Source organism: Salvelinus namaycush, chromosome 22 (assembly GCF_016432855.1).
Source record: "Salvelinus namaycush isolate Seneca chromosome 22, SaNama_1.0, whole genome shotgun sequence".
In the NCBI taxonomy this organism is placed as follows: Eukaryota; Metazoa; Chordata; class Actinopteri; order Salmoniformes; family Salmonidae; genus Salvelinus; species Salvelinus namaycush.
In genome coordinates this window covers 17,302,319-17,370,409 of record NC_052328.1, presented here as the reverse complement: position 1 = coordinate 17,370,409, position 68,091 = coordinate 17,302,319, and the positions used below count along the sequence as shown (strand labels likewise).

Here is a 68,091-nt window from a genome sequence, read left to right as displayed (position 1 = left end):
CTGTTTGGTGGAGTGCTGCAGAGATGGTTGTTCTTCTGGAAGGTTCTCCCATCTCCACAGAGGAACTGGAGCTCTATCAGAGTGACCATTGGGTTCGTGGTCACCTCCCTGACCAAGGCCCTTCTCCTTTGATTACTCAGTTTGGCCGGGCGGCCAGTTCTAGGAAGAGTCTTGGTGGTTCCAAACTTCTTCAATTTAAGAATGATGGAGGCCACTGTGTTCTTGGGGCCTTCAATGCTGCAGACATTTTTTGGAACCCTTCCCCAGATCTTTGCCTCAACACAATCCTGTCTCAGAGCTCTACAGACAATTCCTTTGACCTCATGGCTTGGTTTTTGCTCTGACATGCACTGTCAACTGTGGGACCTTATATAGACAGGCATGTGCCTTTCCAAATCATGTCCAATCAATTGAATTTACCACAGGTGGACTCCAATCACCTTGTGGAAACATCTCAAGGATGATCAATGGAAACAGGATGCACCTGAGCTCAATTTCAAGTCTCATAGCAAAGGGTCTGAATACTTATGTAAATACGGTATTTCTGTTTATATTTTTTATAGATTTGCTAAAATTTCTAGAAACCTGTTTTCACTTTGTCATTATGGGGTATTTTGTGTAGATTGATGAGGAAAACAATTAATTTCATCCATTTTAGAAGAAGGCTGCAACATAACAAAATGTGTAAAAAGTCAAGAGGTCTGAATACTTTCCGAATGCACTGTATATTCATCAGGGGGAGAGGACTACAATACGGGGTAGAAAAATGAGGGATGGAAATGGAGATAGGATAAAGATGGATTAACAAAGGAAGGCAAAGAAAGAAAGAGAGTGATGTAACAGGAATTACATCACAGCTAAGGTCATCAGATGACAGGAGGGAGGGAGGAATGGAGGTGGAAAGGAGGTGTGTGTTTGTGTCAAATCAAATTAATTAAAATGTTATTGGTCACATACACATGGTTATCAGATGTTAATGCGAGTGTAGCGAAATGCTTCTGCTTCTAGTTCCGGCAGTGGAGTAATATCTAACAAGTAATCTAACAATTCCCCAACAACTACCTAACACACACAAATCTAAAGGGGTGAATGAGAATATGTACATATAAATATATGGATGAACGATGGCCGAGCGGCATAGGCAAGGTGCAATAGATGGTATAAAATACAGTATATACATATGATATGAGTAACGTAAGATATGTAAACATTATTAAAGTGACTAGTGATCCATTTATTAAAGTGGCTAGTGATTGGGTCTCAATGTAGGCAACAGCCTCTCTGAGTTAGTGATTGCTGTTTAGCAGTCTGATGGCCTTGAGATAGAGCTGTTTTTCAATCTCTGTGATTGGGAGTCCCATAGGGCGGCGCACAATTGGTCCGGGTTTGGCTGGGGTAGGCCGTCAATGTAAATAAGAATTTGTTCTTAACTGACTTGCCTAGTTAAATAAAGGATTCCATTTTTTTTATACACAATCAAAAATCTAAAGAAGAATTCAAGAAATGACAGAACAGGTCCAATTATCAATCCAAATCAAATGTTATTTGTCACGTGCACCGAATACAACAGGTAAGGAAAGGGAAAGGGGGATAACTAGTCAGTTGTGCAAATGAATGCATTCAACTGAAATGTGTCTTCCACATTTAACCCAACCCCTCTGAATCAGAGAGGTGCTGGGCTGCCATAATGGACATCCACATCTTCGGTGTAGACCTTATCGTGAAATGCTTACTTACAAGCCTTTAACCAACAATGCAGTTCAAGAAATAGAGTTAAGAAAATATTTTGTAAATAAACTAAAGTAAAAAAATATATAAAAAAATAAAGAAGTAACACAAGAAAATGACATAACAATAACGAGGCTACATACAGGGGGTACCGGTACCCGAGTCAATGTGCAGGGGTACAGGTTAGTCGAAGTAATTTGTAAAGTGACTATGCATAGATAATAAACAGCGAGTAGCAGCAGTGTAAAAACAGACGGGGGGTGCCCATTTGATGAATTGTTCAGCAGTCTTATGGCTTTGGTGTAGAAGCTGTTAAGGAGCCTTTTGGACCTAGACTTGGTGCTCCGGTACCGCTTGCTGTGCGGTAGCATAAAGAACAGTCTATGACTTGGGAGACTGGAGTCTTTGACCATTTTTGGGCCTTCCTCTGACACCGCCTGGTATGTCAGGAAGCTTGGCCCCAGTGATGTACTGGGCCGCATGCATTACCCTCTGTAGCGCCTTACGTTCAGATGCCGAGCAGTTGCCATACCAGGTGGTGATGCAACCGGTCAGGATGCTCTCGATGGTGCAGCTGTAGAACTTTTTAAGGATCTGGGGACCCATGCCAAATCTTTTCAATCTCCCGAGGGGGAAAAGGTGTTTTCGTGCCCTCTTCACAACTGTCTTGGTGTGTTTGGACCATGATAGTTCGTTGGTGATGTGGACACCAAGGAACTTGAAACTCTCGACCAGCTCCACTTCAGCCCTGTCGATGTTAATGGGGGCCTGTTCGGCCCTCCTTTTCCTATAGTCCATGATCAGCTACTTTGTCTTGCTCACGTTGAGGGAGAGGTTGTTGTCCTGGCACCACACGGCCAGGTCTCTGACCTCCTCCCTATAGAATGTATCATCGTTGTTAGTGATCAGGCCTACCACTGTTGTGTTGTCAGCCAACTCAGGCCCCTACTCCACCACTACCACATATTTACAGTACTAAATCCATGTGTATTGTTGAAATCGGCTAAACGTTGAACATTGAGATATTAAATGAACGATAGGAAATGAAAGAGACTGGGGGTTATGTTAGAAGTTAATGGTTCTCTGAAGAAAGACAGAAGGCTTTGGAATGTGTTTGATGGAGGAGAGGAGAGTGATGGGTTGATATAGGGAAGACAGATGGACATCTGTGTATTAGATGAAAGAGGGGTTGAGGTCAGGAGGTGAGGACAGATTCTCTTAAGAGGGTAATAAATGTTTGGAATCCTGTTACCCTCTTTGTTAGCTTCCTGTAGAGCCATAAAATGTAAGGATTGGAGAGAAAGAGGAGTGTCTTAAGTGGGATGTATATAAACTGTGATGTCTGAAATGTTTTGCTGTCTGATTTCAGCTGTACAGAACCTTTGGGAAGAATAAGCTTGGTTAAAGCTTCTCTAGTGTCCGTGGGTTATTTACTCTGAAAACTAAGAACCTAACAGTATGTATAGTGCGTATGTTATCGTGTGTGTTTGTGTGTGTGTGTGTGTGTGTATGTGTGTGTGTGTGTGTGTGTGTGTTTGTGTGTGTATGCATGTGTCTGTGCCAATGTTTGTGTTGCTTCACAGTCCCCGCTGTTCCATAAGGTGTTTTTTAATGTGTTTTTAAATCTAATTTTACTGCTTGCGTCAGTTACTTGATGTGGAATAGAGTTCCATGTAGTCATGGCTCTATGTAGTACTGTGTGCCTCCCATAGTCTGTTCTGGACTTGGGGACAGTGAAGAGACCTCTTGTGGCATGTCTTGTGGGGTATGTATGGGTGTCCGAGCTGTGTTCCAGTAGTTTAGACAGACAGCTCGGTGCATTCAACATGTCAATACCTCTCATAAATAAAAGTAGCGATGAAGTCAATCTCTCCTCAACTTTCAGCCAGGAGAGATTGACATGCATATTATTAGTATTAGCTCTCTGTGTACATCCAAAGGCCAGCCATGCTCCCTGTTCTGAGCCAATTGCAATTTTCCTAAGTCCTTTTTTTGGCACCTGACCACACGACTAAACAGTAGTCAATGTGCGACAAAACTAGGGCCTGTAGGACCTGCCTTGTTGACAGTGTTGTTAAGCAGGCAGAGCATCGCTTTATTATAAACAGATTTCTCCCCATCTTAGCTACTACAGCATCAATATGTTTTGACCATGACAGTTTACAATCTAGTGTTACTCCAAGCAGTTTAGTCATCTCAACTTGCTCAATTTCCACATTATTTATTAGAGGATTTAGTTGAGGTTTAGGGTTTAGTGAGTGTTTTGTTCCAAATAGAATGCTTTAAGTTTTAGAAATATTTAGGGCTAACTTATTCCTTGCAACCCACTCTGAAACTAACTGCAGCTCTTTGTTGAGTGTTGCAGTCATTTCAGTCGCTGTAGTAGCTAACGTGTATAGTGTTGAATCATCTGCATACATAGAAACTCTGGCTTTACTCAAAGTCAGTGGCATGTCGTTAGTAAAAAATGAAAAAAGCAAGGGGCCTAAACAGCTACCCCGGGGAATTCCTGATTCTAACTGGATTATATTTGATAGGCTTCCATTAAAGAACACCCTATGTGTTCTGTTAGACAAGTAACTCTTTATCCACATTATGGCAGGGGGAGTAAAGCCATAACACATACGTTCTTCCAGCAGCAGACTATGATCAATAATGTCAAAAGCTGCACTGAAGTCTAACAAGACAGCCCCCACAATAATTGTATCATTAATTTCTCTCAGCCAATCAACAGTCATTTGTGTAAGTGCTGTGCTTGTTGAGTGTCCTTCCCTATAAGCATGCTGAAATTCTGTTGTCAATTTGTTTACTGTAAAATAGCATTGTATCTGGTCAAACACAATTTTTTCCAGAAGTTTACTAAGGGTTGGTAACAGGCTGATTGGTTGGCTATTTGAGCCAGTAAAGGGGACTTTACTATTCTTGGATAGTGGAATGACTTTAGCTTCCCTCCAGGCCTGAGGGCACATGCTCTCTAGTAGACTTAAATTGAAGATGTGGCAAATAGCAGTGGCAATATTGTCTGCTATTATCCTCAGTAATGTGTTGTTGCCTACCCTTACCACCTGGGGGCGGCCTGTCAGGAAGTCCAGGATCCAGTTGCAGAAGAGGGAGGGGTTTAGTCCCAGGGTCCTTAGCTTAGTGATGAGCTTTGCGGGCACTATGGTGTTGAACGCTGAGCTGTAGTCAATGAACAGCATTCTCACATAGGTGTTCTTTTTGTCGAGGTGGAAAAAGGCAGTGTGGAGTGCGATTGAGAATGCGTCATCTGTGGATCTGTTAGGGCGGTATGCGAATTGGAGTGGGTCTAGGGTTTCCAGCATTATGGTGTTTATGTGAGCATTGATCTGCCTTTCAAAGCACTTCATGGCTACCGACGTGAGTGTTACGTGCGGTAATCATTTATGCAGGTTACCTTCGCTTTCTTGGGCACAGGGACTATGCTGGTCTGTTTGAAACATGTAGGTATTACAGACTCGGTCAGGGAGAGGTTGAAAATGTCAGTGAAGACACTTGCCAGTTGGTCCTCGCATGCTTTGAGTGCACGTCCTGGTAATCCGTCTGGCCACGCGGCTTTGTGAATGTTGGCCTGAATCCCGGAACATATTCCAGTCTGTGCTAGCAAAACAGTCCTAGCATTCGCATCATCGGACCACTTCCATATTGAGCGAGTCACTGGTACTTCCTGCTTTAGTTTTTGCTTGTAAGCAGGAATCAATAGGATAGAATTATGGTCAGATTTACCAAATGGAGGGCGAGGGAGAACTTCGTATACGTCTCTGTGTGTGGAGTAAATGTGGTCTAGAGTTTTTTTCCTCTGGTTGCACATGTGACATGCTGGTAGAAATTAGGTAAAATGGATTTAAGTTTGCTTGTATTAAAGTCCCCGGCCAATACGAGCCCCGCTTCTGGGTGAGCATTTTCTTGCTTGCTTATGGCCTTATACAGATCGTTGAGTGCGGTCTTACTGCCAGCATCGGTTTATGGTGGTAAATAGACGGCTACGAATAATATAGATGAAAACTCTCTTGGTAGATAGTGTGGTCTACAGCTTATCATTAGGTATTCTACCTCAGGCGAGCAATACCTCAAGACTTCTTTAATATTAGACATCGCGCACCAGCAGTTAATGACAAACAGACACACACCAACGCCCCTCGTCTTACCAGACATAGCTGCTCTGTCCTGCCGATGCATGGAGAAGCCAGCCAGCTCTATATTATCCGTGTCGTTGTTCAGCCACGTCTCGGTGAAACATAAGATATTACAGTTTTAAATGTCCTGTTGGTAGGATTGTCTTAATCGTAAATCGTCCTGTTTGTTTTCCAATGATTGCACGTTGGCCAATAATACGGAGGGTAGTGGAGGTTACCTACTCGTTGGCGAATTCTTACAAGGCACCCCGCCCTCCTCCCCCTTTTCGTCCATCTTTTCTTCAGGTTGATGACGGGGATTTGGGCCTTGTCTTGACAAAGCAGTATATCCTTCACGTCGGACTCATTAAAGAAAAATCTTTGTCCAGTTTGAGGTGAGTAATCGCTGTTCTGATGTCCAGAAGCTCTTTTCGGTCGTAAGAGATGGTAGCAGCAACATTATGTACAAAATGAGTTACAAACAATGCGAAAAAACAAACAAAATAGCACAGTTGGTTAGGAGCCCGTAAAATGGCCACCATCCCCTCCGGCGCCATTATCACAGAGTAGACTTATTAGAGTGATAGAATCCAGAATATAAATTGGTGGTGTGTATAGACAGTAAATAATTTGGAAGAAAATGGTATGTACAGTAGTAGGTATATTAGGATGAGCTATTTCTAGAATACAGAGTCATACCAAAGAATGTAAAAATGGGACCTGATGCGGCTCTGCTTGGCACTCAGCCTTAAGGAGATAGATTGAGGGTAAGGCCCTGCGATAGACTAGCGTCCTGTGCAGGGGGTGTACTTGTACATCAAGCTGCCTCAGTCTACGGAAACATTAGATAGGCTCCTGCCCTATTAGCTGTTCCGGCTCGCTCAAGCCAAAGCTTGTGCAAGGCTACTTAGGTCAAGAATACATTATATACATACACAGTGAGTAAACAACAGTATGTAAACAGAATGTGAGGTGACCAGCGTTCAATGACTATGTACATGGGGCAGTAGGTGTGTATGTATAAGTGTGTAGTCTGTTTAAATACAGATGGAAAAGCAGGTGTACTCGCATGTCCCACAAGTAGAGGTTGGGCCACACCTTGTCTCCGTGCCTACATGAGCTCTGGGCTGAATGTAACACTTCCTCCAGGTCCTCCAGAGGTGGAGGCTCACCTCACATTTGGCTCACATACACACCTCTGCCCAGAGTCACATGACCCTGACACACCTGACACACAACCCACTAGCTCACCTGTCTTGCTGGACACAGCACCTGAAGCTCCCTCATTGTAAAGCCTGAACATAAACAGTGTAACGTTAGTCCTCACCTCATACATGCCTTGAACATAAACAGACATAGACCATTACCTCCTCACTGCAAACTCTCACTAGGCACACTTGTTTTTGCTTGCCTGGTGTGCAGAGATTTTAAACATGCCTTTGACAGCAAGTGACTGACATGAACAGTTGGAACAGTTGGTACAGATGGAACAGTTGAAACAGTTGGTACAGATGGAATAGTTGAAACAGTTGAAACAGATGGAACAGATGGAACAGTTGGAACAGATGGAACAGTTGAAACAGTTGGCACAGATGGCACAGATGGCACAGATGGAACAGTTGAAACAGATGGAACAGTTGAAACAGATGGAACAGTTTGCGGTGTTGACAAAATGTATAATGTACATACCCCCTCTATTGGAGATTGAACCACAATGGTGCATAATGTCTGCAGGATTGAATTAAGGGAAAAATGCTACTCAAGGCTACTAGAACCCTACTAAATCACTGGCTGTATAAAGTAGAATTCACAATTCACAAATCTACAAATTTCAGGGGTACTTGAATGAAGAGAGACAGTCTAAAACTAATTTAGGCTCGCAATAGGGACATCACAAGGATCCTGGATAGCACGGACACTGACGTTTGAGAGCACCAGAAGAGGTAAAGAGGTGGAGCTGGAGATGGGAGGATTGTGGCGGAAGTGGATGTCGAGTGTAAAACGAGAAGCGGGTCGAGTGGCGTTGGAGAAGAGGAATGGAGAACAGTAGTATCAAAGAATGGAATTTTTTAAAATGAAGTGTTGAAAACTGAAGGGGATGATAAATGTATGTCAGACAAGGATTAGTTTCTTAATGGGATGCACATTTTTTTATAAGGATGATAGTGAATACCTCCCTTTCATGTAAATCTAGGATATATGAGATACCAAGTAAGAGCTTTGTCCCAAAACCACTGCAATGCAAAAACTGCAAAATATTTGGTCATGTTTCAAATGTGTGCACAAGAAGGAGTATAAGGATGATCGGAGTGAAGAACAGCCATGTTGCAATTGTGGTGGGGATCATGACCCAGAGTTTGTGGAGCGGAAGAGGCTGGTCGGAGGAGCTATAGGAGGACGGGCTTATTGTAATGGCTGGAATAGGCTCCTGAGCCTGTGTAGGGATCTAACACGTATTATTTATGTTAACAGTAGAGGCAAGGAGCATGTTGAGTGACTTTCTGGTAGTCAGTATTTTAATCCACATAATTTTTGGGATCTTTTATTTTCATCCAGCACAGTAGGTGGCGGCAATACAACTTTTGGATGTAGTCTGCCGTAAAACCCCAACGAAGGAGAATAAACCCAAAGCTTGTGACGTATATGAAAACATTGGCAAAATGGCAGCGACCATGAGAAACGTGGATGAAATTCGGGATAGAGTAATATTAGGTGAATTTGATGTAAAAAATGTAAGTGGTGTAAAATTATCCATTAAAAACAAATATGAGATGCTGTCTATGACCAGAATATGTGGGCAGGTATTCATGGAATAAACGGGTGGGCATGTTAGCTAACAACGTCATAATGTGCAGCTAACGAGTTAGCTAGTACAGTAGAAAATACAACACCGTTCTCACGCAGTTTTGTCATAAAAAGTATTTCCTGTATTTGATAGGTTCATACAACCGATTACCCTGGCAATTATCCAGGCTACGATGATACATGGAGCTTGCAGAAATTCCAAAAGGTAACGTTAGCTAGCGAACAGAAACAACGTTATGCTGTCCAGATTTTACATTCAGATCTGTTGCGTGGAATGCCCATATATACACATTACACTATAATATATCTATTGCAGAATTTCAGAATCGACGTGGTGCAAATGGATGAGACTTCTCTGGAGTTCGACATGGTGGGCATAGATGCAGCTATCGCCAATGCCTTTCGACGGATATTACTCGCAGAGGTAGCTTCTACTTAGATAGCATCCTGCCAATGTCCGTGTTTGATGGCACAGAACAAATAACATGTATTAATCCGCCCTCTCCTAGGTCCCTACTATGGCTGTCGAGAAGGTGTTCATTTACAACAACACATCCATAATTCAGGATGAGATCCTTGCCCACAGGCTGGGCTTGATCCCTATTAAGGGTGACCCACGATTGTTTGAGTACAGAAACGCAGGTACGTTTATACTGCTGACCTTCCTGTCCCCACTGACAATGGCCAAACAAAGTGTCATGTAGAGGGCCACCACCAGCTACATCAGTTTTGTTTGTACAAGTTTAAGTAATTTGTGCTTTTCTCAGGGGATGAGGAAGGCACAGAAATAGACACAATTCAACTTCAACTGAAGATCAAATGCACCAGGAACCTCAGAGCCACCAAAGACTCTGCTGACCCCCAGGAACTTTACCTGAACCACATGGGTAGGTAAGGCCATGGACACACTGGGAGTTTGTGTCCAAGAATGGGAGTGGGAGTCATCCATTGCCGGATTAATGACAATGGAGATGTATGTACGACAAACAAACACAAATGGTATGTCGTTTTACATATGTAACTCTTATGGAAAAGTATGGTAGAGATGAGTTGTACTTTTGGCTGTGGAAAAAATTGTCAATCATGTACGTCATATATTATTTTATCCGTGTTCATGTGTCTAAGAGTGGCCACAGTCTTATGAGAAGCTGAACATAATTTTCTCATGACTTCAGATTCAGTGTTTACAAGTCACATGTTCAGGGTTGCAGGTGTGATTGCAGAGTACAGTGAAAATAATATGCTCCGAGCTTCAACATGCAGGACTAACTGAAATACAATAATGAAAATATAATAAACATTACATGAACTGGAGCCGGAAGAAATGGCAGCCGTTTTATGGGCGCGTAGCCAATTGTGCTATTATGTGTTTTTTTCATGTTATTTGTAACTTATTTTGTACATAATGTTTCTGCCACCGTATCTTACTGCAAAAAAGAGCTTCTGGATATCAAGACAGCGATCACTCACCTCGGATTAGACAAAGATTTCACTCACAGGATGTACTTCAGACACCCGATAAGGCCGATATCCCCGTCATTGGCAGGAGAAAGAGACGCTGGTATAGAGGACACAGGGCGGGGTGCCTTGTAAGGATCTGCCATTGGCGAGTGGGAAATCTGCCTTTACCATCAATATTACTTGCCAACGTACAATCATTGGACAATAAATTAGACGAGGTACGATCATGAATATCCTACCAATGGGACATTAAAAAAAGAATATCTTATGTTTCACTGAATCGTGGCTGAATGACGGCAGGGTAGCCTAGTCGTTAGAGCATTGGACTAGTAACCGAAAGGTTGCAAGATTGAATCCCCGAGCTGACAAGGTATACATCTGTCGTTCTGCCCCTGAACAAGGCAGTTAACCCACTGTTCCAAGGCCGTCATTGAAAATAAGAATTTGTTCTTAAACTGACTTGCCTAGTTAAATAAAGGTAAAAGAAAAAATTACGACATTCAGCTGGCAGGATATACACTGCACCGGCTAGATAGAACAGCACGCTCCGGTAAAACGAGGTTGCGGTCTGTGTATATTTGTAAACAACAGCTGGTGCACGAAATCTAAGGAAGTCTCTATACTCGCCTGAAGTAGAGTATCTCATGATAAGCTGTATACCACACTATTTGAAAAGAGAGTTTTCATCTATATTTTACATGGCTGTTAACTTACCACCACAGACGGATGCTGGCACTAAGACCACACTCAGTCAGCTGTATAAGGAAATAAGCAAACAGGAAAACGCCCACCCAGAGGCGGCACTCCTAGTGGCCGGGGACTTTAATGCAGGAAAACTGAAATCAGTCTTACCTAATTTCTATCAAGATGTTAAATGTGCAACCAGAGAAAAAAAAAACTAGACCACCTTTACACAGAGACGTATACAAAGCTCTCCCTCGCCCGCCATTTGGCAAATCTGACCATAATTCCATCTTCCTGATTCCTACTTACAAGAAAAAGCTAAAGCGGGAAGCACCAGTGACTCAGTCATTAAAGAAGTGGTCAGATGATGCGGATGCTAAGCTACAGGACTGTTTTGCTAGCACAGACTGGAATATGTTCCGGGATTCCTCAGATGGCATTGAGGAGTACACCACATCAGTTACTGGCTTCATCAATAAGTGCATCGATGACGTCGTCCCCACAGTGACTGTACGTACATACCCCAACCAGAAACCATGGATTACAGGCAACATCCGCACTGAGCTAAAGGTTAGAGCTGCCGCCTTCAAGAAGCGGGACTCTAACCTGTACACTTATAAGAAATCCCGCTACGCCCTCAGACGAACCATCAAACAGGCAAAGTGCCAATACAGGACTAAGATTGAATCGTACTACACCGCCGGCTCCGATGCTCGTCTTATGTGGCAGGGCCTGCAAACTATTAGACTAGCAGACTACAAAGGGAAGCACAGCCGCAAACTGCCCAGTGACGCAAGCCTATCAGATGAGCTAAATCACTTCTTTGCACGCTTCGAGGCAAGCAACACTGAGGCATGCATGAGAGCATCAGCTGTTCTGGACAACTGTGTGATCACGCTCTCCGTAGCCAACGTGCGGAAGACCTTTAAACAGGTCAACATTCACAAGGCCGCTGGGCCAGACGGATTACCAGGCCGGGTGCTCTGGGCATGTGCTGACCAACTGGCAGGTGTCTTCACTGACATTTTCAACGTGTCCCTGATTGAGTCTGTAATACCAACATGTTTCAAGCAGACCACCCTGTGCCCAAGAACACTAAGGTAACCTGCCTAAATGACTACAGACCCGTAGCACTCCCGTACGTAGCCATGAAGTGCTTTGAAAGGCTGGTCATGGTTCACATTAACACCATTATCCCACAAACCCTAGATCACTCCAATTCACATACCGCTCTAACAGATCCACACATGATGCAATCTCTAATGCACTCCACACTGCCCTTTCCCGCCTGGACAAAAGGAACACCTACGTGAGAATGCTATTTATTGACTACAACTCAGTGTTCAACACCATAGTGCCCTCAAAGCTCATCACTAAGCTAAGGATCCTGGGACTAAACACTGCAACTGGATCCTGGGCTTCTTGATAGGCCGCCCCCAGGTGGTAAGTGTAGGTAACAACACATCTGCCACGCTGATCCTCAACACTGGAGCCCCTCGGGTGCGTGCTCAGTCCCCTCCTGTACTCCCTGTTCACCCACGACTGCATGGTTAGGCACGACTCCAACACCATCATTACGTTTGCAGATGACACAACAGTGGTAGGCCTGATCACTGACAATGACGAGACAGCCTATAGGGAGGAGGTCAGAGACCTGGCCGGGTGGTGCCAGAATAACAACCTATCCCTCAAGACAAAGGAAATGATTGTGGACTACAGGAAAAGGAGGACTGAGCACGCCCCCATTCTCATCGACGGGGCCGTAGTGGAGCAGGTTGAGAGCTTCAAGTTCTTTGGTGTCCACATCACCAACAAACTATCATAGTCCAAACACACCAAGACAGTTGTGAAGAGGGCACGACAAGCCTATTCCCCCTCAGGAAACTAAAAAGATTTGGCATGGGTCCTCAGATCCTCAAAAGGTTCTACAGCTGCAACATTGAGAGCATCCTGACAGGTTGCATCACTGCCTGGTACGGCAACTGCTCAGCCTCCGACCGCAAGACCCTACAGTACATGACTGGGGCTAACCCGCCTACCATCCAGGACCTCTATACCAGGTGGTGTCAAAGGAAGGCCCTAAAAATTGTCAAAGACTCCAGACACTCCAGTCACAGACTGTTCTCTCTGCTACCGCATGGCAAGCGGTACCGGAGCACCAAGTCTAGGACCGAAATGATTCTCAAAAGCTTTTACCCCCAAGCCATAAGACTCCTGAATAGGTAATCAAATGGCTACCCGGACTATGCATTGTGTTCACCCCCCCACCGGTTAGTCGGGCTGTTACCTCAAATATCCCGACTAACCGGTGCACCCGCACATTGACTCTGTACCGGTACCACCTGTATATAGCCTCGCTACTGTTTTTTTATTTATTTTTATTACTTATCTATTGTTGACCTAATAACTATTTCTTACTTAACTGCTCTGTTGGTTAAGGGCGTGTAAGTAAGCATTTCACTAAGGTTGATGTTCACTAATACCTGTTGTATTCGGAGCACGTGACAAATAAACTTTGATTTGATTTGACATTAAACAGTCCATCCAGGATTCCGCAAATCTGCAACCACATTTTTTGCTACATCAATTCCCTGCATATTATGCGAGGGCTAGACCAATCACCACACTATTTACAAATAAAACAGTCAAATCAATGCAATATTTTAGCATAAAACGGACCCCTCACCGCAGAACAAAAAGAGAGCAATTTCAAACAATCACCGCACATTTACTGTGTAATATCAAGCCAAACGTCAACCAACTTTTTCCCTCGTGACTGCATTTTCGCGACAAATTCGGAAAAATTATTGCATATTGCCATGCAAAATGTAAGAATTGCCTCAGCAAAATCAAGCATTTTTGCCTGAAAATATCACATAAAATCTGAAATTTTATACATATTCTCATTAAAGTGAATAATTCAACCTTTTCTAGTCTGTGCAGAGGTGCCTCTTTAACCTGTAATGTCTTTGATTTTTTCCTCAGTGTACTCCAAGGACATGAAGTGGGTCCCTATTGGGAACCAAGCTGATGTGTTTGCAGATATCGACATCGGTCCAGTACATGGGGACATCCTTCTGGCACAGCTCCGGCCTGGACAGGAGCTGGATATAGTCATGCACTGCGTGAAAGGCATTGGTGAGAGGACTTTCTCTGAAAAATGTGATAAAGTCTGCACAATGGCAATCTCAGACTACAGTTAACCTAAAGCTTTCTCAATCCCTGTAACCAATGAAGTAATGGTAAAAAATATATAACAGGTGGGTGTTTGCTATCTGGGGTGATTTAAGTTATGCTTCCTATAGTTTCAATGCATTTCTTCGTGAGAGATGGGTTAATGCTTCTGCAAAATAAAAAAGTGTTTACGTTAATATACCCTCACTACACCATTGCCTGCAACTACAGCTCTCCGTCAAATGATGTTGAAATGAGTGATCGCTTTCTTTCCTGTTCTGATGGCTCAATCCTATGCTCTATTTTCCAGGTCAAGACCACGCCAAGTTTTCACCTGTGGCTACAGCCAGTTACAGACTCCTTCCTGAGATCACACTAATGGAAACAGTGGAGGGGGAGAAAGCGGAGCGACTAAAACGCTGCTTCTCCCCTGGAGTCATTGAGGTGGAGAACCATGGGGGTAAAACAGTAGCTATAACATTTTGAAGCATTATGTCAGGATGGCTGAGGGGTTTAGTGCACTGAGTTCAGGTCGTAGTCTCCCCTGGAGGCGTGGGTTCGAATCCCACTTCTGAAAACAACCTTTATGGACAGCAGGTAGCCTAGCGGTTACAGCATTGGGCCAGGAACTGAAAGGTCGCTAGTTCGAATCCCAGAGCCGACAAGGTGAAAAATGTCGATATGCCCTTGAGCAAGGCACTTAGCCCTAATTGCTCCAGAGTCGCCATGACCTCACTCTCTTAGGGTGTCTCAGGGGGAGTTGGGATATGCAACAACAAAAAATGCTTTATTTCACACAAGTATAATAAGCACTTGTACATGTGTAAAACAGGACAAATATAAGCACCCACCAAATTATTATTAAAGTGTACTTACACTGTAGCTATTTATGATCCATGTAGCTTATAATCCCACTTCTGAAAACAACATTTATGGGCGGCAGGTAGCCTAGTGGTTAGAGCGTTGGGCCAGTAACCGAAAGGTTGTTGAATCGAATCCCTGAGCTGACAAGGTAAAAATCTGTTGTTCTGCCACTGAACAAGGCAGTTAACACACTGTTCCCTGGTAGGTTGTCATTGTAAATAAGAATTTGTTCTGAACTGACTTGCCTAGTTAAATAAAGGTTAATTTTATAATTTAAAAGTATTTTTAATCTTCTGTCCCAGGAAAGGTTGTTGCCAAGGTGGTGAACAGTCGCTTAGATACCTGCAGTAGGGAGGTTCTCCGACATGACGACCTCAAGAACGCTGTGAAGCTTGCAAGAGTGCGGGACCATTTCATCTGTATGTACCCAGTGAATTTAGAAATCACTGTTTCCTGCTTGATGAATTTGTGAAATGTACAGTAATAATGTCTGGTGGTACAGTACATAGCCCATAACTGTTGTGTTGCACTGTAGAAGCTAATTGTTTGTTTTTCCTCAGTGATTATTTTACTTTTATAGTAGTATAGTTTGTAGTAGTATAGTTTGGCATTCTGCGCATGAGCACTCATCAATCCTGTGTTTCCTCTTTCCCATAAAGTTTCTGTAGAATCAACTGGCATCCTGGCACCTGATGTCTTGGTCACAGAGGCCATCAAAGTTCTCATGACCAAGTGTCGAAGATTCCTCAGTGAGCTCGACTCCACGGAGATGGAATAAGAGCAATTAAGTTGGACCACATGTAAATACCCACTACAGGGGTGAGACATTTGTGTTGAGTCTGTGTGCAACATGCTTTGGACCAGGAATGGGCAACTCTAGTCCTTGCTGCCTGAATGGTGTCATAATATTTTGTCCCATTTAACACCTGTTTCCAATAATCAACTAATGATATTCAGTTCAGAATGCAATTAGTTTAATCAGCTGTGTTTGCAAGGGATAGGGGAGAAAAGTGGGACACCACTCTGCCCCCAAGGTCTGAAGTTGCCCATCCCAGCTTTGGACAATAGAATACAATACCAGTTGGAATAAAAGCACCCTGTAGAAATGCTGAGGATGCTTTGTTTTTTATTACCATCCTATGTACCCAGCTTGAGATGGTTTGTCATCCCCAATAAGAATTGTGCCACTTATGTACTATATTTTGTATTGTAATGAATGTTTATGTCACTTGCAAATCCTTATGGCTCATGTCATTAGCCCATTTGTAGAGTTGTGCCTGAATTCCATCCTTTTAGGTAAAACCATTACAAGAAAATGTGTTTTTAGTATTTACTGAATGAAGAGGGTGGTAAGTCTTAAGCATATAGTACACAGCGAGGTGCAGTTATGTTTTGTGTACTGTATAGACTTGTGCGACAAAAGTAAAGCATATTACATTTTACTCTAGATGATGTTGCAAAGTCGGTGTGTATTTCCTATCCCCATCCGTTCTATTCCAAAGTGTGTACATTGTTTGATGGTGTCTTGAAACAAGATATGGTATGCATTGGGCCCAGTTTCCCGATAGCGATGTAACATGCGTTTCCCAAAACACTACGAGAGAACGTTCGCTAAGTGCGTCGTTACTGATCGAAATAAATTAAGCACTGCTTTCAGATCAGCGTTCTCCCTGTCACATATGGCTACAAATATTGAGGCGGCTTATTCTAATGCGTACCCTATAATAAAGCACTAAAGATTTGGCACATTGCGCGCACATGAAATACATTGAGGCAAATTACACTGCGCACACTTAGCTAAATACAACTATTGAATTCACATTCATTTTAGTTCACTATAATTCAAATATATAGGCACATGTGGCCTATACTGTATTTATCTTTAAATACAACTATTTTATTCACATTCATTTTAGTTCACTATAATTCAAATATATAGGCACATGTGGCCTATACTGTACTTATCTTTTAATAGTCATCTCGGTTTTCATTTGAAGCGTCTATCATTCGCTTGTATGCAAAGAAATGGGCGTCTTTGTATTTGGAAGGTCAAACGATGTTAGGCTACATATGAAATGTATTGAGACAAATTAGCCTACTGATCGTCGCAAAATATAAGTTAATTGATTGAACATTAAATGTATTTCAATATGATTGAAAATAGGCATATAGCCTACTGTATTTGTATTTTAATGCAGTCATCTTGGTTTTAATTTGAAGCATTTTTATACGTCTCTGGTTTGTATCAATTGAAAGACATTGGCAACTTTTTATTTTGTGCTCAACTTTGTTGTTTAGCGGTCACAGAGAGGGGGATAAACCACGTGATTCTATGTTTGGTGGAAATCTGTGTATTAAGTGGGCGAAAAGCATCGAACGACGCTGGAGCAAGTGTGGTCTGATGCAGGCGTTAGATTACGAACTTCTTCAAGTGCAACGTTAATAAAGATGGTTTTGGGAAACAACTCGGAGATGTAACGATGAATTTAGCCTTAACATGCCTTTGGGAAACCAGGCCTAGCGCTGGACACAGCTCTTTGCACGGACGACAGCAGCGACATAGACTGCTCTTGTTTTCTTTGCTCAAGTGAATTGAAATGGTTGTATACAATATTGCAAGACTTTCTTCGAGCACAGTTCAGAGAGAGAACGTTCCCTATAAAACGTCATTTCCCCTATCCGTGGCAAATTAAGATGGCGGCCGTTGTAGAAGGAGTAGAGCGAGGTTTTGAAGCCCTGGATTGCGACTCTGTGTTACCGAGATTGTCTACACCACCTCCGGATCAACCACACCAGAACAACCCGCTATTAGGACTTCCCATTGTGGCGATTGAGATGGTTTTCAATTTCCTGTCTTACGACGAAATCAGCCTCATACGCTTGGTGAGAGGGAACAAAAACAAACCACGAAGCAAATGGCAATGCGGCGTCTGGCTAATCTAGTTGTTGCTAGCTATGTCAGAGACGTTATCGGCTATCGTTATGTAGCTAGTGTGAGTAGCAAGTGAGGTTATTAGCTAGCTAATAAGTTCCTTCTCTAGTTAAGTCGTAACATGCATTGATTCACTGCTTATATGTTTGAACAAAATTGAATATCTTTCCCCACTCTGAATAATAATATGGTGCCGAACTATAGGACGTACTAAGCTAAGTTTATTTGCACCAGCTTTGTCAACAACACACCTGTTCCATTCCATTTCAGGTTGCTATATCGCGCTAGTAGGGGTCTCCTGGATGGAATTCGTGGCAAACTAGTCAAATGTATATTAACATGGGTATAATATTGCCTGTCTAATGAACTGTATTGGTATTTGTTTTCTATCTTGCTACATGTGTTAACATACTAGTGCTAGCTAGGTAACGTTTTCTTGTGTATTCTGTATGACCACAGTAACTAACGTTTGTTAGCTACACATTTTGAAGTTGGCATTTCTGCTATCCCGAGTGAATCAAGTATTTCCTTTCATTTACTTGCATCTGAAAGAAAGTGGTACAAGAGACCAATTTAACATTTTGATATCACTTTCAAAGGAATTTCAATGTGATATCAAAATAGTACATTTTCCAAGGAAACCAGAGAACTCGGTGGATGTTGGAGCTATGTCTGTGTCGAGGAGTAGGCTATTTTTCAGTTCCACGGCTTTGATCTGGCCACTTTGTTTGAGCATCACGGGCTGTAAGTGTCATGTAAGGGCATGGAGAGGTTGGCGGTGTTGTGAAAGACGAGTCCCAATAGCCACTAACTCAAACATACCTTCCCGCCCCTGTTCTTTTCCCAGGTATGCAAGCGCATGGACATGATCTGTCAGCGCATGCTGAACCAAGGCTTCCTCAAGGTGGAGCGCTACCACAGCCTGTGCCAGAGGCAGGTCAAAGCCCAGCTGCCAAGGTCAGTATCAACACCACTGGAGGCAGAGAATTATATAGTATGCTACTTGAATACAAGTGGGATGTTTTGCTAGGCCTATGCCCTGAAGCAAATCATTGAATAGGCCTACTGTGTAGTGGCAATGAAACCAGAAGTGCTGAATGGTTTGAGCTCTGTAGGAACCACAGATTGGTATAACGCACATTTGTGAAATCTGTAACTTTAATCCAAGCCCATGTTTTTCTCTCCTGGTAACAAGTGGATTATTTTGGGGTAATGAAATAATAAATACACTGAACAAAAATAGAAACTCAACATGTACTGTGGTTCATGAGCTGAAATGTAAATTAATCCCAGAAATGTTCCATATGGACAAAGCTTATTTCTCTTTAATTTTGTGCACACATTTGTTTATATCATGTTAGTAAGCATTTCTCCTTAGCCAAGATAATTCATCCACCTTGCATATCAAGAAGCTGATGAAACAGCATGATCATTACACAGGTGCACCTTGTGCTGGGAACAAACGGACCATTTAAATGTGCTACTCACCCCATTGTCAGAGGCACCAGTGTATTACAGAAGTGATTACCTCATGCCTCGAAGCTATGAAACACATTTACTGTATGTTTTTGTTGAATTGCTTCACCTCATTCTTTTATTCCAAATCACTCAGCATCTTCACTGTTGGATGATCCTTGGAAAGTGATCGTTGACTCATAAATGTTACTTGCATCATGAAGGTCTCTGTCTGGTCCAGTGTGTGTATTTAGTGAGTTTTGTGTTGTGGCAGGCGGGAGTCAGAGCGGAGGAACCACTCACTGGCCCGTCATGCTGACATCCTGGCTGCCGTAGAAACGCGCCTCTCCCTACTCAACATGACCTTCATGAAATATGTGGACTCAAATCTCTGCTGCTTCATCCCTGGCAAGGTACCTAGCTACATCCTCTGTAACCTACCAGTCACTATCTACCTGGCACAATATATGCCAATTTATAGAAGGAAATGTTAATTTCAGGTATTTTTGTGGTATTCTTTATTTATTTATTTTGTCAACAAGCTTTAGCTCTATTTGGCCACAAGATAGCACTCCTGCTCTTAGATTGACAATAGTTTAGGGAAATAATCTGGTCTAGGGAAATAATCTGGTCTGGGTAAATGATGAAAGCAGAATCTCAATTTAAAGTATTCTAATTTAAGTGGAAGACCAGTTCCATCCCAATATGATGATACTAGCTACTTCTTCAAACTTGCAAAGTCTTGGCCTCAACAACATAACACAAATTCTTAACATTCTAAGCCAAATGAGGTTTAGGATAAATTGTATAAGGTTCCCAGCATGTGACTGTCTTTCCCTAAGGTGATTGATGAGATCTACCGTGTGCTGCGCTATGTGAACTCTACACGCGCTCCCCAGCGAGCTCACGAGGTGCTGCAGGAGCTGCGGGACATCTCTTCCATGGCCATGGAGTACTTTGATGAAAAGATTGTCCCCATCCTGAAGAAGAGGCTTCCCGGGGCCGACCTGTCAGGGCGCCTCATCGGATCTTCCCCAGGTAATTGAAAACTACACTGACCTTTTATGGCCAATAAAGGTCTTGTAATGTACAGACGCCCATGTAACTTAGTCATGTTAATTTTATTCATAATATCTTTATTGTTCAGCTATCCATTTTAAGATTGTACATAAGATCATCGTTCTCTCTGCCTACCTTCAGTGGCCGGCCCCTCTACCTCCCTGACCACCATGTCCCTGCTGGCCAAGAACACGCCGTCGCGCTCTGAGATGACCAAGGTGCAACAGCAGGTGAAGGTGAATGGGGTGTCCATGACTGCGCTGCGGAGGGAGATGCAAGAGGTGCGCGTCAAGCAGCTGGAGCAGCAGAAGCAGCTGCAGGACCAGGAGCAGAAGCTGCTGGAGCAGACTCAGGTTATCGGGGAGCAGAATGCCCGGCTGGCTGAGCTGGAGCACAAGCTCAGGGAACTGATGGACAGTGCGGTGGGGGGAGGGGCCGGGCCAGCCGTAGCCTCCACCTCCTCGGCTTCTTCCTCAACAGGCTCAGCTGCCGTCGCCCCGTCTTCTGCTGCTGTCACCACGGCAGCCAGTGCCATGGCCGCAGCGGTGGAGACAGAGGGCAGCCCGCCCCTGAAACGCACCAGGAAGAGCTCAGACCACCTGCGTCAGTCCAAACGTCTGCGTAGCAAGAAATAGGACGCTCAATGTTATTTGGGGTTCAGTCTGATTGGACCTCCCATGTCCTGTGACATGATTTTAATTCTTATTGTTTGGAATGTCTTTAAGAAAGGGGGTCATGGTAAAGAAGTCTAGAGTCACTGTGTCCCTGGTGTTGTATCCCCCTTGTCATTGCCCTCTCAAATTCACACAAACTACACCATGGACATGTTTATGCTGATTAGACCAGCATATTTGGGCAAGAGTGCTGGTAGTCTCCACAGTTTAACCACTGACTCTCTAAAGCCACTAAGAATTTGCACATTAGTTGAAGGGTGAGGGTTAGGTTAAAGTCTAAAACACTCAATCTTTGTGTTCACTCTTGTCCATCAAGAAAAGTCAATCCACATTAGGGTTTCGGCTCCTAGTCAGGAGAGTCTTTGTGGTGAAGATGAGAAGTAATGAGCGCTTCTAATGTGCATTGCATAACCACTGTAAGGTTGACTTTGAGTGGGAAAAATGCATTGAAAATTTTGTCTAGACGAGATCACTTCGGGTGTTCTGCCGCTGAACAAATTTTGTTGACTCAAATAACTTTTTTTAGTTTAAGATTCTAATTGTTTTGTTCTGTCTGTTGCCAGGTTGGATTGCTTGAAAATATCCTTGCTCAATGTAGACCCCTGATAGGAATACCATCTTTTTTATTTTCTGAGACCGGCTAAATTAGTAGATTGTGTGAGATTTTGGCAATTACCATTTGTGTGCGTGCAGTTTAAGGTAGTTTACATGCTAGCTGTTCTGTTAGACTTCGTCATTACGCTAACGCTACTTTGCAATCGCTTCAAGAAACTATCTTTAACTTCAAACTGCACGCAGAGACATAAATCTTACACCATCCCTTTAAAAAAGGATTTGATTCCTGCCTTGGGGGGATATTACATTACTTGCCCTTCCCATCAAACATTTGGTGCAATAAAATGTATTTTTTTAATTAATTTTTTTAAAGGAAGTTATTCTCTATTTTTAATACTTAAGTTAACCCTCCCCTGTCCAAAAAATACCATCTTGCCCAGAGCAAATTGTTTATTTTAGTCTGGTTTTGTGAGATTTCACATAATGCAAAGGAGAGGTTTTTGAGGGGTTCCTGTTATAAGTGTTTAGTTGGTGAAAGGACACGCCGTTGATTTGAAATGCATTACTGTGTTCCACATGAACATGCTGTCTTTGGCACGCCCTGTTGAGTTGAAGACAGGCAGGCTAATGTGTAGATTGATCATGTAGCCGAGGTAGCGTCTCTAAAGCCATGGTGCCTGGGAAATAGAGGAAAGGGACTCTTTTTACATTAGGCAAAGGAAGGACTGCTATAGGAGCCCACAAGACTTATACTTTTCAGAGATCAATCATTTCCAATAAGTTCTGGCACATTCATTTTTCCTTCAGTGCTACAGTAATTTTGCTCCACCATTGACTTATGTTTTTTGAGATTACATTCATCGATCAAATGGCTGAAATTATGCTAGCTCAAATGCTAACCCCATGTTTATACTAGTCTGTGTAAAAGGTGAATTGTATACAGTCAAGTATCGGCTGTCTTTGGGGAAGATGAATCAAAGCTTTATGTAAGAAATTGAAATTACCACCTGAATCAATTGACCAGACTGGTGGGTCTGTCTTAGTAGTCAAAGGTAAATTTGCCACATAATGTCTCCACTCCAGTGTGTCATTTGCAGTTGTCATCTAGGTCAGCGTCTGTATATTAAACTTATTGTTATGCTATCTTTGTACACCAAAAAAGTTGAGTCCTATGTAACACCAAGATGAATCTGGCATTCAGATTTGCCAAAAAACTACAGTTGAGGTTTACCAATGATGTTTTAAGCCCTACTAAAGAAATTGTGAAAGGAGTTCAACTAAATGTGACAAGGATTTTAAGTCTTAGTTTTTTCCTTAATTGCTACAAAAAGTACATTTCTCTTGCACAACATCACCCTTCCCATTTTAAGATATTTTTGCACTCACGGTTCTCTTTTGCCTTGTGAGGTTTGGGGACACTCTTTTCACACCACTTTGACACAGCTACGACGGTATTGTTTTTCGTAGCTGATTAGAAGGGCATTTTTGCTAACTTTTTTCCCCCTACCCTTAACCTCAGTGTCCTAACATGCTACCTTAATTATCCTAACCTGTGTAAGTTCTCTTAACCTGCTACGAAAAAGTCACTTCTGGTCGTAGCTGTATCGAAGTGGAGTGAAAGGGTTTTTATTTTTTGTGAGGCTAGCTTGTGAGCCCATATTGCGGCTGGAAATTAGTTAAGAATGACCACTACTTGTGGCATAACTTTTGAGGCATACTGGGTAATGCAGTTCACAACTGAGTGGACTCAAGCGTGTATTATAAATGCACTGGGCAGGAAACACTTATCTAGTGGCTTAATTTGAGACTGCGTCTCAGTTTAGAAATGAGTGTACTGTAAACTTCATGTACTTCAAAAGTGTAGATTGCATTATTGTATGTATTGAGAAAAATCTTGCAAATTGGCCTATTTGGGGTTAACTGTATGGGTTGTTACACACATTACCGTTACAAATGAAGCATTAAAAGAAGTTAACATATCCAGATATTGTTGTGTGTTTAGTTTTGCATAAATTATTTATTTACTGTAATTTAAATGTGCTAATTCCTGACTGCATTGTGACAAAGCATGATCCATATGAGGAACATACAGTACCATTCAAAAGTTTGGACATTACTCATTCAAAGGTTTTTCTTTTATTGTAGAAGAATAGTGAAGACCTCAACTATGACATAACACATGTAGTAACCAAAAAAGTGTTAAACAAATCAAAATATATTTTTGATTCTTCAAGTATCCAGCCTTTGCCTTTGATAGTGTTGTAGACTCTTGGCATTCTCTCAATCAGCTTAATCTGGAATGCTTTTACCACAGTCTTGAAGGAGTTCCCACATATGCTGAACACTTGTTGGCTGCTTTTCCTTCACTCTGTGGTCCAACTCATCCCAAACCATCTCAATTGGGTTGAGGTCGGGTGCTTGTGGAGGCCAGGTTATCTGACGCAGCACTCCATCACTTCTTGGTCAAATAGCCCTTACACAGCCTGGCGGTGTGTTGGGTCATTGTCCTGTTGAAAAATAAATGATAGTCCCACTAAGCGCAAACCAGATGGGATGGCGTGTCACCAGAAAACTGTGGTAGCCATGCTGGTTAAGTGTGCCTTGAATTTGAAATAAATCATTGTCACCAGCAAAGCACCATCACACTTCCTCCTCCATGCTTTACGGTGGGAACCACACATGTGGAGATAATCTGTTCTCCTACTCTGCGTCTCACAAAGACACGGCGGTTGGAACCAAAAATCTCAAATATGGACTCATCAGACCAAAGGACAGATTTCCACCAGTCTAATGTCCATTGCTCGTGTTTCTTGGCCCAAGCAAGTCTCTTTTCATTGGAGTCCTTTAGTAGTGGTTTCTTTGCAGCAATTCGACCATGAAGGCCTGATTCACACGTTCTCCTCTGAACAGTTAATGTTGAGATGTGTCTGTTACTTGAACTCTGAAGCATTTATTTGGGCCACAATCTGAGGTGCAGTTAACTCTAATGAACTTATCCTCTGCAGCAGAGATAACTCTGGGTCTTCCTTTCCTGTGGCGGTCCTCATGAGAGCCAGTTTCATCATAGCGCTTGATGGTTTTTGCGACTGCACTTGAAGAAACGTTCAAATTTTCCAGATTGACTGACCTTCATGTCTTAAAGTAACGATGGACTGTCATTTCGCTTTGCTTATTTGAGCTGTTCTTGCCATAATATGGACTTGGTATTTTACCAAATAGGGCTATCTTCTGTATATCACCCCTACCATGGCACAACACAACTAATTGGCTAAAATGCATTAAGAAGGACAGAAATTCCACAAACTAACTTTTGACAAGGCACACCTGTTAATTGAAATGCATTCCAGGTGACTAACTCATGAAGCTGGTTGAAAGAATGCCAAGACTGTGCAAAGCTGTCATCAAGGCAAAGGGTGGCTACTTTGAAGAATCTCAAATATAAAATATATTTAGATTTGTTTAACACTTTTTTTCTTACTACATTATTCCATGTGTGTTATTTCATAGTTTTGATGTCTTCACTATTATTATACAATGTAGAAAATAGTACAATTAAAGAAAAACCCTTGAATGAGTGGGTGTGTCCAAACTTTTGACTGGTATTGTATGTGACATTTTCCTCAGGTATGGTTCTTCCTATCCATAACATTTTCATAAAGGGTAGCTGTAGTATGAGAACTAGTATCAGGTATTTTATCTGATGCAGATGTACAGTTGAAGTTGGAAGTTTACATACACCTTAGCCAAATACATTTAAACTCAAGTTTTTCACAATTTCTGACATTTAATCCTAGTAACAATTCCCTGTCTTAGGTCACTTAGGATCACCACTTTATTTTAAGAATGTGAAATGTCAGAATAATAGTAGAGAGAATGATTTATTTCAGCTTTTATTTCTTTCATCACATTCCCAGTGGGTCAGAAGTTTACACACACTCAATTAGTATTTGGTAGCATTGCCTTTAAATTGTTTAACTTGGGTCAAACGTTTCGGGTAGACTTCCACAAGCTTCCCACAATAACTTGGGTGAATTTTGGCCCATTCCTCCTGACAGAGCTGGTGTGACTGAGTCAGGTTTGTAGGCCTCCTTGCTCGCACATGCGTTTTCAGTTCTGCCCACAAATTTTCTATGGGATTGAGGTCAGGGCTTTGTGATGGCCACTCCAATACATTGACTTTGTTGTCCTTAAGCCATTTTGCCACAACTTTGGAAGTATGCTTGGGGTCATTGTCCATTTGGAAGACCCATTTGCGACCAAGCTTTAACTTCCTGACTGATGTCTTGAGATGTTGCTTCAGTATATCCACATCATTTTCCTTCCTCATGATGCCATCTATTTTGTGAAGTGCACCAGTCCCTCCTGCAGCAAAGCATCCCCACAACATGATGCTGCCACCCCCGTGCTTCACGGTTGGGATGGTGTTCTTCAGCTTGCAAGCCACCCCCTTTTTCCTCCAAACATAATGATGGTCATTATGGCCTAACAGTTCTATTTTTGTCTCATCAGACCAGAGGACATTTCTCCAAAAAGTACAATCTTTGTCCCCATGTGCAGTTGCAAACCGTAGTCTACCTTTTTTATGGCGGTTTTGGAGCAGTGGCCTCTTCCTTGCTGAACGGCCTTTCAGGTTATGTCGATATAGGACTCGCTTTACTCTGGATATAGATACTTTTGTTCCTGTTTCCTCCAGCATCTTCACAAGGTCCTTTGCTGTTGTTCTGGGGACCCACTGGGGAGTCAGGCCCAACCAATCAGAATGAGTTTTGTACCACAAAAGGGCTTTATTACAGACAGAAATACTCCTCAGTTTCATCAGCTGTCCGGGTGGCTGGTCTCAGACGATCCCGTAGGTGAAGAAGCCGGATATGGAGATCCTGGGCTGGCGTGGTTACACGTGGTCTGCAGTTGTGAAGCCGGATGAGACATCTATAGCATTGTGATGTGACAAAACTGCACATTTTAGAGTGGCCTTTTATTGTCCTCAGCACAAGGTGCACCTTGTGTAATGATCATGCTGTTTAATCAGCTTCTTGATATGCCACACATGTCAGGTGGATGGAATGTCTTAGCAAAGAGAAATTCTCACTAACAAACTTCTGCACAAAATTTTAAAGATAATGTCTGGGATGTTTTATTTCAGCTCATGAAACATGGGATCGACATATGTTGCGTTTATATTTTTGTTCAGTATAGTTTGTTGAAAACATGTAATCTAAGCCCGTAGTTTTTGTTGCTAAACGTTTAGCAACAAAACCCACCTATCTGAGAGAATGTCGAATTATCTGAGGCTTATTTGATCAAATGCAAGTTATGTCATGTTTAGGCTGTTAACGTGACAATATGTAACTTTTTGGGCGACCTGACCAAATTCACATATAAATGTGAGTTATAGATATTTCATTCCCGTTGAAAGCAAGTATAAGAAGCGGTAGATCTGTTCTATGTGTGCTATTTCTATGCTTCCCGTTCTGAAGTTTCATTTTTGCATCTTTTACTTTCGATTTTGTACACCAACTTCAAACAGCTGAATATGCAATATTTTTGGTTATGGAAAATATATTTCACAGCTGTTTAGATGGTACAATGATTGTCTACAAAATGACTGCTTGTTTTGTCACAAACTGGAATCTTAGCAACTTTAGTTCAAGTGTACTGATATAAGTGGATGCATGTTGCATTCCGGCAACTTAGAGAAAAATAACTTAGTTGTGCCTCTTCTTCTTCTATTGCGATTGCAAAATTTAATGTGCATCCCGCCAACTGTGAGGGATGGAAACAGGATTCCCCCCCTAGAACGGAACAAACTACCAAAAATGTAATAAACCAAATCAAACAAGGGGAGCCTGGGCGGGCCGTCTTCCAGCGCCAGTACCCCTTGCAAGTCTTCAGATGTCAAATCCTTAAATCCCAAAAACTGTTGTGCCGCAGCCACAATAATGTCCAGTCTTTGATACTTGAGCCGTATAGTTTAACTGCAGCAATGATGCCACAAAATCCACCTTTTTAACACACAAGGTATCTATTGACTGGCAGCAGAAATTTACTACAGGCTGTGGTGAACCCATTACCATATCTTCACTAGAATCACTTGTTTTCTCAATTATTTTAATTGCCTCCGCATAGGAGATTCGATTGGTCGCTCTAACTTTTGCCCCCTCAATCTCCTTCACCCTGACAGAGTACTCCAGGAACTCAGGATCATGATCCCCACCGCAATTGCTATACACCGTTCTTCATTATACTCCGTCTATGTGCGCATACTTGAAACATCGCCAAATCCTTTACAGTTCTTACACTGCAGTGGTTTTGGAAAGAAAGCTCTTAAAGCGTATCTTACATAACCAAGCTTCACATACATAGTTAGATGCCTTTTCAAGCACCAACCACACCAGGAATTCTCTTCAGGTATTCAACCTGAACATCCGTCGTCACCCCTGAGATGACCCCTTTGAAGGGTGCTCTACTCCCAAGTTCAAAGCAAGAAACTTCTGTTGTCAGGAATATTTTGAGGACAACTGCAATCTTCCTCTGTTCTTCAAAAATGTAATGAATCAAAATAATACCACTCTGACCGAATCCACTTTTCCCAGCGCATACTTAACCATTTTCGGCACCTCAAAAAGGTTTCCCACATTTGCTTCAACAAACGCATCCCAACAAGAAGTAATTCATTATCATTCATAGATGTATCCTCTGCTTTCTTTTTTTGTTTCAGTTTTTGACACTGCTGTTGTCCATTCAGAACATTCATCTTAATTCAAACTCTTCTTCTGTGGCTTTTACGGCAGACTACAACCACAAAATGTGCATTACTGCCACCAACTGGACTGGGTTGAAAAAAAGGTAAAAATAACAATCTAACTTAATCCACCTAAAATAAAACAATAAACACCATATTGACAAAACCAAAACCCCAAAGTATTCCTTCAAATCTCCATATCTCCCTTCTCAGGCTATATGACTTCAGAGGGTGGTACGGCTTGTGACAATACTCCATGCAACTCCTCCGCAGAGAAGTATTTCAGTCCCAGGAACCGTTCTGCCGCATCCACAATGATATCTATTTTCATGGAATTCAAACTCACATCTACTACAGTCACCAACGCTCTAGACAACATGAAAACAGCCTAACCACCTATGCTAGGGCGAGTAAAATGGTCAGAGTGAGGTGTTCTTTCATTTGTATCTGGAAGTAACTAGCCAACTTTGGCCAGTTAGCTTGCTTGACTACCGTTGTTGTGAGGTCAGAACGCTCGGATCAACCCTACTCATCGACCAGAGCTTCCAACGTGTGCTCTGAGCGCACTATGTGAGAGAATCAGCGAATCAGCATCCAAAACGTTTGTTTGTGACGCAGATCGGGATAGGCGAACTCTATTTCAATCAGATCCTGCGTTGACACCAGGCAGGGTGGCTTGAGTCCGTTAGGTAACCGAGAAGTTGGAGTCAAGTTGATACTTTTAGCTAGTAATATAAATGTTTTGAGATTCATTACCTGTTACTTAAACCAAAGAAAGATGGGGAACCGTGTCCCTCGTGAGGATTACGAATGGGTTTATACAGATCAGCCACACGCAGACAGGAGGAAAGACATTTTGGGTGAGTGTTTTCCTTTCTCCTCATAGACCGCAATAGAAGCTAACATTAGCTTGTCAGTTTGTATTGCTGGTCATGAATTATTTCGCTTGTTAGCTATAAGTGTTCCTCTTGTCTTTCATCAAAGCTGGCTGCTAACTAGCTAAAGTTGGCTAGCTAACTAACTATAATCCCCTTTCAGATATGCTATGTAACTAGCAGTTGCTCACTGCAGCCATGGATGAATATATAATTATCCAGCTAATGATAGATAGCTAAATAATATATAACTATAATAATATATGCCATTTAACAGACACTTTTATCCAAAGCGACTTAGTCGTGCGTGCATACATTTTTCGTATGGGTGGCTGCCCAGTTACCTTGTGAGGCAGGCAGGGAGAGGGGAGTTGGATAGCATCTGATCTAATTGCAACCATTGCTGTTGTTACCTACACTATCCGTCATCTAGCTAGCTAGCCAGACCAATTATTATGTAAAACGATTCTACAGGAACCCCTCTTTATACTTCTATCGTCCATTATAAAGGTATGACTCCAGTACATAGGCGGGAGGCGGGGGCGCTCCAGTACAGTAGATGGCCGTAATGCAGCATAACATTGGATGCCAACCACTGATAAATCAAATCAAATGTTATTTGTCACATACACATGGTTAGCAGATGTTAATGCGAGTGTAGCGAAATGCTTGTGCTTCTAGTTCCGACAATGCAGTAATAACCAACGAGTAATCTAACCTAACAATTTCACAACAACTACCTTATACACACAAGTGTAAAGGGATGAAGAATATGTACATAAAGATGTATGAATGAGTGATGGTACAGAACGGCATAGGCAAGATGCAGTAGATGGTATAGAGTACAGTATATACATATGAAATGAGTAATGTAGGGTATGTAAACATTATATTAAGTGGCATTGTTTAAAGTGGCTAGTGATCCATTTTTTACATACATTTTTCCATTATTAAAGTGGCTAGAGTTGAGTCGGTATGTTGGCAGCAGCCACTCAATGTTAGTGGTGGCTGTTTAACAGTCTGATGGCCTTGAGATAGAAGCTGTTTTTCAGTCTCTCGGTTCCTGCTTTGATGCACCTGTACTGACCTCGCCTTCTGGATGATAGCGGGGTGAACAGGCAGTGGCTCGGGTGGTTGTTGTCCTTGATGATCTTTATGGCCTTCCTGGGACATTGGGTGGTGTAGGTGTCCTGGAGGGCAGGTAGTTTGCCCCCGGTGATGCGTTGTGCAGACCTCACTACCCTCTGGAGAGCCTTACGGTTGTGGGCGGAGCAGTTGCCGTACCAGGCGGTGATACAGCCTGACAGGATGCTCTCGATTGTGCATCTGTAAAAGTTTGTGAGTGCTTTTGGTGACAAGCCGAATTTCTTCAGCCTCCTGAGGTTGACGAGGCGCTGCTGTGCCTTCTTCACCATGCTGTCTGTGTGGGTGGACCAATTCAGTTTGTCTGTGATGTGTACGCAGAGGAACATAAAACTTACTACCCTCTCCACTACTGTCCCGTTGATGTGGATAGGGGGGTGCTCCCTCTGCTGTTTCCTGAAGTCTACGATCATCCTTTGTTTTGTTGACGTGGAGTGTGAGGTTATTTTCCTGACACCACACTCCGAGGGCCCTCACCTCCTCCCTGTAGGTCGTCTCGTCGTTGTTGGTAATCAAGCCTACCACTGTAGTGCCATCTGCAAACTTGATGATTGAGTTGGAGGCGTGCATGGCCACGCAGTCGTGGGTGAACAGGGAGTACAGGAGAGGGCTCAGAAAGCACCCTTGTGGGGCCCCAGTGTTGAGAATCAGCGGGGTGGAGATGTTGTTACCTACCCTCACCACCTGGGGGCCGCCCGTCAGGAAGTCCAGTACCTGGTTGCACAGGGCGGGGTCGAGACCCAGGGTCTTGAGCTTGATGACGAGTTTGGAGGGTACTATGGTGTTAAATGCTGAGCTGTAGTCGATGAACAGCATTCTCACATAGGTATTCCTCTTGTCCAGGTGGGTTAGGGCAGTGCTGTTGCGATTGCGTCGTCTGTGGACCTATTGGGGCGGTAAGCAAATTGGAGTGGGTCTAGGGTGTCAGGTAGGGTGAAGGTGATATGGTCCTTGACTAGTCTCTCAAAGCACTTCATGATGACGGAAGTGAGTGCTACGGGGTGGTAGTCGTTTAGCTCAGTTACCTTAGCTTTCTTGGGAACAGGAACAATGGTGGCCCTCTTGAAGCATGTGGGAACAGCAGACTGGGATAAGGGGTGATTGAATATGTCCGTAAACACACCAGCCAGCTGGTCTGCGCATGCTCTGAGGACGTGGCTGGGGATGCCGTCTGGGCCTGCAGCCTTGCGAGGGTTAACACGTTTAAATGTTTTACTCACGTCGGCTGCAGTGAAGGAGAGTCCGCAGGTTTTGGCAGCGGGCCGTGTCAGTGGCACTGTATTGTCCTCAAAGCGAGCAAAGAAGTTGTTTAGTCTGTCTGGGAGCAAGACATCCTGGTCTGCGACGGGGCTGGTTTTCTTTTTGTAATCCGTGATTGACTGTAGACCCTGCCACATCACATACCTCTTGTGTCTGAGCCGTTGAATTGCGACTCTACTTTGTCTCTATACTGACGCTTAGCTTGTTTGATTGCCTTGCGGAGGGAATAGCTACATTGTTTGTATTCAGGTCATGTTTCCGGTCACCTTGCCCTGGTTAAAAGCAGTGGTTCGCGCTTATAGTTTCGCGCGAATGCTGCCATCAATCCACAGTTTCTGGTTTGGGAATGTTTTAATTGTTGCTGTGGGTACGACATTGCTGATGCACTTGCTAATAAACTCGCTCACTGAATCGCCGTATTCATCAATGTTGTTGTTTGACGCAATGCGGAACATATCCCAATCCACGTGATCGAAGCAATCTTGAAGCGTGGAATCAGATTGGTCGGACCAGCGTTGAACAGACCTGAGCGCGGGAGCTTCCCGTTTTAGTCTCTGTCTATAGGCAGGGAGCAACAAAATGGAGTCGTGGTCAGCTTTTCCGATAAACCTCACAAGAAGAGGGGGGTGGGGAACAACGTTAGCTAGCTATAGCTAGTACACACCGGGGTAGAGCGTCCTTCGCTCCCACTGGTCGGGCACTGGTTTCCCGCCTGTCAAGCACGGTTTTCTGCGGTACACAGTGGGTGGGAGGCGGGGGCGAAGTACACTCTACCTCAGTGTGTACTAGCTAGCAATGGGCGACCGGTAGACGGCGTCCTTGCAAGTGGTTTCATATTATGACAGAGATGAAAATATCCTTTAGAAAGGGGGAGGATCTAATGACGCAATAACAAACATGGGTTGTTAATATGACTAGGATTGTGTCTTTGGCTGCTGGATAATGAAAGAAAGTTGAGTACATGAGAGATACTGGTTTCAATGGCATATGAGGAAGTGTTTATAAAATAATCCCCTTAACATTCCTATGGTCGGAACATGTCCAATAAATTGACAATGATGACATTTCTGTTTATGGTTAAATAGTTTCAAAGGTTGGTGTCGTTGCAGTGCGCAACAGGCAATGGCCCTTCTCTCCTTTCTGAACGAACAGTGCCTCAAGTACAGTGACTTTTTCCACATTTTGTTATGTTACAGCCTTATTCTAAAATGTATTAAATTGTTTTTTTCAGTCTCATCTACACACAATACCCCATAATGACAAAGCGAAAACAGGGTTAGACATTTTTGCAAAAATGTCAAACAGATACCTTATTACATAAGTAACCAGGCCTTAATGAAACTCATACGTAATCATTTTTTTCTGCGGAAACACTGACGTGTGTAATATCCTAATTCAGCACGAGTTGAAAGTTTAGGATTGAAAAATGGTGATGAGGATAATGTTTGAAAATAATTGTTACATCTGAAAAGTTAGTGACCACGAGATGGAAAGCACCGTGCCAAAGTTTGACTGCTTCGCTAACGATTTGTTCTTTAACTACGATTTTAGTTTTTTCTGAGTGACTCGTTCATTTCAGTCATTCCTTTTGACCTGCTGGTTTCGTGGAAATATTCAGTCAATAATATTTCTCAAATACTGGAGCTTGTGAGTTCAAATAGACTTTATTACAAAGTAACAGAAGTCGAGCTGGTTCATGAAGCAACTCCCTTTCCAGCCTTGGCAAACACTTTTTATACAGGTTTCATCCTTACGTCACACACACATAGTAACTCCTCTTTATGATAATGATTCATCCCTTCTGGCATTTAGCCACCATTATCTTTTTGCCTTGCACTAATTTTAGCTTGGTTTCCCATTAGGGCTTAGAAACATTATGCCATAGCAATGGTACAAAAATAAACAGACATGCCCACTCCCAAGACAGGTGCATGTCTAATGGTGCCTAATGACCTAGACACACATAGAGTGCACTTATTTTACTCTAAGATGTCACACATGTACTGGAAAATTGCCAATATATCCCTCTGGGGCTCGTTTTATTGTGCTATTCACTTTATTAAAACCACTCTCTTTCGCTTGTTCTTAGATTTCTCCCTACAGGTCCAGGGCTGAATCTTCCTAACAGTCTGTTAAGCCCTGAATGATTTGACCACACCCTATTCCCTCCTATTTATATCCACGTTATTTTTCTTTCTCTGATTATTGTACTCGGTCTATTGGTTTTTGCCCCTGTCTCTAGGTTTTTATAATCGTTATCTCCTTTTGAGTATATTCTTAAAAATAAATAAACAGACATCCCCACTCCCAAGACAGGTGCATGGCTAATGGTGCCTAATGACCTAGACACACATATAGAGTGCACTTATTTTACTCTAAGATGTCCCACATGTGCTGGAAAATTCCCAGGCATTCTGCAGAGTTCGACATCTTCATGGTTGTGACTTATTTTTTTGAATGTGGGACAAAGGGGAAATAAAAGTATTATCTGAGTTTTCGCACCCACCTACCGGAGTCGTCCTTGCTTGCTAGCAGGAGCGACACCGATATTCCGTGTCCTTCGCTCTCACCTGCCGAACACCTGTCCAGAACTGCGGGGAAAACGGTGCCCGACAGGCAGGGCAAAAGAGAATTATATACCGGTCGCACCTGCCTCCCGCTAGCACACCAGGCAGGAGGCTGCGACACTGTGCTAGCTTGCTAGATAGCACACGGTGTCGCTCCCGCCTCCAGTGTACCGGAAAAAAACGTGCCCAACAGGCGGGGGCGGAGGAAACTGTCTACCGGTCCTCCCCGTCTCAAGCTAGCACAGCAGACAGGACCTAGGGCGACGCCAAAGATTTTTTATAAAGAACCCAAGGTAGACCAGAGCCTGTCATTTTCAATGGGAGCAAATTAATCATAGTGTGTAGAGTAAGCAAGAGGTGTGCAGAGCCAAGCTCAAGCTAGTGAGATCTGATTGGCACGTTCTAGCATTTATTTGCATATTTCTGTTAGAGCACGCCTACTCTGAAGTGTGAATGTACAATTTGCCCTTGCACACCTAAAAAATTTACATAACTTTGGCAAAGGGTAAAGTCTACAAAATGCACTCCACTGTTTTTTACAGATTCTAGTTTTGGAAACAAAGGTGTATGGAGATCAAATGTTTAATCGATGAGAAAATTTGCAGAATGTCGACCAACATCCATTTCGCACCAGCCTTCTCCCACTGCTGGCCACATCTCATTTCCATATTTGGTAGTGAGTGGAAACGCCAACCGGATACTACAAATGTATTCATCCAGTGAAATATCTGGCACATTGTTCGGTCTGTGTTGACACTTTGTACTACAGTGGTTCCTCCTTTTTAAAGTTGCGAGCATACACTGTGGGGCTTAGAGGTACCCAGCGTCACGGCTTCATTGCTCCAGACCACCACAAGGGGGAGTTATGCATTTGGGTCCCAAGGTTTTTATATGACCAATCATAGCGAGTGGTTCCAATGACGAATTTGACGCGAGCCACCTGTCCCTGGTGGCTTTATTCAACAAAGATGGCTGACAAAACATTACTGGGGAAGCAAATGTAAGTAATTATGTCATAACGAGTCAAGCTAAAAATGTACAATTGAGAGGAATATGTTCGTTAATGTAGAGACAAACGATTGTGCATATTTTTTTGTTAAAGTTAATTTGCGAAAACTTGCTAAATCGCAATTAACTGACTAGCTAATATTAGCCAGCTAGCTGGTGTTATGACATGAGTACAGTACGACATTGTAATTCGTGTTTAATGTTTTAGGGACTCCTGAGAACCAGCAAACCAGGCTGTCGTCTTGGGAAACAGTGGATGTAGAGAATCTAGCTAGCTAAAGCATTTACTGCAAATTGAATGTACAATTGTGTAAGCTTACCTTGCAATGCAGCTGAAGTAACATAGCTAGCTAACTATTTACTTGCTTATTGTGTAGTGGAGGATAAAAATAACTGTATGGCTGTGTAGCTAGCTACAGTATGTAGCCGATCTGTGTAAAACGTTAGGTTCTGAACTAATATTCATACCAATCTATGATCCTCAGCTATCATAGTTGTTGTATTAACTTCAAGTCTGAATGGCGTTAATGAGATCCCCACATTGTAGCCTGTACATTGAATATATTCACTGATCATGTACTCTTCCTTGGCAAATAAAGGTGTGGTTCAGGTAGGAATCTCTTGAGACATTCTTTTTCAGTCATATCCAATAGCAGGTGTATCAAACTCCATTCTTTGAATGATGCTGTCTGCATGTACACTTCAAAAAACTATGCATATCTAACTCCCTTCATCTGCATTAATCTGAGGACACAGGATAGTATTTCAATGAGATACTTAATTTCAACCAGTGGTGAATGTGAAACGCTTTATTGAAATAAGTTAATTATCCAGGTGTTATAAATAGACGTTCAATCTGTACTTCAATGCACATATGGTGTGCATTATAAAATGTAGATGAAAGATCAGGTGGGGAGAGAGGTGTAGAAGACGGAAAGAGGTACGAACAGAGGCAGACAGCATATGATTAATGAATTACAGTGCTACCCGAATATTCTCTCAGTTCATCACAATTAGTGTCTCTATCGGTGTCTCCTAACCAGCCTTGTGCCCCCAGTTGGACCGAAGGTTATCTTAAGAGCGGGTGAGGTGGCTGATGGGACTGGCTTCCTCTCTCACATCAAAACATACCTGCAGACGAGAGGCAGATGGATAGAGAGGATGATTTAAGCCTTTTCTTTTATTCTAAAATGGTCAGTCATCAGGAGGTGAAATGCAAAACTGACCTTGGATCATTAACTATGAGACTACTACATCTATATCTGTTTTTCAATGTAAAGCACCTCTTTTAATAATCTTCCTGTTGACTTGACCTCTCACCAATGATCATGCTGTGCCCTCTGTGTCAGTCAGCCAGTTCAGGTGTGGGAGGGGTTCACCGACACAGCTGATATAACCTAGAGGGTTTAGGGAGAAGGGGGAGAGGGATGAAGTAAGTGTGTGTGTGGTCTCACTTGGTGTCCACACTAAGTGGTTACAGAGTACTTTATGCTGAAAAAACAGACACATGCAGACAAACAATAGAAGATAATGTCATTATTAGACATATTTACCACTTGAAGCTTGATGATGACTTGATCATTTGAATCAGCTGTGTAGTGCTAAGGCAAAAACAATGTGCACAGGTGTTTGGAGCATTCCGATATGCCACAGCTGGTGAGGTGTCAGGTTTGCCTCTGTACTTAAAGGGTGATTATTCTAACTCTGCGAAATGCTGCAGATCTGCCCGCAGACGAGGTAGGAACACCTATCCCACATAGAAGAAGTGGATAGAATTCGACAGGTCAAGGTATCCTTCTTCCTCCAAACTGTGCATGTGAGACAGGTTCCATGTACAACAAGACAGGAAGAGAGAAAAATAACACCAAACAGTTTAATTACCTCTTATGGACACTTTTCCCAGCAATAATGCTTCCACGGCCTGTTCCTCAGACAGTGAACATCTGGCAATATCTACATTTGACCCCTTGATCATCTCGCACTCTGAAAGTAAAGAAAATAGCTTATTTTTTTGTAGATATGACCGTTCAATCTAAAGCAGCAGATGTCATTTTCAGGATACGTCAATACAGCAGAGAAAGCTTAACACCAGACTGGTATTGTGGTTGTTCATTAGGTGATGGGGAAATATGCAATATGTATACAAAATAATATACTTACCAGTTGTATCTTAAAAAAGCATTGGAATTAAAAGTGAAATGTTTAACCTATTAACCTGCTTCATTATTTATGTATTACCAGTTGAATAACAACTCCAGTTTCATACATCATTGAAAATTCTAGGAATAAAAAAAGTTAACTTTTTAGATTTGATGGAGACATTATACATCTTAGTACCTTATCAATTTATGATTTGTATCAATGTGGACGAGAGACGGGTGCAGGAACAGAGTATTTTTGCCGAGCAATGTAACGAAGCTGGATCATTCTGGCAATGATACCTGCACCATCTACACGCTGCAAAGACTCTTCGCCATTGTACACAATGGCCCATTGCTCTGAGACTTCCTTTGACCATTCTAAAGCCCGCATGGGGCATCCTTGCCTTAATGGCGCTGACTTTCTTGTATAACTCATCTGACATATCAGAATAGCATTCCCTGACAGACATATTGTGTTCTTTCATCCTTCTGTAAACAAAGCTAACCGTTACACTGTCATGAAATATGATTATGTATCGACTATGAAACAAATAGGACATGGCCTGCTTATGAGTTGCCATGAAAGAAAGTTAGATTAATTCAACTGAAAATGGTGAGAACAGGCGTTCGTAGCTAAATGCTTTTGGTTAGCTTGAGAATAATAATTGCATGATTTATCATTCTACGGTATGTATGTATGTATGTAATATAGTACAATGTTATGAACCGACATTGAATCGTAGGACCTATGTAAAAGTTGGACGGAAGAATGCCCAGTGCTGCTTACCTGAGTGCTGCTTACCTCATCGCACAGTCCTTCTTCGTAGGTGTCCGCTATGACTTCCTTTTTGTCAGGAAGAAAGGCTGAACAGTATTGGTTGTAGCCAAACTGACACTCAAAAAATGGCCAAAATGGAGGGTGGTTGATAGCAAAATTAAATTTGAGTTTTGTTTTCAAATAAATTGGGGAATAAAATGCATAAAGTTTTGCACTCTATTACAAAATATTTGATTGCAAAACATTTGTTTTACTTTGAAGACTCATTTTTGCTTTCAGAACAATTATTTTTGATTGAAAATAAAGTTTTGCTCAACAAAAAGACATCCATTTGTTGCAAGTTGGGGAAGGAGGCTAATAGCTGAACAATAGACTATTCAACCTTTACTAAAGAATAGCCTAATAGCTGAGCTAGGTGTGGAAAAAACCCTGTCCTATCACAGACCAGATTTGCCTTAACGACCAAAGGGGAGTTAGAGCACTGATTTATGATTTTGGGTCCCAATACACTACTGTCTCTAACTGACAGTGAATGGGCAATATAAACCAAATAATAAACTGATAATTGTGCACGACTTCAAATGAAGCGAGCAGTTTTCAAACCCTCAACCTTCTTGCCTGAAGTCCGGCGTGCTATTGACAGTGCACCAAAAGCATGCTCAAGCCGCAGAGTCGAAAGAGCGCGTCCTCGTGGTAGCTTGCTACTCAATGTAATAAAGTAATGACTTTACAAATAAGTTACCTTACATGTTATGTTGGCTGACAATTTGTTAGCTACGCTGTCCTTACGAACCACATAGCTAACATACCAGGACATACTGCTGTAATGATATGCTATCTACCTAACGTTAGTATTTATACATCAAACTTGAGCCTATAGTTAATATACTGTATCTTAACTACCTAACGTTTGACTGTCATTCTTAGCTTTAGCTAAATGGTATAGTCGGAGTGCGTTCTCAATGGACATTCGGGTGCTTTCGTAAATTCGCTCTGGCTATCTACTCTGATTTCAGAGCACTCTCGTCTGAGTGTACCAGAGCGCAGAATAATTAATTTACGAGCGCTGAATATGCCCGGTGTCAGTAAACGTCGTCAAAAAAGCATAATTAAATTGTTTCCAGCAGCACAGTTAGTCACCAACGCTTTGGTTAACACAAACTGCCTAATCAGCTCTGCTAGGGCGAGTAGAATGGTCAGAGTGGTCTCATTTGTGTCTGGAAGTAGCTAGCAAGCTAGCCAACGTTTGCTTGGGTGCTTGACTGCCTCGGCCCGAAAGTCCAATGTGCGCTCCGGGAGTAAAACGGTCTGAATTTAACCGAGGGTTTTGTGTTTTTCATGGATTAAAAACACCATAATATTAATTAAGCAAGTACCAGTCAAAAGTTTGGACACCTACTCATTCCAGGATCTTTCTATATTTTTACTATTTTCTACATAGTTGTGATGTCTTCACTATTATTCTACAATGAAATAACACACATGGAATTAGTTACGAACTCATTCTTATTTACAAGGACAGCCTACTCCTTCCTCCCCGTTGGGGGATTGAACCCCGGTCTCCCGCGTGTCTGCAATATGGAAGACTATCAAATGCTTCTCAAAGATACCATCTGGTGGTCAAACTTGCAATAACTGGAAAAAATGGCTGAGAATTAAATGACGTGCCACAGAATGCTGCGGCAGCACGCAAGGTGTGCCACAGTATGACGCAACTTTTCGAGGAGGAACCACTGTAGCTAGTTTGATAGTTCGCGTCACTGTGTGCTAGCATTCGGTCTCGCCCCTGCCTCCCGCCCCTGCCTCCCGCCTGCTGTGTACCAGAGTTCTACTTAGGACTAGCCAGCTAAGCTAGCACACAGTGTCCTTCGCTCCTGCCTGCCGAACACCTGCCGTCGTTAACAGACTTGCAGGAAACATGAGCCCGACGGGCGGGGGCAAAAGGCACTATTTACCGGTGTACAGCTAGCTAGCTACCTGTCACCGCTTCTTCTGTGGGGCTTATGGGCGGCTGGCATCCACCGTTATTGTGCATTAATGCCACCTATTGTACTGGAGCTCACCCGCCTGGAAGTATAAGGAGGGGTTCCTGCAGATGCAGGAATGCCCACATGCAGGAACGCCCAAATTGCGGGTCGCAATTGCCCCCTTCTCGGCTCGGCGGCTCCAGTGAGACATGCTCCGACCAACAACTGTCTGTTATATATGCACAAAGGAAAGTAGATCACGCTGCAGGCAGCATAGAGGAGAACAATGTGTTTAGAACTGATCATTCATTGTAAGAATGAATGCTATAAATTGAATGTTATAATGGACACAGCATTGTAGAACCAAAACATACACAAATCGTTTGGGGGGGATACAGATCACAAACGATATTGTGCTTATCACCCTCACGGCAGTCGAGCAATGCATTCCGCCAAGAGTTGTGCACGATCTAGTCCGGTTGCGGCCACACCTAGACCTCGTTTCAAATGCATCAAGAAATAATTTTATTTGTATGCCTAGCAATCAACACGTTTACAAGCATCAGTCACAAAATGACAGCTCCAGAATCATGACTCTTTCAAGTTTTCAGTTTATTGGTCGCCGGTAGAGGATCCTGCATGCTCTGGACATTGAGTACCACAGTATGAGTCATAATTAGAGGTCGACCGATTAATCGGAATGGGCGATTTAATTAGGGCAGATTTCAAGTTTTCATAACAATCGGTAATCGCCATTTTTGGACACCAATCATGGCCGATTACATTGCACTCCACGAGGAGACTGCGTGGCAGGCTGACTACCTGTTATGCGAGTGCAGCAAGGAGCCACGGTAAGGTGCTAGCTAGCATTAAACGTATCTTATAAGAAACAAATCTTAACATAATCACTAGTTAACTACACATGGTTGATGATATTACTAGTTTATCTAGCTTGTCCTGCGTTGCATATAATCAATGCGATGCCTGTTAATTTATCATTGAATCACAGGCTACTTCGCCAAACGGGGGATTTTTTTTTAACAAGCGCGTTCACGAAAAAAGCACTGTCGTTGCACTAATGTGTACCTAACCATAAACATCAACGCCTTTCTTAAAATTAATACACAAGTATATATTTTTAAACCTGCATATTTAGTTAATATTGCCTGCTAACATGAATTTATTTTAACTAGGGAAATTGTGTCACTTCTCTTGCGTTCATTGCACGCAGAGTCAGGGTATATGCAACAGTTTGGGCACCCTGGCTCGTTGCGAACTAATTTGCCAGAATTTTACGTAATTATGACATAACATTGAAGGTTGTGCAATGTAATTTAGATTTATGGATGCCACCCATTAGATAAAATACGGAACACTTTCCCCACCCTGTGAAGTTCATCATAACTTATTTCAGCAGTAGCCTGATAAACTGCATGCTTTCCCAAGTCATAGTGGAAGGACCACACACCATATCATCACGTGACTCTGAAGTTTACTTCAATATGATGGTTATTATATAAATATTTGCGCATAAGCATTTACACCACTCTTTCTCGCTAACCTGTTCACCTGACCACTTCTTGGGAATTCACAATTCCTCTGGGGAGAGAGAATCTGCGAGAAATCTGAGTAGTCTCCAAGACAAAACAGAGCCACCTTTGCAAAATATTTACCAAAAGGCTATTTCTGACAGTTCCCGGGAAACCGAGTTTCGTTTTCACTTCTGGAGTAATTATTATAAAGTCGGCTTTACCTGTTCACCTGACCAGATCTGGGAATTCACAATTCCTCCGGGGAGAGAGAATGTGTGAGAAATCTGAGGAGTCTCCAAGACAAAACAGAGCCACCTTTACAAAATATTTACCTTAGGGCTATTTCTGCCAGTGCTGGGAAACAGTTTCATTTTCACTTCTAGGAAATCATACTGTGCTTTTATTCATATTTCAAGAGTGCTTAGGTTTGTATTGTTGTATTACCTACTGAGAAGGCGAAGCCATAAGGATTGCAGTTAATATAGGGGACAACAACACTGATAAACCCTAAAATACATCACCAGACTGCAATACTAGCCAGTATCCACCCCGTCTCAACAGTAATAACTAGCAGTGTCCCTCTGTGCCTCCTGGTGCTGCTGTACAGTCGTGGCCAAAAGTTTTGAGAATGACACAAATATTAATTTTCACAGTCTGTTGCCAGTTTGGATGATGGCAATTTGCATATACTCCAGAATGTTATGAAGAGTGATCAGATGAATTGCAATTAATTGTAAAGTCCCTCTTTGCCATGCAAATTAACTGAATCCCCAAAAAACATTTCCACTGCATTTCAGCCCTGCCACAAAAGGAGCAGCTGACATCATGTCAGTGATTCTCTTGTTAACACAGGTGTGAGTGTTGACGAGGACAAGGCTGGAGATCACTCTGTCATGCTGATTGAGTTCGAATAACAGAATGGAAGCTTCAAAAGGAGGGTGGTGCTTGTAATCATTGTTCTTCCCCTGTCAACCATGGTTACCTGGAAGGAAACGCGTGCCGTCATCATTGCTTTGCACAAAGAGGGCTTCACAGGCAAGGATATTGCTGCCAGTAAGATTGCACCTAAATCAACCATTTATCAGATCATTAAAAACTTCAAGGAGAGCGGTTCAATTGTTGTGAAGAAGGCTTCAGGGTGCCCAAGAAAGTCCAGCAAGCGCCAGGACCGTCTCCTAAAGTTGATTCAGCTGCGGGATCGGGGCACCACCAGTACAGAGCTTGCTCAGGAATGGCAGCAGGCAGGTGTGAGTGCATCTGCACGCACAGCACAGTGAGGCGAAGACTTTTGGAGGATGGCCTGGTGTCAAGAAGGGCAGCAAAGAAGCCACTTCTCTCCAGGAAAAACATCAGTGACAGACTGATATTCTGCCAAAGGTACAGGGATTGGACTGCTGAGGACTGGGGTAAAGTCATTTTCTCTGATGAATCCCCTTTCCGATTGTTTGGTGCATCCGGAAAAAAGCTTGTCCGGAGAAGACAAGGTGAACGCTACCATCAGTCCTGTGTCATGCCAACAGTAAAGCATCCTGAGACCATTCATGTGTGGGGTTGCTTCTCAGCCAAGGGAGTGGGCTCACTCACAATTTTGCCTAAGAACACAGCCATGAATAAAGAATGGTACCAACACATCCTCCGAAAGCAACTTCTCCCAACCGTCCAGGAACAGTTTGGTGACGAACAATGCCTTTTCCAGCATGATGGAGCATCTTGCCATAAGGCAAAAGTGATAACTAAATGGCTCGGGGAACAAAACATTGATATTTTGGGTCCATGGCCAGGAAACTCCCCAGACCTTAATCCCATTGAGAACTTGTGGTCAATCCTCAAGAGGCGGGTGGACAAACAAAAATCTCAAAATTCTGACAAATTGATTATGCAAGAATGGGCTGCCATCAGTCAGGATGTGGCCCAGAAGTTAATTGACAGCATGCCAGGGCGGATTGCAGAGGTCTTGAAAAAGAAGGGTCAACACTGCAAATATTGACTCTTTGCATCAACTTCATGTAATTGTCAATAAAAGCCTTTGACACTTATGAAATGCTTGTAATTATACTTCAATATTCCATAGTAACATCTGACAAAAATATCTAAAGACACTGAAGCAGCAAACTTTGGAAATTTATATTTGTGTCATTCTCAAAACCTTTGTCCACGACTACTACCATAGCTTACAAATTATTCAGACAGGATACTATTCCTTTGTCACTAACCAGGTTTCCATCCAAACTTTTAATGCGAGGGATGTACATGTTGGATAGAAAAATGTCACGACAGGCCTGATGGAAACAGCTCATTTGTCGGTAAACTTCCCAAATGTCGACAAAACAAAATACGCTATAAAAGGTGGGCTTTTTGTCTGTAAAATTAATTAAGCCGACTTTATAATAATTACTCCAGACATCACTCCAAAATCTAACTATTGATTTGATCACTCAACAAAGTGATAAGTTGTGCAATTGGATGGGAGTGCTGGACTATTGTCAGCTAGCCACCTTCCACCTGATTTATTTTTTTCCTCTGTCAGCCTTTATCATCCTTATATTTTAGTAGCACTGATGAAAGTAACCAAAGTGTGTTACGCTGTGATAGGAGAGAAAGCCAACAACTTCAATTGTTGAGAGTGATTTGGTTATAACAGTGCCTTGATAAACCACCCACTCCCATGGTTAGAAAGGTGAATGGTCATTAGTCAAGAAGCAGTCAGTGAGTAGCAGGCTAAACAGTCTGTCCACATGAGTCCTGTCTGTCCACACATCCATTACAAGTAACACAGTAAACTCAAGGTCAACATGGCCTGGTTTTCACTTTCTAGCTTATAGCCTAGTTTAATAAATCCCTGTGATTTTTAATATAAGCCTACACACACAAAATAATCAACTTCTGCCCACTGCAGGTGCTACTAACACTTTAACAAACATTTAAAGTATACCACTACACGCTGGTAATGTTGTATGGGACCCAGCAATTGTGAGTGGATCAGGCTATATCACCATGTGCATTGTTACAATTGACTGTTCCACCTACCTGATAAAGGTTTTCCTATTCCTTTGTACACCCCCATGTTTGTGTGTCCAAATTTTTATTTATTTATTATTTCTCCCCAATTTCGATCTTGTCTCATTGCTGCACCTCCCCCAATGGGCTCGGGAGGTGAAGGGCGAGTCATGCATCCTCCGAAACATGACCCGCCAACACCCGCTCGCTTAACCTGGAAGCCAGCCGCACCAATGTGTCGGCGGAAACACCATTCAACTGACGACCGAGGTCAGCCTGCAGGCACCCGGCCCGCCACAAGGAGTCGCCAGAGCGCGATGAGCCAAGTAAAGCCCCCCCCCCCCCCCCCGGGCCTATGTCATTTGAAGCTCAATTAGCCCGCTTAATGTAGTTGGCAATAATTACGCTAGGCCTACAGTGACTTACAAGACTTTGATACTAGCAGAGAGGCATTTAATTATTTTGATACTGTGTGATAACTTTGATCATGCTGTAGGCCAAACCATCTCCTTTGATTTTGTCACTCATTGGCTGGACCCTAGTGGACCTAGGCGTAACCTGAAACATTTACATTTACATTTACATTTAAGTCATTTAGCAGACGCTCTTATCCAGAGCGACTTACAAATTGGTGCATTCACCTTATGATATCCAGTGGAACAACCACTTTACAATAGTGCATCTAACTCTTTTAAGGGGGGGGAGGGGGGGGTTAGAAGGATTACTTTATCCTATCCTAGGTATTCCTTAAAGAGGTGGGGTTTCAGGTGTCTCCGGAAGGTGGTGATTGACTCCGCTGACCTGGCGTCGTGAGGGAGTTTGTTCCACCATTGGGGTGCCAGAGCAGCGAACAGTTTTGACTGGGCTGAGCGGGAACTGTACTTCCTCAGAGGTAGGGAGGCGAGCAGGCCAGAGGTGGATGAACGCAGTGCCCTTGTTTGGGTGTAGGGCCTGATCAGAGCCTGAAGGTACGGAGGTGCCGTTCCCCTCACAGCTCCGTAGGCAAGCACCATGGTCTTGTAGCGGATGCGAGCTTCAACTGGAAGCCAGTGGAGAGAGCGGAGGAGCGGGGTGACGTGAGAGAACTTGGGAAAGTTGAACACCAGACGGGCTGCGGCGTTCTGGATGAGTTGTAGGGGTTTAATGGCACAGGCAGGGAGCCCAGCCAACAGCGAGTTGCAGTAATCCAGACGGGAGATGACAAGTGCCTGGATTAGGACCTGCGCCGCTTCCTGCGTGAGGCAGGGTCGTACTCTGCGAATGTTGTAGAGCATGAACCTACAGGAACGGGTCACCGCCTTGATGTTAGTTGAGAACGACAGGGTGTTGTCCAGGATCACGCCAAGGTTCTTAGCACTCTGGGAGGAGGACACAATGGAGTTGTCAACCGTGATGGCGAGATCATGGAACGGGCAGTCCTTCCCCGGGAGGAAGAGCAGCTCCGTCTTGCCGAGGTTCAGCTTGAGGTGGTGATCCGTCATCCACACTGATATGTCTGCCAGACATGCAGAGATGCGATTCACCACCTGGTTATCAGAGGGGGGAAAGGAGAAGATTAATTGTGTGTCGTCTGCATAGCAATGATAGGAGAGACCATGTGAGGATATGACAGAGCCAAGTGACTTGGTGTATAGCAAGAATAGGAGAGGGCCTAGAACAGAGCCCTGGGGGACACCAGTGGTGAGAGCACGTGGTGCGGAGACAGATTCTCGCCACGCCACCTGGTAGGAGCGACCTGTCAGGTAGGACGCAATCCAAGCGTGGACCTTGCCGGAGATGCCCAGCTCGGAGAGGGTGGAGAGGAGGATCTGATGGTTCACAGTATCAAAGGCAGCCGATAGGTCTAGAAGGATGAGAGCAGAGGAGAGAGAGTTAGCTTTAGCAGTGCGGAGCGCCTCCGTGACACAGAGAAGAGCAGTCTCAGTTGAATGACTAGTCTTGAAACCTGACTGATTTGGATCAAGAAGGTCATTCTGAGAGAGATAGCAGGAGAGCTGGCCAAGGACGGCACGTTCAAGAGTTTTGGAGAGAAAAGAAAGAAGGGATACTGGTCTGTAGTTATTGACATCAGAGGGATCGAGTGTAGGTTTTTTCAGAAGGGGTGCAACTCTCGCTCTCTTGAAGACGGAAGGGACGTAGCCAGCGGTCAAGGATGAGTTGATGAGCGAGGTGAGGTAAGGGAGAAGGTCTCCGGAAATGGTCTGGAGAAGAGAGGAGGGGATAGGGTCAAGCGGGCAGGTTGTTGGGCGGCTGGCCGTCACAAGACGCGAGATTTCATCTGGAGAGAGAGGGGAGAAAGAGGTCAAAGCACAGGGTAGGGCAGTGTGAGCAGAACCAGCGGTGTCGTTTGACTTAGCAAACGAGGATCGGATGTCGTCGACCTTCTTTTCAAAATGGTTGACGAAGTCATCCGCAGAGAGGGAGGAGGGGGGAGGAGGGGGAGGAGGATTCAGGAGGGAGGAGAAGGTGGCAAAGAGCTTCCTAGGGTTAGAGGCAGATGCTTGGAATTTAGAGTGGTAGAAATTGGCTTTAGCAGCAGAGACAGAAGAGGAGAATGTAGAGAGGAGGGAGTGAAAGGATGCCAGGTCCGCAGGGAGGCGAGTTTTCCTCCATTTCCGCTCGGCTGCCCGGAGCCCTGTTCTGTGAGCTCGCAATGAGTCGTCGAGCCACGGAGCAGGAGGGGAGGACCGAGCCGGCCTGGAGGATAGGGGACATAGAGAGTCAAAGGATGCAGAAAGGGAGGAGAGGAGGGTTGAGGAGGCAGAATCAGGAGATAGGTTGGAGAAGGTTTGAGCAGAGGGAAGAGATGATAGGATGGAAGAGGAGAGAGTAGCGGGGGAGAGAGAGCGAAGGTTGGGACGGCGCGATACCATCCGAGTAGGGGCAGTGTGGGAAGTGTTGGATGAGAGCGAGAGGGAAAAGGATACAAGGTAGTGGTCGGAGACTTGGAGGGGAGTTGCAATGAGATTAGTGGAAGAACAGCATCTAGTAAAGATGAGGTCAAGCGTATTGCCTGCCTTGTGAGTAGGGGGGGAAGGTGAGAGGGTGAGGTCAAAAGAGGAGAGGAGTGGAAAGAAGGAGGCAGAGAGGAATGAGTCAAAGGTAGACGTGGGGAGATTAAAGTCACCCAGAACTGTGAGAGGTGAGCCATCCTCAGGAAAGGAACTTATCAGGGCGTCAAGCTCATTGATGAACTCTCCAAGGGAACCTGGAGGGCGATAAATGATAAGGATGTTAAGCTTGAAAGGGCTGGTAACTGTGACAGCATGGAATTCAAAGGAGGCGATAGACAGATGGGTCAGGGGAGAAAGAGAAAATGTCCACTTGGGAGAGATGAGGATCCCAGTGCCACCACCCCGCTGACCAGAAGCTCTCGGGGTGTGCGAGAACACGTGGGCAGACGAGGAGAGAGCAGTAGGAGTAGCAGTGTTATCATTGGTAATCCATGTTTCCGTCAGTGCCAAGAAGTCGAGGGACTGGAGGGAAGCATAGGCTGAGATGAACTCTGCCTTGTTGGCCGCAGATCGGCAGTTCCAGAGGCTGCCTGAGACCTGGAACTCCACGTGGGTCGTGCGCGCTGGTACCACCAGGTTAGAGTAGCAGCGGCCACGCGGTGTGAAGCGTTTGTATGGTCTATGCAGAGAGGAGAGAACAGGGATAGACAGACACATAGTTGACAGGCTACAGAAGAGGCTACGCTAATGCAAAGGAGATTGGAATGACAAGTGGACTACACGTCTCGAATGTTCAGAAAGTTTAAGCTTACGTTGCAAAAAATCTTATTGACTAAAATGATATAGTACTGCTGGCTGGTGAAATAGGCTAGCTAGCAGTGGCTGCGTTGTTGACTTTGTTTGAAAGTGTAGCTGGCTAGGTAACCTCGACAATTACTCTAGACTACACAATTATCTTGGATACAAAGACGGCTATGTAGCCAGCTAAGATCAAACAAATCAAACTGTTGTACTGTAATGAAATGAAATGTAATACTACCTGTGGAGCGAAGCGGAATGCAACTACTCGCTCCAACCCGGAAGTGCGTATCATAGAGGGAGAGGCAATAGAAGTGTTGTTTCTTGTATTATTGTCTTTTGTGTCTTTAGAGGACTGCTTCACCTTAATGTCCCCTTTCCCTTTTCTTCTGTCCTTATTTTGTCCCACTTTGTCCCTTCTTTGTCCCTTCTTCTCTTCTGCCAACTAGACACTCCTTGTTAGCTAGCTAGCTTCTTCCAGGAATGTCCCTAGCAACTGCCTAGCAACAGGTAAACAACTTAGCTAGCTAAGAAACCACCCTTTGTGCACATTAGGTTACTTTTTAGTCCGGTGAGATTTAAGATAAGTTCTCAAGGTGACATGACATTGTCACAAAATGTAAATTGTGACTTGCAGACTGCTTTATTTGCAAATGTGGATTTGGTAAGCTTATTTGCATTGCCCTTATTCTTTAAAAGTACATGAATCATTGTGGTCTCTCGTCCTGCTGTGGCTGCCAGTCAAATAAGATACCAGTATAATTTAGTGCTGTTTTGAATGGCAATTGCCAGACTATTACTGCAGGCACGTTTTTATCAATGGTGTTTGTGGTTGACTTTTTGGTACCTCTGGGCCTGTCCTGACTGAGCTTTTTAAGGGGCCATTTGACAGAAGTAGCAACGATGCAAAACTGTAGGGCTTGAGGGCTTGCAAACGGTTACAAATGGTAGGAAATGGCTGATAACTTTAAATTGTTACATTCATAATATAAAGACTATGAATTAGAATGACATGACGTAAGGAGTTGTGTGTCAGTTTGTTTTTGATTAGTGCTTTGTCAAATAGGTAGGCTAAGTTAAAAAAATAAATAAAAAAAAATTAACCAAAATGGTATTCTTTCTCTTCTCTAACAGCAAAGTACCCAGAAATAAAGACCCTAATGGGGCCTGATCCCAGGCTGAAGTGGATTGTTTGCATGATGGTACTCATCCAGTTTTTAGCATTCTATCTGGTCAAAGACCTAGACTGGAAATGGGTCTTGTTCTGGACTTATGCCTTTGGCAGCTGTATCAACCACTCCATGACCCTGGCCATCCATGAGATCTCCCACAACACAGCGTTTGGCAACAGCAGGGCCATGTGGAACCGCTGGTTTGCCATGTTTGCCAACCTGCCCATCGGGCTGCCGTATTCTGCCTCCTTTAAGCGCTACCACCTGGACCACCATCGCTACCTGGGAGGAGATGGCGTGGACGTGGACATCCCCACTGAATTTGAGGGCTGGTTCTTCTGCACACGCTTCCGTAAGTTTGTCTGGATCATCCTTCAGCCTCTGTTCTACGCCATCCGCCCTCTCTGCATCAACCCCAAGCCCATCACCAGGCTGGAGGTGGCCAATGTGGCTGTGCAGCTGTCCTTCAATGTGGCCCTCTACTGGCTGTGTGGAGCCAAGCCTGTGGTCTACATGATGGCAGGTTCCTTGCTGGGAATGGGCTTGCACCCCATCTCTGGACACTTCATTGCTGAGCACTACATGTTCCTCAAGGGCCATGAGACGTACTCATACTATGGCTCCCTCAACCTGCTCACCTTCAACGTGGGCTACCACAACGAGCACCACGACTTCCCCAGCATCCCAGGACGTAGGCTACCTCTGGTACGGTATAGGTGTTGAAAACATTGGGGCTCTATGGAGAGGAAAGACATGTTATCGAACCAATTTTACCATTCTAACTGTTAAATAAACAATAGGCAATTGGTATTTGGGGGCAGGGGCAGTAGTTGTAATTGTCTTAGTGACAGTTCCATAGCTCCTTTACTGTAATGAAGTGCTTAGTAATTAACTTTTATTTGTATACAGCTTACTTTTGCAGCCAGAAGTGCTTGTCATGATGAAACAGGTTAAGTAATAAAAAATAAGGACATCCGTAAAACAACCATATTCCTCCAAATATGTTTAGACGGACTGTTCCAACGTCTAGGCTCAGCAGAAAAGCATTTGACTTCACCAGACCCAGGGAGACTTTAACCTCTAGCTCTATTTCATTGCACATTCTATGTTTGGAGATGTAAATGATTTAAAAGATTCCCATTGTACAAAGAACGTCTAGCCTATATGTTGGTTTGTGGGGAAAACTGTTGCATTGAGTATTCTTCTGATTCAGGACGCTGCAATTTTGCTTTGATTGGAACTTAGAGAAACACTTTGACGATGCAATATGCATAAATCGCTCCACCATTTCCTTGTATTCTAATAGTTAATTTAATTAATTTAATTTCAGTTTGTGACAAAACAAGCAGTCATTGTGTAGAGAATCACTGTACCATCTAAAACATTGAAATATATTTTATATAACAACAAATATTGTATTTTCAGCTGTTTAAAGCTGCTGTACGAAACCGAAAGTTTAAGATGCAAAAACGAAAATTAAGAATGGGCAGCATAGAAATAGCACAGACAGAACAAATTTACCTAATTTAGACTTGCTTTCATTGAGAATGACAGCTCCAGAACTCAATTTATGTGGATTTGGTCTAGTCGACCCAAAAAGTTACATATTGCAGCTTTATGCTGAAGACACTTGTAGCAAACTGTTTGTTTTCTCCCTTCACCTAGGTGAAGAAAATCGCATCGGAGTACTACGATGACCTGCCCCAGTACACATCATGGGTGAAGGTCCTGTATGACTTCATTATGGACGACCAGCTCAGCCCCTACTCTCGTGTGAAGAGGAGGCTAAAGGGAGATGTCAAGCTGGAGTAAATCCTTCCCCTCCCTCTCCCGTACTCTAACAAAAAAAACTGAAGTAAATTGACATCAGCCCCAATTAACCACCAAGACTTAACAGCTTTTGCATATTAATAGACATTTGAACAGAATGTGTAGAGAATGTCTGTGGACAGTATGTGTGACATGTTGTTTCCCCCTCAGGAACAACTGAAATGGGTGATGGAACATGGTTATATATTCTTCTCTGGCAGAATTACAACCATTATTGCTTGCATTCCAATTAGTCCTTATTACACAAGATTGTCATTTCTCCTATTTGTTTTTTCTGAAAAGCCCATTAATTGCAGTTGTTAGTCATTTTAGAAACCTGTATTAAGGATGATGGCAAGTCTGAATATTTTTCTAGTCACAAATGTTTATTATGAATATATATGAAGAATTTAACTCTGGATTACTTAGGAGTTCAGCATCAGTTGCTGAATGTGTTGAATGTTTGAGATCCTGTTTTTATAGTTTATTTTATGATCAGTTTTATTTCATCTCTTTGAAAGCGGTTGTGTAGCAATATACAACCATATCTTATTGTGAAAAGGTTTTATTGGAAAGGGTGGAGGATACTCTTGCACCAGTTAGGAGATCAGGCCACCTAAACAGTTTTTTGCTGCTTTGAGGGGGTGAGAAGCCTAGTTTATCACTTCTCTTACGTGTCTACTGAGGCGAGTTGCAAATTCATTCGTAAAATTTTGAGTTCTGTCCTTGTAGACTACTACACTTACCATATGACAGTGTGTGTAGAATAAACATATTGGCTAAATTTGAGCTTATTTTAGCTCTTTTAGATCCGAGTGCCATTTTGTATTGTGCTTGCCAACACCTCTGTTCAATAGCTGATTGTCTGAATCAGTTATTGCTCCAATTTTACATCTAGTTTGACACAATGGGGAGAAAGAATGGCATTAGCTCAAACATTGTCACTCGTTTTGTTTAATTTATGTTTGCACTTTTATTGAAAGACAATGTGGCCTTAAAATGTGTAAATTACTATAATGCAGATGCTGCGTTCATATCTTGCCAGATGGTGGAAATCCAAAAGGACTAGCCTATAGCTTATGTATGCTCCAAACACCAACTTGTCAGGACTTAGTGTGAGGGTTCTCCTTTTATAAAAACTCAAAATGCACATCTAAAATCTACTGAATGTTATAGCAAATTTTGTTTTTAGACAATGAGTCTTTCAACAATCACTATTCTGACAGTCTCTTATGGAAACCCAATCAAAGGCCAAATTAATTGAAACCAAATATAGATAAGAGTAACTCTTAAGACTCTCCTTTGTTCCATGTACTGTATGATTAATGTTGTTACAATTCCACTAGATTCTGAAAGTCTTGATTATTTCCGTAACATTTGCAATGACGTAAGTAGCCTCATTTGAGAGAAAGACAAAATAGCTTATTTTTAAGATGATGATTGACCTCAAGAACTGGGCCACACCCTTAGTCATTGAGTTTGAAAGCCTCTCAAATATGTCACTTTAAAGTAGCTACCACTGAGGGAGAGAAAGCCAATTGGTGTATCACATAGCCAAACCATGATGTGGATAGATCTTGTCCAAAGTGGATTGGAAACTTGCTGACATTGGTGCTGAATCACAAATTGACCCTTATACTCTCCATGTAGACCTGGAATGGTAATAGTTCCATCTTGCCCTCTGATAGGCGTGGAGGGAGATTGGCCATATCGAATAGACCTACACTTATCCAATCTATTACAATGTACCTAGGGTTGATTTGCGATTCAGGGGGCCTCTGAAACAAGGTAGAGGGGTTGTTGGTTACATCTACGTCAGTATTAAACATAAGCTGAACTCATGCTAAGGGTGAAAGAATTCTAGAAAGAGTAGTGTTTATATTCTCAATTCAAACATTTTAATTTGGAATATTCTGCAGCAAGAGTCATGATTCCATACTCATTGTGTAACACCTGATTTTTGCATAACTGCATCCAATATGGTTTTATTAAACGAATTGACCTTGTTTTGTCTCATCCTTTTTGATGGTTAACCATAAGGTCCTGTCATAAAATGGAATAGCAGGTCAGATCTATTGGGTATAGGCTAGAGCTGTACTGGTAATTGCATTAAGGCTGGGGTTGGGTAGGTTACTTTTTTGTAATCTGTTAGTTACCTGTCATGTGTAATCATTAATGTAACAGATTACCCAAACTAACAATCTGATTACATTCAGTTACTTTTAGACTACTTTAAGGCATTAGAAGACAAAAAGTCCTCGCCAGGGTCTTGGCCTGACTGCAGTTCGGCGTCATAACTGAGACACGGATGAATCCCAGTTTCAACTGTACAGGGCAGATGGCGGACCGCATGTATGGCATTGTGTGGACAAGTGGTTTGCTGTTGTGAACAGTGCCCCATGGTATGGGCAGGCATAAGCTACGGACAATGAACACACATGCTTTTTATCAATGGAAATTTGAATGCAGAGATACCTTGACGAGATCCTGAGGCCCATTGTCATATCAGTCATCTGCCGCCATCACCTAATATGGTTCAGCATGGCCCCATGTCGCAAGGATCTGTCCACAATTTCTGGAAGCTGATAACGTCCCAGTTTTTCCATGGCCTGAAATTATACTGTGCTTCCAATTTTGTGGCAACAGTTTGGGGATGGCCCTTTCCTTTTCCAGCATTACAATGCCCCCGTGCACAAAGCAAGGTCCATACAGAAATGGTTTGTCGAGATCGGTGTGGAAGAACTTCACTGACCTGCAGAGCCCTGACATCAATCCCACCGAACACCTTTAGGATGAATTTGAACACCGACTGCGAGCCAGACCAAATCGCCCAACATCAGTGCCTATCAGAGGGCAAGATGGAACTATTACCATTCCAGGTCTACATGGAGAGTATAAGGGTCACTAATGCTCTTGTGGCTGAATAGAAGCAAACCCCCGCAGCAATGTTCCAACATCTAGTGGAAAGCCTTCCCAGAAGAGTAGAGGCTGATATCAGCAAAGGGGGAACAACTCCATATTAATGCCCATGATTTTGGAATGATATGTTCAACAAACAGGATCTCTAGCTACAAAATTTTACGAATCTCTTGGTAACGTGACCGTGACAGAACTCCGAGCACGCGCAGATTCAATATCTAAGTATTTTTGATTCACAGCAGGATATTCATACTCGTAAGTGGACTTGTAATTATTCTGAAAATAAATTATGCTTGCAGATCTCATTGAATGTATTAATGTCAAGTTACAAGTTTGCAACTGTTAAATCTTTCACACAATACGAACTTGCAAAATTACACATTTGAACAATCGTACTTGCAACCACTAATCTCAATGTGCGACCACAAAGTCAAGTCATTATAATCCCATATCAATGAGAACAAATTGAGTAAACACACTATCATACATCTCCATGTTTTCAATAAAACAGTCAATACATACAGTAATACATTTTTTACTTAATTCACAAGGTTTACATTTTTCTTTTATACGAATATAAACAGCAATCCAAAATAGTCAATATGTCTTGATAGATGTCTACACCCAATAACTCAAGACCTCTCCGGACTGATATGAAGTCCTGTGATATGCACAGAGAGATCATCGGTAATGAGTACTGAAGTACATCTTTGTGGAAGGGAGGGGGTGAGAGCCAAGGGTGTAAGTGGACCCTGCACTGTATTGAATGCATACAGGTATTCCGCTGGTAAATCTTTGCTGAGTTAACCTTTGAAACATCACTCGGAGTTTGAACTCTTGTCTGATAAATGTTTATTGTAGATTGAGATATTGGTCTTCTTATCAGCATTGATATCCTTCATTCTGAAGGACTGGTCAAATCCCCTCACCTTGTAAGAGATTCCTTTAGCTGCTCGTACATACGTTGGTCCTATAGAGGGGGAAATTAAGAGCCTTTGTGTGAGTCATTCAAAATCCTTACATGCTTTGTTTGTAGTTTTAGACTTGTTCAGTCTCTTCCTCTTTGTAGTGAAGCCTAAAAAAGGGACCCTGCTCCTATCTACAACCAATCACACAAACTAACACCATACAACTGGCGAGTGAGCAAGTAAAAGCACACAACTTCATTATCTGACTGACTAGACCCGGTTTACTTTAGGCTTAATTTATTATTACGTTAGCATGCAAATAGGGATGGAAATAGTAATGGCGGAAGAGTTAGTTCCCCAGTGACCATAAACCCCTGAGGCTGTGTGAACCTACAGAACCTACATGTTTAACATAAGCATTTCGCTGCACCTGCTGTAACACCTGCAAAATCGGTGTACGCAACAAATAAATTAAAGATTTGATTTTTGACAATGCAGTGTTTACTGACGGGGACAAGAAAGACTGGTTCACCTGGGAGATTATAGACAGCTGGGAGGGAGGGGGGGCAATCATGTGCTAACCTACGTCATTATTAATTACCACATTCAAAAAAATGCTGCTCCCAATGACAACTGAGGCAAATCAAAACAAGCCATTACCAGACACTGGATTCTTGGAACATACCTAAATACTTAAGACTTGTCTAATTCCTAACCATTTGGATTTGAGGCGAGTCACTCACTGGGTGAATGATACATGTCAGACTGTCTACAGGGATTCAGGGTTTGGTTACATGCATTTCTTTGTCTGCTTCTGTGCAGTCATTCATTTGTCCACGTCCCAATGCATCTCACCCTTTTAGACACAGACGGCCGTACTTTCTTGAAGGCGTCCTCAAAGTTCTGCTTGCTGACCCTGATGTCGGCCACAGGGCCGTTGGAGTAGCTGTGACCTGAGGGGTTAATAAGTACAGACTCAGATGGAGAGGAAGTGGACTGACAACCCTGGTGGAGGATACTGTACAATTACTATGACCTTGGGTATGGTACTTATCTTGCCTTAGAAAGTGTAAACAGAAATCCATCTTGATAAATGGCAAACATGAAATGTATGGGAGCAATCAACCAACGTTGCAGTGTTCTGTTAGAGTCAAGAGGCAGAGAGGACCTAGAAGTCTTTAGGCCAGTATTACCTGTGTAAGATGGGTTGGGTTGGGTCAGGAGGTAGGCTCTCAGAGCATTGACAGAGGCTTCCCTCACCAACGCAGACAGGTCTGCCCCACTGCATGAAACAACAAACACACAATATCCACTGTGTTGAAGGCTCTACGGGTGGCTCGCTCATCACAGCTCGAAACAACCACAGGGGCAGGGTTTCGAGCTGTGGTGAGCGAGCCACACGTGTACTCCCTCTCCCCAGTCCCCCCAAAAAAGGTGTGTTCTGATGGCAAACTTTTAAAAAATGCAATAGGGTGTAAAAACTGTTTTAAAAGCAACAACAGTTGAGAAGAGGGCCTCCGCTTTCTGGAGGTATGATATTTATTTCTCAACTCCCAATACTGAGCACTCTAGCACCATTACACAACCAAAGTAATTGGTATTGCTTTGAGATAAGGCCATTGGCAGTGATTGCATAGGCCTATAGTGACATCATTGGGTAGTATGCTGCAATATTTAGGTAATTCAATTTACTGTTAGATTAATCAGTTATACAGCTAACTAGCAGTATATTCTATTTAGCTATCTAGCTAATGAGTTTTGAGTTTCCAATTCCTAAGATGGTGGATAGGCCATAAGACTGTTGAATAGCCAACTACCCCAGCCCTCCCGCTCTCCCAAAGACTATCTGCAAGGACTCTATTCCCATCCTCACCACTCAGCCACATGGTCACTCTTCACATTCACGCATACTGACAGTCACTACTTACACCTGACATATACTCTCATTACCATGCACGTACCACATATGCTGCTGTCTTGATTGATTATTGTGATAAATATTATCATTCGTTGCTGCTATATTGTTTATTAAGATTAGTATTTATCCTGCTACTTTTACATGTACATTCCTTCCTGAAAAACAAATAACTCCAGTACCCCTGCACATTGTATTAACGGTACACGTACTGCACTGACCTGTATATAACTACATTCTCTTGTTCATTTTATTTATTCTCTCGCATTTCACGTGTTTTATTTCTTACTTATATTACTACCTCTATTGTGCATCGTTGGGAAAGAGCTTGCAAGTTAAGCATTTGACTGTGCTGTATCCTATGCATCTGACAATAAAACTTGTAACTCAAATTAGCCCCAAATGAATTAGCCTATGTGATATTAGTACAAAGATGTAAGCAAATTAATCTCTATTGCACTAGAGACTAATTCTGGAGCCCCATTTTGATTTAGCAACAATAGCCTAATTGTCATCCCAAAATGTATGAATAATCTTGAATGATGCAGTCCTGCTGCTTGGACATGTTAGTATGATTAAAGAAATAAAGTTGTTTTATCTAAGAGGATAACTCGTTTTTTCTATTGCGTGACCCCTCAGCAGCATTTGGGTGCGACCAAATCATGGGCTGGTGCCACCAACTGATAATGTTAGTGGCAGCAATGGCACAAGGGTAAAGGGTTAGTCTGGAGCTCTATAGGTTAAGATTGACTCTGCTCCTTCCTTCCTTCTCTGGGACACTCACGTGAAGCAGTCACTGCGCACGTCATGGGCCATCTCCTCCAGACTCACATCCTGCTCCAGATGAGGCCTGCTGCCCCCCTATGAGACACAATCATGAAACAACCCTTCTCACAGCAACACCAGCCACTAACTAAGACATTATACGAGGCTCATGGACTATTGAATTGTGGGCTTCCATCCATGGCATTCCACGTTACCTTGGTGATGGTGAGTAAGATGGCGTGCCGGTCTGATGGAGGTGGGAGGCCCACATACAGGGTCTTGTCCAGACGACCTGGTCTCAGCACAGCAGGGTCAATGATATCTACAGGGACAGCGTCAACCATGGTGAATAACTTCACAGATTTGTATAGTAGCTTCATATAAGCATAATTATTATTATTTTTTAACTTTACATGCGTCAACATAAACCATAAACCAAAACATTGAAAAATAATCTCCCTCAAGTTTTGCGATTGGTGAATATCTAAGTCAAGGAGGGAGTGAAATGATGCGAGGAGCCCACCTGGTCTATTGGTAGCCGCCATGATGAAGACCTGCCGCCGGGTCTCCAGTCCGTCCATCTCAGTAAGCAGCTGGTTGACCACACGGACACTGGCTCCAGACTGAGGACACACCGCCACCATCAACCTCATGTCAACAATACTATTCTCATCATCATAATTCACCTCCATTTCACTCAGATGGTGACCCTCAGATCGCAGATTATTAGCCCTTCTCACCTCATGCCCGGAGCGGCGGGGGCACAGTGCATCGATCTCGTCGAAAAAGATGACACAAGGGGCAGAGTTCCGTCCTCTCTGGAACACCTGTCGCACGGCCCGCTCGCTCTCTCCCACATACTGAGGAACAAGAGACACGAAGCTGTGTAACTCATGTCGAAACGCACAGCTCGAAAAACAGACACACATATGTCTAACCTACATAATGCTAAATGAATCATTCAGGCCCCCAGAATCAAAGTCTGTTTCTTTTGTGTTTTAAGTTATATAAAGTCAGTGGGCATGAGTTAGGCCATTAAAATGCATCCAGGTGATTTAGGAGTGTTACCTCACAGTGTGAAGGGCCTGATATAATGCCTACTAAGGGTATAGATAGCTGTGACTAAAGGTAACTGAGCCCTCGCCAAGTAAATAATGCACAGGGCTGTTGGATCACTTGTGCTTACTGTCTATGACAACACAATGATTTCAGTGGGGCACTTCAGTTACAAATATAATTTCAGCAGATCTACCAACACAGAGTTAATATTACTAGGCAACGTGTCACAGGGCAAAGTCATGTCGAGGCATTCCAGGAATCTGTATAGCTGAATGACTCACCATGTTCAGCAGCTCTGGCCCCTTGACAGAGATGAAGTTAAGTCCTGACTCATTGGCAACAGCCTGAAATCGGAGACACACAGCACAGTATACTGTTGTAACTGATGAATTACTAAACCACCACCATTCTTCAACTTTCCACTTATTTTAGCAGCTGGAAAATAGTACCTTGGCCAGCAGGGTCTTTCCACATCCGGGAGGCCCAGCTAGCAACACCCCTGCAGGAGCACTGAGACCCAGAGCTTTGAACTGCTCAGGAGAACGCACAGGGGCCTGAGGACACACACAACCACAATACACACACACTGCCCTTATTCATCTAAGCTGCACAATGGCAGTATTCATTCTGAAGTCAACAAAGTACGCCCTACGATCCAGTTTGAATCTGTTTGGAGTTAGATACAGCTGACAGAAATACAACGTTAATGGCACATTGTAAATGTTATAGATTAACTCTGTGACCACTGCCCTTGACAGTGTACATTGACTGACACATCATGCTGTTGTTAAATTAAACCTGAAGAAAACCTATGGTTCCTTGTGTTGCTACTTATTCAACCATAGCAGTCGAGTCAGGTTTCCTTACCAACAACATGGTAGTCTATTATATATGGTTAAGTTCCCACAATCAACCACTGTTGTTCGAATGACATGCTCCAATCACAGGTACAGTATATTTCCTATTTTCTGATGACAAAATACTTTTAGGGTGGGAACAATTGTTGTATGGTGTTACGTTTTTGGAATAAATAGTTAATGTGTTAACTGTGATAGAATAAAATATCCACCTCTACGAGCTTAAATGCTACGAGAGAAAAGGAACTGGTCAATTATAATTTTCCTGACCACGTGACCTGAACAGAAGAAACTCCTGGCCCAAATTATAATACAACAAGTCCAAATCCTTATGTTGTTTTGCAGTGGCTAACACTGAGCCCAACATATCAGATAGAACATCAGCTGTGTTGAGGCGATACCCACCAGGATGGCCATGGTGAGCTCTTCGCGGATGTCATGCAGGGCCCCCACGTCGTCCCAGGTGACGTCTGGCACCGTGGCGAAGCCTTCACGCTTGGCAGAGGGTTGTACGCTGGCCAGGGAACCCTGGAAGTCTGACATGAGGATGCACAGGCCAGCAAGCTGCTCCTCAGACAGCGACTCACTGCTCTTCAGCAGGGACAGCAGGCGACAAAGCTCCCCCTGGTGGTAAAGACAGAAGTGGAACATTTTCACACCACTGACCATCAAGGTGGGATGTTCACCAGATTCAGAGGGAACAGTGGATCCAATACTATGTACAGCATACTGCCTAGTGAAAAACACAGCTAGTATACATTGATGGAGTCAAATATATCACCGTGAAGGTTGTCTCAGTAGCCAGAGGCAGCTGCTGCTTGTCTCCCTGTGGTACGTGGCTAAGGTCTGTCATCTCCTGGATCACTGTGTCTGCTGAGGCCTGGAATCTCTCTGGGCCCTGTGGGAGAGGACCTGCGCCCTGAGGCCCCTCGGACTCTGCTCTCTCCTCCGCCATGGGGACCAGCCCCTGGTTCTTGTCCTGCCTCTCCAGCAGGACCCTATTGACGGCGCTCATGGCGGCCTCGCGGCACAGCGCCATGAGGTCAGCTCCCACGTACCCCGGGGTAAGACGCGCCAGCTGCCGGTAGTCAAAGTCCTCAGGGAGCTTCAGCTTCCGACACAGGGTCTTCAGAATTCTGAGAGCAGGAATCAACACACAGTGGGTAACTTACAGTCGCAACACAAGAGCTAGCAACAACATTAATGTCAACACCACTATTATTATAGGAGACAAGCCCACTCACCTGAGACGAGCTGCTTCATCAGGTATCCCCAGACAGATTTCTTTGTCAAAGCGTCCAGCACGGCGCAGCGCTGGGTCCAGAGAGTCTGGCCGGTTGGTGGCACCAATAACCATCACCTGGGCTGTGACAGCTAATGAGTTCAGGTCTGGAGAATCACATAGATGACAGAGTGAAGGGAAGATTAACATCATCCAATAGTACCAGACAAGGTGAATTGATAATCTCCCAACCCTGCCAACAAAATATATTCAATTGATTTCTTCATCTTAAGTACTCAAAGGAGATATTCCTATCAAAAAAAATATAGATGTATTGTAATCATCAACTCAAAAGTCATGAAATCAACAAGATGTGTTGCACTAGCATACATCCCGTGAGTCCCGTATGGCTCAGTTGGTAGAGCATGGCACTTGCAATGCCAGGGTTGTGGGTTCGATTCCAACGGGGGACCAGTACGAATGAAAAATATGTGCGCTCAGTCGCTCTGGACAAGAGAGTCTGCTAAAATGACATCTCTCACCATCCATGCAGGTGAGCAGCTGAGCAACAATCCGTCTCTCCATGTCCTTGGAGGCCACCTCTCGCTTAGGAGTGATGGCATCAATCTCATCGATGAACAGGATGCAAGGGGAGCTGGTCTGCAAGGGTAACAGGACCAGAATGGAAAGTTTAAGCGAGCTGTCCTTGAGGGGACATTCTTATAAAATGTTCTTCATTTAATTTCACAGCGAACTGTGTAGTAGCTCATCTGTCGAGACTCAGGAGTGACACTTACCACAGCCTGCTCAAACAGCTCTCTCAGCTTCTGCTCAGACTCCCCTGACACCCCAGACACCAGCTCTGGCGCCGACACCTTCAGCATGGGCAGCTCCATTTCCTTAACACACAGAGGGAAATTAATGAGTCTTTTTCACCTAGAAAAAAAATTGTCTAAACTAGGAAATGTGGAAAAATGTTAGTGAGGAAAAATAATCTCTATGTAAAGTGGGATACCATCATATAGATATGGACACCATCCAGACTCACCCCAGCCACAGCTTGGGCCAGCAGGGTTTTTCCACAGCCAGGGGGGCCATGGAGCAGGAACCCCCGTGGAGGGACCACCCCCAACTGCTGGTACACCTCTGGGTGACGCATATGAATCAGCAGCTTACACACCTCCTTCAGTGACAGAGAGCCAGATAAGAATTAAATCTACAAGCCATTACAGTTCAGTGCATAGGTCATGTTCAGCAGGATATAATGGAGAAAAAAAACATTTTCAAATGGGAAATTAATAGGAGTATTCTTATTGGACAAGTTCAGGTATGAGCTCGTCTGCTTTCTCCCGTTTCGTGCATACGGAATACAACCCTGGATACATCTAAATGAGGTTTGACAGCTAAGAAAACTGACAACACTAAAACTGACAAAACAAAGACGTAAATGTAACAAGCGTACCGTCAATGTGTCCTCATTGCCTCCAACATCTTCAAACTTTAATGTTGAATACTGTAGTTCAATGGATTTGGTCCTCGCTAGAACGATCAGAGGAAAACTTAGTTTACAAAACACACACCATTCTTACTTCAAGTGATACTGTAAAACAGGGTATTCAAATCTTACCCTACGAGGTCAGGACTACAGCTGGTTTTCTGATCAACTTGATATTTAATTGCACCCACCTGGTGTCCTATGTGTAAATCAGTCCCCGATTAGAGGGGAAGAATGACTAAAAAAAAGCAGTGGAACTGGCTTTGTGGTCCAGATTTGAATTTGAGGGCTGTTTAGTTTATATTGTTTGTATCCTTGACTGGCTACAATGTTAAACATCAGCAAAGCAAGGTAGGAAGCAGCCTTTACCTTTCTTGTTCATGATACTGGCCTCGATGTCACCATCATTGCCCTTTGACGCTCCCTCTTTCCGCCGTTTAGATTTTTTACATTTGCCTTTTTTTGGTGTCTTCTCAGGCTCAAGCATTGAGACATCTGTCTGCTTCTGGTGAAGTCAATATAAGCATTCAAATTGTTGTAGCAAATTGTAAGACAAAGAGAGATGTGGTCATCCACAACTGACAAAAGACAACATAGAAAATGTGAGAAATACATTTCCTGCAAGACTGGCTGCCTCCTCTTCACACAGGTCAATGAGGATGCTGTCATGCTCCAGGCCTCTGCCCTTGTCTATGAACCAGCCCCCTGCAGACACCTTGGTACCAACACTCTGAGGGGTGGACTGAGCCTCAGGGGCAGGGCTGTCTGATGCAGACTTGTCCCTCCTGGGAGATGCCCCACTCTCTGGGTTGCCCTTCTTGTACAGGGACATCAGGGAGTTATTCATGAGGTTGATGGGCTGTTAAGGGATAATCAGAAGGAAAAACAAGTTTAATCTATTAGCGTATTGTTCTGAAGCTCTGTGGCATGTATTATATTACAATGACTCACATGGTAATAAGCAACACATAAGTATGGTAAACCTGACAAATGAATGCTATGGAAAGAGGTAGTAGAGAACGATGTACCGGTTGTTCGGGAAGGTCCTCATCACTATCAGTAGTGTCATCCAAGTTACTGCTGCCATCCCTGTAAAAGACCAGAATATGCACTGTATAAATCACTAAACTCAGGGGCATTTACAAATCAAAACAAAAGATTATGAGCAGATGGCGTGGCCCTTACCCAGCATCCTTCTCACTGTGTCTGGCTCTCTTGGCCAAGTGCTTGTTCTCCAGATCATTCAGTCCAGATTCATCGCATATCACTCCATGGACTGAAGGTGTAAAAATGCACAAGGAATTGTAGGATCTGGTTTGATCTTGGAGAAACCGGCTAACATGCTTTAATGACAAGTGAAATGATCGGCCGATGCATTGTAGCTGAACTACCCAAAATGCCATGTGCAGTCAAATGATAAATGAGGTAGTTTTTACTCACCTTTTTCCACCTGAATCCTGAATGCAGTCTTGTTTCGCCTGCCATAGTCCATTCTGAGGAAGATACAATATTAAGCTGCGTGCATAAACCCTGAAGGATTTCTGAAAGGCAAGGCTGTAGAAAGAGTACAGGGGGAAATTATGATAAATCAAACTCACCTGTAGAGTCTCTGAAGATCATGTGCCATTGAAGTAATGTCAACATACTGGCCACTCTGGTTACTCAAATACTAGCAGACAAAATTGAACAGATCCAATACAGTAACACATTACTGTAAATTATGTTAGCTAGCGTGTTACAAAATAGGAATCAGTCAATATGACAGGCGACAATTGGTGGATACTGTCAATAACTAGTCTAAAATGTACCTGCTCAACTCTCTGTTTGAGTCGGTTGTCCACTCCGCAACGTCTGTTATTCATGTCTCCTGTCACCTGCAACATAAACTAGCATTAGTTTATCTCGGGAAAAACATGTATTTACCAGTAGCTAGAGTAGTATAGCTAGATGAAACCGGTATATTTAATTCAGTGGGATGAAAGGGGAAGTATGTGCAGACGTTAATGTCTCTAGCAGTGTGATGCTAGCAAGCTAGCTAATAGTGTCGCTTTACCATAGGATTGTCTATGCGTATGTACTCTAAACAGATAGCATTTAATTCTAGGCACGTACCTTTTGTAATAATCGTACATAGCAGTTGATGAACAAGCAAAGACGATTGTAGATAACAGATCAAAAGTATTTACAGTTAGCACGAGTTTGTACTCCACGTGAAACTACAGATTGTTATACGGAGCTGTCCATGATGTTGCCTGTTCGAAATTGTGAACAAATGCCAGAAGCAGAGGATTCTTCAACTTAATACAATTGATATCTCATACTGGTAGAAATCAAGCATGTTTTATAATCAAAAGAAATATGGGTGGACTATTTGCGAGTTAACATCAGAACAGCTATTTTATTTTAAGTACAAATTACAAATATCAGGCACAAATATGTATTATACAAATTATCAGCAATCAACAATTTACACATACACGTACAAAAAAATGTAAAGTGCAATTGCATTCACTCAGATTTTTTTTTCATTATAATGATTTCATCAGGACAGCTATGAATTTCTGACTGGGACCTTCGTGACATAGAAATAGAGTCCGCGATATTAGAGAAAAGAGGAGATAGAAATCCCAATGGACAATGAATTTACGAACGTATAACGCCCCCCAGCACACTGTCGACCAATGGCTTTCACGTTGTCATGCTGCGTCACGTGGTTGCTAAGCTTATCGCACGCAATCTCTTCTCAAAGTCAGGGAATGATAACGTATGTAAAGTCACGATTCCAAAGCTATACAATATTATAGATATCAAGTTAATTATCTATTGGAAAATATTTGTAATGTTGTACTTATTGTTGACAATTATTTTTTTATTTTTAGCTAGTGCCCAATTGACTCCTATTCACTCATTGGCTGCGTTTCAAACTCAAAGTCGACAGCTCTCAGCCCTAAACCCTCAGCCCCTTGAATTACGTTTAACATCGTTACATCCGAGTGTACTTTAAATGTCCCTTGCCCAAGCGAGGGAGAGTGATGATCAGAGGCAACGGCCTTGGCGGAAATCTTGAAGTTGAGTTTAAAAACAACCAACCTAAAGCTATTAATGTACCTAGTAAGCTAACGTATCTAGCTACAGTTACCCATAGCTGGCTAGCTAGTTTTATATTTTGGTAATTTATTCCAATACTTTTTAGAATTGCAAAAAATATGTTTGTGAATCTAGCAACGTTTTATAGGCTTCTCACAATGAGGCTAAGCCAATTTGCCGACGCTAAAATCAATGTATATATATATATATATATATATATTTAGCAAGCTAGCTTCATTCTTTTTTTATGACATGCCAAAAATGCAGCCTTGTTGATTACATTTGACACTTCACAGCCACGAGTTTGACATGTGACTACAGTTTTCATTGAATTGTGGGTCATATCAACCCCGCAAGTGACCAAAGTTGTTCACTCGCTCCCTCGAGCTAAATTGAGGGCTGAGGGGGAAACGTTAGTGAATTGGACCTGTACTTAAAATGGCAATCAAACTGCATCCGACGGGGATTCCCTCGAGGGAAAGTGGATAGCGCAAGGGCTGAGAGGGTAAAAATAAGTGCTTGTACTGCAGCCCGTGAAGGAGAGCGCTCTATGTACGATAATCACCCAGAATGCACCGCGTGGCACATTGCCGTAGCATGGGCAACGCACACAATCTGCGTTAATACGATTCCACTGAAGTATCCCTGATAGCACGGGACCCTTTTTATACTTTCTATCTAGAGTCCTACCCCCGTTGAAGTTAGGTAAGGGTTAGGGTTTGGGATATGGATGTCCCAAGGATTCGTGAGAGGCCATGTAAAGTAAGCAGTGTACAAGCTTGGAAAAATTAAGTATTTCCATATCTATCAACATGTTACTTTCACTGAGAATATTTGCCTAGCTGTAGGTTTCTGGCCATGGAAGAGGGGCAAAAATAGTATCTGTGGTTATTCTTTGTAAATTAGATTGTGTCATGAAGGCAAGTTCACACATTTTAAAAACGTTTTTTTTTTTTATTGTGATTAAAATTTGTTTTAGACGAACACTAGCGACTAGTAAATCTACTAATAATAACCTATTCCATTTTTTTTCCAGATTGTCTTTAATTAATATAGGCCTAAACCTACACTGGTTGCTTGTGAGCTTTCATGTGCAATTGGCCTATATGACATCTTCATGACACCTCCAGATTTTATCTGATAGGCCTTAAATCAAGTGCACATCCCGAGAGCGCATCAGGCCGTCTAGAATTTTCTACTAACTTTAGCTGGCATATAACACACTCTTACAGTAATAGTAACATGTACCTCATACTCATAATAATAAATACAACTATGCAATAATTACAGTAACTGACACATATGTACTTGGAGGATGACATAATTTTGCCAAACAACCAACAGGTAAACAATGCTAGCATCAGGTATAAGCTAATGGCAGCACCAACACGTTACAGATGTAACACAATCCCTATCATAAGCAAATGTTACCCTGTAATCACCATAAACAATCCCAGACAATAAAAAAGCTAAATTTATATTGCGGATGCATGCACAACACTTCTAGATCGAGCCAATTTATGCTTGATTCTAAAATGAGGTTCGAGGCGCCGTATGGATGGTGTGACGCAATGTCTGAGCTTCTGGAGGCACGCAGAGGCCGAATTGAGCTCCATACCGCATCGCGGTGTGCCTCTCAAAGTTTGTAACAATGCAGAGGGCTATTTATAGCTCGCATTGACATGATTGGTGAGGGCAGAAGGTCCTGTCTAAACACAAACTCACTACCTTGTCTGTGCCTATGTTTGTGTTGCTTCACAGTCCTCACTGTTCCATACAGTATATTTTTATCTGTTTTTTACATTTAATTTTACTGCTTGCATGAGCTACTTGATGTGAAATTAAGTTCCATGTAGTCATGGCTCTATGTAGCACTGTGTGCCTCCCCCTTTTCTGGACTTGGTGACTGTGAAGAGATCTCTGGTGACATGTCTTGTTGGGTATGCATGGGTGTCGGAGCTGTGTGCCAGTAGTTCAAAGAGACAGCTCGGTGCATTCAACAAATGAAGTCAATCTCTCCCCCATAGTATTAATGTTAGCTCTCTGTGTACATCCAAGGACCAGCCGTGCTGCCCTGTTCTGAGCCAATTGCAATTTTCCTAAGTCCCTCTTTGTGGCACCTGACCACACGACTGAACAGTAGTCCAGGTGCGACAAAACTAGAGCCTGTAGTACCTGCCTTGTTGATAGTGCTGTTAAGAAGGCAGAGCATCGCTTTATTATGGACAGACTTCTTAGCTACTGTTGTATCAATATGTTTTGACCATGACAGTTTACAATCCAGGGTTACTCCAAGCAGTTTAGTCATTTCAACTTGCTCAATTTCCACATTATTCATTACAAGATTTAGTTGAGATTTAGGGTTTAGTGAATGATTTGTCACAAATACAATGCTTTTAGTTTTAGAAATATTTAGGACTAACTTATTCCTTGCCACCCATTCTGAAACTAACTGTAGCTCTTTGTTAACTGTTGCAGTCACTTCAGTCACTGTAGTAGCTAACGTCTACAGTGTGGAGTCATCCGCATACATAGACACATTGGCTTTCATCAAAGCCAGTGGCATGTCGTTAGTAAAGATTGAAAAAAGTAAGGGG

At 43.0% G+C, this 68,091-nt stretch overlaps 4 protein-coding genes and 1 long non-coding RNA gene across 5 annotated transcripts; 3 read left to right on the top strand and 2 right to left on the bottom strand.

Annotated features, from left to right (window-relative positions):
- The first annotated feature begins 8,503 nt into the window (after positions 1–8,503).
- Positions 8,504–16,296, top strand: LOC120017627 (DNA-directed RNA polymerases I and III subunit RPAC1-like). Its single transcript, XM_038960510.1, has 9 exons — positions 8,504–8,593; positions 8,800–8,871; positions 8,983–9,090; positions 9,176–9,308; positions 9,434–9,553; positions 13,797–13,949; positions 14,296–14,445; positions 15,152–15,268; positions 15,509–16,296. Exons 1-9 carry the CDS (start codon positions 8,522–8,524, stop codon positions 15,625–15,627), a joined length of 1,044 nt encoding a protein of 347 aa, XP_038816438.1. The 5' UTR covers positions 8,504–8,521; the 3' UTR covers positions 15,628–16,296.
- Positions 16,297–17,493: 1,197 nt separating this feature from the next.
- LOC120017626 (F-box only protein 28-like) lies at positions 17,494–23,504 on the top strand. Its single transcript, XM_038960509.1, has 5 exons — positions 17,494–17,732; positions 18,629–18,738; positions 19,511–19,649; positions 20,079–20,274; positions 20,437–23,504. The coding sequence occupies exons 1-5, from the start codon at positions 17,544–17,546 to the stop codon at positions 20,928–20,930; spliced, it is 1,128 nt and encodes a 375-aa protein (XP_038816437.1). The 5' UTR covers positions 17,494–17,543; the 3' UTR covers positions 20,931–23,504.
- A 5,394-nt stretch (positions 23,505–28,898) lies between these two features.
- Positions 28,899–53,273, top strand: LOC120017624 (sphingolipid delta(4)-desaturase DES1-like). Its single transcript, XM_038960508.1, has 3 exons — positions 28,899–29,126; positions 49,421–50,163; positions 51,124–53,273. The coding sequence occupies exons 1-3, from the start codon at positions 29,045–29,047 to the stop codon at positions 51,268–51,270; spliced, it is 972 nt and encodes a 323-aa protein (XP_038816436.1). The 5' UTR covers positions 28,899–29,044; the 3' UTR covers positions 51,271–53,273.
- Positions 36,199–38,805, bottom strand: LOC120017625. The gene is made up of 4 exons (XR_005472130.1): positions 37,001–38,805; positions 36,673–36,866; positions 36,403–36,516; positions 36,199–36,250 (listed from the first exon to the last, which is right to left on the bottom strand). It is a non-coding gene; the product is annotated as an uncharacterized LOC120017625 (long non-coding RNA).
- A 1,294-nt stretch (positions 53,274–54,567) lies between the features above and the next one.
- Positions 54,568–64,635, bottom strand: LOC120017623 (nuclear valosin-containing protein-like). The gene is made up of 24 exons (XM_038960507.1): positions 64,520–64,635; positions 64,216–64,281; positions 64,006–64,076; positions 63,848–63,900; positions 63,593–63,683; positions 63,436–63,496; positions 63,021–63,266; positions 62,777–62,912; positions 62,375–62,451; positions 61,961–62,095; positions 61,710–61,811; positions 61,455–61,572; positions 60,935–61,079; positions 60,472–60,826; positions 60,096–60,314; positions 59,283–59,387; positions 59,115–59,177; positions 58,515–58,634; positions 58,298–58,397; positions 57,990–58,096; positions 57,794–57,870; positions 56,288–56,376; positions 55,950–56,047; positions 54,568–55,156 (listed from the first exon to the last, which is right to left on the bottom strand). The coding sequence occupies exons 2-24, from the start codon at positions 64,267–64,269 to the stop codon at positions 55,112–55,114; spliced, it is 2,667 nt and encodes an 888-aa protein (XP_038816435.1). The 5' UTR covers positions 64,270–64,281; positions 64,520–64,635; the 3' UTR covers positions 54,568–55,111.
- Between the last annotated feature and the right edge of the window lie 3,456 nt (positions 64,636–68,091).

Bases quoted from the DNA above. Each gene is read 5' to 3' on its own strand.
- LOC120017627 (XM_038960510.1), top strand. From the start codon at position 8,522: ATGGCAGCGACCATGAGAAACGTGGATGAAATTCGGGATAGAGTAATA. The intron at 9,554-13,796 runs GTAGGTAAGGCC...TTTTTTCCTCAG, and splicing joins ACTTTACCTGAACCACATGG to TGTACTCCAAGGACATGAAG. The intron at 15,269-15,508 runs GTATGTACCCAG...TTTCCCATAAAG, and splicing joins AGTGCGGGACCATTTCATCT to TTTCTGTAGAATCAACTGGC.
- LOC120017626 (XM_038960509.1), top strand. From the start codon at position 17,544: ATGGCGGCCGTTGTAGAAGGAGTAGAGCGAGGTTTTGAAGCCCTGGAT. The intron at 18,739-19,510 runs GTCAGTATCAAC...GTGTTGTGGCAG, and splicing joins GTCAAAGCCCAGCTGCCAAG to GCGGGAGTCAGAGCGGAGGA. The intron at 19,650-20,078 runs GTACCTAGCTAC...TCTTTCCCTAAG, and splicing joins GCTGCTTCATCCCTGGCAAG to GTGATTGATGAGATCTACCG.
- LOC120017624 (XM_038960508.1), top strand. From the start codon at position 29,045: ATGGGGAACCGTGTCCCTCGTGAGGATTACGAATGGGTTTATACAGAT. The intron at 29,127-49,420 runs GTGAGTGTTTTC...CTTCTCTAACAG, and splicing joins CAGGAGGAAAGACATTTTGG to CAAAGTACCCAGAAATAAAG. The intron at 50,164-51,123 runs GTACGGTATAGG...CCCTTCACCTAG, and splicing joins CAGGACGTAGGCTACCTCTG to GTGAAGAAAATCGCATCGGA.
- LOC120017623 (XM_038960507.1), bottom strand. From the start codon at position 64,269: ATGAATAACAGACGTTGCGGAGTGGACAACCGACTCAAACAGAGAGTT. The intron at 62,913-63,020 runs GTATTTCTCACA...TGACTTCACCAG, and splicing joins CAGCCAGTCTTGCAGGAAAT to AAGCAGACAGATGTCTCAAT. The intron at 57,871-57,989 runs GTAACGTGGAAT...TGTGTCTCATAG, and splicing joins TCTTACTCACCATCACCAAG to GGGGGCAGCAGGCCTCATCT.